The following is a 72,089-nucleotide window of genomic DNA, read 5'->3' as shown; positions in this document are numbered from 1 at the left end:
ATTATCACTTTCTCATTTGATGGAACTTTCTTCCTCCTCAAGTCAAAGTTTGAAGGTAGGAAACAGGAAATAGGAAATAGTCACTTGGGGCTAGGTGTGGTGTACAGAGTGGATGAGGAACCAATTTAAGGCCCAATTCATACACTATCGCCACTGTTATTACCCATGTGTGGGATGGTGTATTATCCTGGTGAAAGAGCAATTTTTTGCGTGCCGCCCCCGGTCTTTTATTCAGACAATGCAAGCTTCACACGATCCACCAACGATTGACAATACGGTCCAATTAATTTTTGGGCATTTTTCAAGTAAACTATGAGGATTACTCCGTGAGAATCCCAAAAACCAGTGGCCACCATCTTTCCAGCTGATGGTACAATTTTACCATCCTTTCCCCATTGTTTTGACTGCAATTTTGACTCTGGTGTGTAATGATTGGTTCAGGTTTCGTCAACAGTCACAAATCGGTGCAAAACGTCTTGGAGACTGCAATTAAACATGGCCAGACATTGTGTTGAAATGTTGTGCTGGATGCACTTTTGGTCGACAGTGAGCAATTGCTCCACCCACTGTGCACACAAATTCTTACCAGACAATTTTCCATACAGGATATTATGCACTCGTTCATTTGAGATGCCCACAATATCTGCGATCTCACGAATTTTTATTGGATGGTCTTGCATTAATGTATTATAAATTTGGTAAATGGTTTCCTTTGCAGTGACCTCAACTGAACAGCTGGAACGCTCTTCGCCTTAAGAGCTTGTCTGGCCACATTTAAATACTATAATCCAAAATTAAATGGTCTTCAATGATGATACAGAGCAAACATGAATTTTGCCAGCTTACCTGTGTGGCAGTCCAATCTCTCAGGTGAAAATGTTTAATAATAGCACGATGCTCAGTTTTCTCCATTTTCAACTGTGCTCAAAACACTGATCAATGCAGATGGCTGCCAACAATGAACTGTATGCTGTACATTGTTGAATTTCTCTATATGATCCTCTGAATTATCAAGCTTACCAATCATAAAGGCGCAATAAAAATGCTCCATTAAATTTGCCAGGCTTATCAATCAACCCTTCAGACATGGTGCGTTCAGTCTTTTATGTTGAGCCTTTTCCTGCGTTGTATGTACCTTTTAAAGCAGATTTAATAATATCATTGTATTTCTTACTTTATACAGTTTTATTCGTCCTTTTGGGTCGTTGCCTTTCCTACGTACGTTAGTCATATGCAATATTTTAGCTTACGTTTGCATCTTTGTCGGTAGACACTTGTTAGGATTAGAAGTTTCGAAAAATATTATCTCAAATAAACCTGATGTTCTGTCAAATTTCTTATTCCCTACCTGTACTGCATACTTGTTTAAATGTATCAGGTACCTACCTAACACATATGGGTTATCCTTGCTGACCCAATATATGTCATCGTTAATGTAATTGGTAAATCGAAAATAGTGTTCTCCTCTACTTTTCCTCTTCTGATCCTGCTTCTTCTGCACTTCTACCTCCATCCATAGCTTGAGAGAGCCTTTTCGGACTTTCCCACTGGTTTAAACGATTCTGAGGGAATTGGTCTTGTTGCAACTGTCCGAAATTTAGGAATCGTAATTTCTGTTGAATTTCTTTCAGCACTTCAGTAACTTTACGCTTGTTTGTTTACATGCTGTTGTATATCAAATCCATTTTGTAACTGCATTCACCTTACATATAGTCTGTGACTACTTCACGTCAGTTGCCATTATAAAACGAGCGTATGTGTTAGTATTGCATTGGAATTTTAGTTCTGTCACCGAACGTCTCTCGAACGTTTACTGCGGAATCATCTGACTGACCAGAAACAGCTGTCTCACCCACTTCAGAAGGAAAGTTACGAGTGCCTTAGCGTCTTTAGCTCACGCGATGGTCCAAAGCCTGAAGCAGCTCTGTAACCTATTATGTTGAATATCAGAGTTTAAGTGGCAGTTGAACTTGGTGGTTTATTTTTTCCATGCCTTGTTTCACATAAACTTGCGACTTCAATATGAAAGAAAAGGAAAATGTCCAAAGTGAAGAGGAGGGTGTCCTGACTTGTTAATAACGTGAATGCCATCTAGTGCCCGCTGTCTAAAGGAAAGGGAAACAAACGAGTAAAGAAATTAAATAATTTGAATAAAGCAGCTTTCAGTAAAGAAGCCAGGGAGCTTTAACCACATAATTAGAATCTGTAACCCTTGTGGAATCAACAGCCATTCTGGTCTTCGTGCACAAAGTCTCTAACGCACAGCTCTGTGGGGCCACTCTAGCTGGAGGCGAACTGGCTCGAATCATGGTGGTGGAGAAAATTTCCACCCCCAGTATTTGACTGGCAAGAGGTGGAGACGTGGTGGCAGAAGGTTTCCCATTACCAGCTTCTGTGCCAAAGCCGTGCATGTAATTCGAACCCTGCCTGCAGTGTCTCATGGAGCGAGGGCGTGCGGCGCTGTGGACGGAGACCCGTTCGTTGGATGGGGGCCTCAAGTTCGGCGGCCCTCTTGGTGCTGTTCACGAGGAGTGGGCTGTTTGCTAGCACTGCGTTTCACCCTCCGCCCTCTTTCAGCATCGTACAACACAAATATTACACTCCACTCCACACACACACACACACACACACACACACACACACACACACACACACACACACACAGACACACAATACTTGTAGTACCGCATATACTGTAGTGGATCACGTTGAAAAGACATCCTGTTCTGGTAATAGGTAAAGAGATTGTCAGTAGTCAGTCAAGCAAATATTATGTAGCTGACGTGTAGTTACATTCATCGTTGACTCTAGAGCAAACGCCGGCCAGAGTGGCCGAGCGGTTAAAGGCGCTACAGTCTGGAACCGCACGACCGCTACGGTTGCAGGTTCGAATCCTGCCTCGGGCATGGATGTGTGTGCAGTCCTTAGGTTAGTTAGGTTTAAGTAGTTCTAAGTTCTAGGGGGCTTATGACCACAGCAGTTGAGTCCCATAGTGCTCAGAGCCATTTGAACCATCAAGAGCAAACATTTGGACACCGTAACATTGTAGTGAAAATGTCTTGCTTTCTTGAAGAACATTACTCTGACGGTTCTGCCTTTCATGTGTTGAATTCGGTGTTCAGTAAGTTTCGTGAAGTGAACAGCATCGATATAATCCTGCAAAGTTTAAAAGTACGCGGCGGGACGGCATATAAACTTGACTGATACTGCGTTACAAAAGGAAAGAAATGATAGCTGTTCAGGTATTTAGTCCCAAGATAGGCTTTGACAGTAAATCCACTATAATTTTCACCTCATATCCTTACTGTATTAGTGAAGGCATTGAGCTACTGTTGTTGGAACAACGCGCTGTGGCAGCGCGGCTGCCCGCCTGCTGTGGCAGTGTGTCACGTAAATATTGATGTTTTTATCGGTTGTAAGCGGTGAACAATATTCTGGTGTATTAAGGGTGAACTGGGAATTATTTGTAAACACTTAACGTATTTTATGAACATAATTAGTATAAAGGATACATTTAATGTTCTTGAAAAAAAAACTGACATGCAGCGACAATTTAAAAGTAGCATCTTTATTTAAGACATGTCTGTGAAATAAAATAGAATCGCTAAGAGACGTGATTGTACGGCCGAGGAGGACGGACGTACTCTATGGTACACAGAGTGTTTTGTTTCGCGATACAGAAGGCAGCCATTGAGCGGCTACACATATTTTATGTAAGTTATTCTGTATTCTGCTAAAATAAACTAATTATTGTTATCACAAAATGAATTTCTTTGTAATAGTTGTCTCCTCAAACGGTCTCAGCGGCTAATTATTTTTAATAAGCACTTTTTTCAGTAATTTGCGCTGCGGAAAGCTCATCTTCCGATACAGCCTCTGGTCGGCCATTACGCGCCGAAGTATTGATTTATTTTTCAAAGTGTTAACAGTAACTGTAAATGCGAGAGATTTCGTTGTAAGAACGTTTCCAAATTGCAACAGATAATTAATTTAACGTTAAAGTTCATTTTTTAAATTATACAGATTCCATGAGTTCAGTAAGTTTTATCTTCGCCGCTGCACGGCAACAATCGAAATTCTCTCGAGCCTTGCTTTGCAATCAATAAGTACAAATTAACAAAATTACATTCCATTCAGTTAACGGCAACTATATTGTAGTCATCACGTTCAAAATCTGAAGTTGGTACAAGAATAACAGTGGCCCTTCAAGAACCCGTTTCATATTTACCTATGCACGCAAGTAAAAGTGATAAGAAAAGATAATATCCCTGAGAGAAAGAATCATGCTCTAACAAACAAACAAAAAATTTTACCTGATAAATTAAAAATAATATATATATAATTTTTTGTATATGTATAACGTAACAGTGTCTCAGTTAATACAGACTTGGATCGGAACCATTTCATATAGAACGGCGTACTGTAGAGCTTTATACACTGTGATCAATGTTGGTTTACTCGCGTGTGTAAACCGGAGGGATGTGAATAACACGTGGTGTAACACGAGCTACCAATAGTGGTGTACACCGAAATGCTACATCCCATACTGACGATTTATTCACTACATTGTTTCGTAAACTTGTGTCTGTGATCCTATTAGTGAACGCAATGTAGTACAATGTTAGCTAGAAGTGTTGTTTGACGAGAACTAATACCTACCATAGCACGATACATAGAATACGCTGGAGTACAGGGAACGCGGTTGCTCGTTAAATCACTCATCCCATACCAGTCGAAATAAAGAAGAGCAGGTGCCCACTGTGATTTCCTAAAGTGACTGGTGGTTGTAAGTTATTCAGTTACAGACACGAGTATGGTGTTGATGACTGATTTGCTCATTTGTGACGCAAAACAACTTTCAGTGCTCCAAATTATTCGTTACTTTAAGCATAAAAGCTGTTTTAGAATGCAAGAGCATTGTTTCGTTGTAACACAGCATCAATACACTTTTACTGTAAATGGTGGACGTCTATTAGTTCGTTTTTAACCCTACCGGCTGGAAGTGCCAATAACATAATGTCATATAGCTTTATTTTCTGCCACGTCAATACGATCGCAAGACATGTGTTGACGACATGTTTACTCTGGTGTGGTGCTTTTCCTACGCAGATAGTATCCTGATCTCTTACATATTCCAGCCATTTATTTAAATAACCTACAATGTTCTTGCTGCTGATAGGAAACAAAAATAAGTATATGAATGCGTGGTTTGTGTTCTTTCGGACTGTCCAGAACAAGACGCCACGTGGAATCCTCACCTGTGGTACAATATATATAAATTCATGCTTGAGTGGGGAGACAGGAAAGGAAAGGGAAGGAACTATTTACATCAGATGCATTGGGCTTCAACGGAATCAACGCCTAGTGGAAATGTATGATGGACTGGGTTTCGAATGCATGTCCTCCTGCTTAGTAATCAGTCTTGTTAATCACTTTACAAACCCCGGACACAGTGTTTATGGCAACTGCGCGGACTATCTCGGCTGACCCAGCTCCCACCCAGCACCACCTGCCCGCGGTCCCTGCCCACGTCCTGCATGCTCACTACTGTGAGGTTCCTGTAGCAGGTGAGAAGTGACTGCACTGAAGGAGGTGGATTGGTCGCTCATCGAGGAAAATCAGTTATATGAATGTGTGGTGTCTTCTTCAGTGAGGATGCACTACTACGTCTGACGTCCTGCGGAAATCTCTGTGGTGGACAGGAACTGCAAACAGATGGCGCTAGATGGAGTGCTCAGACACTACGTGCAGTTGCGATGAACACTGTGTCCGGATGGTGCAGGTGCTTAACACGACTGCCTAGTGAACACGAAGTCACAGGTGCACGTCCCGGTCGGGCACACATCTTTCACTCGTCGCCACTGCTTCCGCATAAAGTCTGGATGCAACTGACATCAATTCTCCCTTCCATACCGTTTCATTTCTCCCCCCTGCCCCCTTCCACCACCAGTTTACATACAAAAATACGTATTCCCCACATACTGTCACTGGAACAACGACCAGTACTAAAAGTATTTATTTTAGTCTTTAGTAGCATTTATTTATTTTGCTACTGGTTACGTTCGCTTCCCAAGTAGAAGTTACCCGTCAAATACAAAAATCTGACACACTTATCTGGGAAGCGAGGGTCACGACTGCGTGCCAAAGGATGGCCGGAGGATGGTACTGTGTACCGCAACCGGTAGCTGGGAGGCAAAATGAATAAACTGCGGCTATAGACTAAAAATGGCATTTTCAAAACAAAAATAAGTGCTCATTTCCATCCTCTCGTATCAGTCCACCGCAGTATTATTTCACCTAGGTTTAAGGGCGGTTTCGTCGGCCTGTTATAAGTAGCAACGTAATCGGGTTGATAGTCTATGCGCAACTGACCTGAAAGCATCTAATTGGGTTTTCCTTAGTCAGCACTGCACTTGCTTACTGTAATGTCACCGCACATTTTCGATAAATGCCAAGTGCAATAATATTGTGACTGAGTAATATAAAGTTTGTCGTCCATCCTCTGTCGTCTTTGTGGATAACACAAAAGTATACCATAAATCGGCATGAATGGCATATCTACCTGTTCTTTCTAGACCATAAGCCAGTAAGGGACAAACACACTAGCTATGGATATTTTTTATATATTGTTTGTATAGCAACCGCAATCGGACACGACAAAGAGACACTAGAAGACCTGCTGTGGGCGTCGATGGTGACTGGCTGAAAACCACAAAAAGACAACAACAGTGATGGACGAAAAACAAGGACAACGTGACAGAATGACAAGTCCTGAGGGCGAATCAAGTCGAGAGCATAGGCGTAGCAACTCCAAGCAGAATGAGCGATATGAGTGTGCAGCGCAGTTGGATCATGGCTGAGGTCTGGACCTTTTCTTATGGCTGTGACGAACTGCTACGAGTTTGGTGGCTAGACTACCTTTGTGAATGGTCAAGGTGTAAGATTATGTGTATTGCAATCCTGATAAGGGCACTGGGCTTTGGCCTTTATAGCATGTAGGTGAAAGTTGAGGTAGATAGTTACTGTTGCACCTCAATAGTCACCTTAGCCACCCAGACCCAGTGACAACGCTCAGGAGCTACTGATCCAACACATTCTAAGTGAAGTGACGTGAGTCATAGAGCTTCTATTTTGTCCATGAGCTTGCATATGTCCTGGATTATGTTTTCCTGGATCGTTGGTTGGTTAAGCTCTTCATCTACATCAGGAATTCCAACACGAGTGGACCCCAAGAATGACTCGAAGAAAATGGCTTTGAGCACTATGGGACTTAACATCTGAGGTCATCAGTCCTCTAGAACTTAGAACTAATTAAACCTAATTAACCTAAGGACATCACACACATCCATGCCTGAGGCAGAACTCGAACCTGCGACCGTAGCAGTCGCGCTGTTCTAGACAGAAGCGCCTGTAACCGCATGGCCACTGCGGCCAGCTGACTCGAAGACATGAATTTTGCAAAGTCTCAGGGGTTCTCAAATTATCTGGTTGTCCCCCAGGTGGAAAAACCATTTAAATCAGCTGTGAGGACTGTTTCCCTGTAAAGGCATAGTTTCACATTGACATTCATCTGTGAGCTGGCAAGTAGTCGATGTAGTTGGCAGGTGAGTTGTGATATCTTGATCCTTTTATCCTGTACATTCTGTTTCAAAAACGACTTATTGTTGGAGGTGAACCCAAGGCACTCAACGTGCTTGTTCCATGGGATTTTCTGATGGTGAAGAATGAGTCTGTCTCTCAGATACTGTCGGCGTTGGGCAAAAGTCACCGCTGACGTCTTTTTTTGCATTTATAGTAAGTGTATTTTCCTACGCCCAGAGTTCTACAATCGTGAGTTGACGTTGTAGGTAAGGGATGACCAAACTGACTCTCCAGTTATCAGTCAGCAAGGCGGTGTCGTCCAGGAATTGGGAAACCACTAGCCAAGACAATAGAGGAATGTCATTGAAATAGATGACAAAGAGAACCTTCAGGGATGGTGTCTGTGAGGTTTCGGAGGCTATAATGCTGCCCTCGATCTTCACTCATATATGCTTATTGCGCAAAAAGCTGTCGAAAATTTTGAGGCTGTAGTCTGGGAGTAGTCTCGACTTCACCATTTTGAATAATGATCTGTCTTGACAGATTTGATGGTATGCCTTTGCGACATCCAAAAAAAAAGAAGACAACTGCTGACATATAATTGTGAACAGCAAATTTGAAGACCCCGATGAATTGTATTTCTTCAGTGAAGGTTGAAATGCAAACTGGTCTGGGCATATACTATTGCTGTCGAGAATTCGTTGCTGAATTCTCTTCAATAGTAGCCATTTGATCCTTTCGAGAGGGTGTCAAGTTCTTCCCTGGCTTTGGTACTGGGACCGCCCAGGCAATCTTCCATGGAGTCGGGAAATATCCCTAAGCATACAGTTATTATAGATATGCATTAAGTTATCAGTGTGTGGGTCTTATGTTGACGAGTTGCTCAACGGACTGATCTGACATGTACTCTCTGGCTCCTGCAAGAAGTAATTTCCACCCCACACTACTACAAAAGTCAGACAGACACTCCTAATGTACCAGAAAACTTTCAGCAATAAATATCTTCTGGAGTTGTCCACTGTAAGGAAAAGACACAAAAATATTCTATGTTCTTACGTAACTAGTGGGATATTTGGGTACTGGAGTTTGCTAGTTAGAGTAAGAAAAACATTAAACGAACGTAAAATATTATTTATTGCAAAATTTAAAAAAATAAAGTGAAACTTTTATTTATAACCTGATTCACAAATTTCTGGGTTCTTTTCGGAATAGGAGGTTACCTCAAATGGATTGGAATCCTGTTAATGACATTAATATGCAAAGTGTGGGGTAGCTCTTTTATCCCTTTTCTTTAAGAATGTTATTTACTCGGAAGAATGGCTGAGAGCCGCGCCTACTCAACTTGAATAATTATCCAACTACATTTTTCAAAGTACGGTCGAGACTGTAGCGTGAGAAATGTAATGGAGTCACGTGAATGAAGTATGTTATTTCTAACGGAGGAAAGATGGGGCTCGCCTACGCTGTAGTGCGTAATATCGTGAACTGCAACGACTGCTGCCTGCGTCGTTCACTGCTGAAAAATAACAAAACTATCTCTTCCTATCTGGATTGACCTCCTCCAATCGAACTCTCGCTATGCCTTGATGAAGTCAAGGACTCCTATCTGCCCCTAATGTAATTATTGGTGTGGTACACTGGTCAGATAACCAGTCCACCGCGATGCCGCACAATGTTCGCCCGCAGGCGCTAACTAATACTCTGTCTGTGTTCACATCACACATTAAGTGTAGCAGGCAACACAGTGAACAAACGCTTAATCACGAGCGACTCATTATAGAGTATCACTCCGATTCGCTAGCGACAGAGGTGCTCTCTCAGTGCAGTACTGAGGACAGACACTCGCTACTTGTTCCCGATACAAGAGAGTCACCGGAACGACTTGCCTCTATGCAAAGAGGGAAAGGGTATATTTATAATATTACTTGAAAATACAGCTCTTCGGTTGCACAGGCAAAAAAATTTCAACTTTACCTAGGTTTCAACTGCTCTAAGGCAGCCTTCATCAGAAGTAAAAAAATTTTACATTACCTATAACAGAGTTTTGGAATAATATAAAAATTATTAAATTAAACATATGTAATAAAATTACATCATAGCTAACTGCTACGGTACAGTAGACAAAGAAAGCATACTTACATAGAGTAAATAGTTATGAAATGGTTTAGAGCAACAGTGCTCACGCTAAAGATAAAAATATATTTGTGCATTATAAAATTTTCCTAGGAATGCACAACTTGATTAAGACGCGCCGCGAAGGGTCGCGTGTGCGGCCGTCACTGTAAACAGCATCAGACTGACAGGCGCGCGTGCCGTCGATGTTAGCAAGTCGGCACCTCGTATCGCGCCATCCAGTATTGAATGCTTGTAATTTACGGTGACAACAGCTGTCAGAAGCATTGGAATAGCAGTGCACGTAATGTCAGATAATATGTAACAGATCGAAAGCTGAACAAAATATTATACTGCAAAACAGGGAGAGAGAGAACAATATTTAAGACTACAGTACGGGAAGCATAATATCAATATTCCGCGTTAAGTGATTTTAAGCAAGGGCTTTACACCATCAAAGAAATATTTATCACGTAATTGTAATTGCTCATTGAGAATTAAATGGTCGTTACGGGAAAAATGTTTGAAAATTTCCAACTGTTCAAGAATATCAAGTCTGAAGCCTTTCTTTTCCGTATGTAAGATACTAATATTATGAACATCTTTAGGTTTGTGCCCTGTGATAAGAAGGTGGTCAGCGAATGACGAATTATGTACGTTCGTACCTTTTCTCCCTAATAAATGCTCTTTACATCTAATCGAAAAAGCTCGTCCAGTCTGTCCTACATAATAAGCTGAGCAAGAGTCACAGGTGATTTTATAAACGCCTGAGACTTGCAGAGGCGACCGTCTTGGTTTTAAATTATGGATAAGATTATTTTTGAGAGAGTTGTTGGTAGGGAAATCTATGTTGCAGCCATATTTATTTTTAAGGATACGTTGCAATCTGTAGGTTATTGGCCCTACATACGGTAAAGAGAAGTATTTCTTCAAATCGCTAGGCTCGTCAATAGTGGTCCCAAGCGTGGTAATTCTGTTATTGGTTTTCTGTCTGAAGACATCATCTACTATATTTGATTCGTAAACATTATTAACTGCAATAGTTTTAATTAGATTCAATTCGGTTTTTAAATTTTCAGATGACAAAGGGGTAGAGATTGCTCTATGAACAGCAGAGTGAAAAAATGCTTTTTTGTGAGATCGTGGGTGTGTGGAACAGGCTGGCACAATTTGGTCAGAAAAAGAATCCTTACGAAAAATATTGAAAGAGATTTTGTCATTCACTATTGTCAAAGTTAAGTCTAAATAATTTAACTGACGGGAGCTGTTTTCAAGTTCACATGTGAAGGTGATTTTTTCATGTAGTTTGTTAAAGATCTCGAACAGGTGGTTAATGCCATCGTCCGTTCCGTTATAGACGATTAAAATGTCATCGACGTACCTAGAATATGAAACAATTCCTAGGGTGGTAGTGGAAAAATTTTTGAAAAATGTCTCTTCTAGAGAGTTGATAAAAATGTCTGCTAGGATGCCAGCTAAGGGATTGCCCACAGCAAGACCATCAGCTTGTTGGTACAGCTGTCCATTGAATTCGAAATAATTGTACATTGTTACGATCTGCATTAGGTTAATGAAATCAGTGATCTGTTCATCAGAGAGTTCTTTTTTGAACAAACATAAGTTATTCTCTATGATATCTAAAGTCGTTAGTACAGGCACATTGGTATAAAGGTTTTTAATATCAAACGAGAACATCTTTGTGTTTTCGTCGCAGTGTATGTCCTTTATTTTGTTGATAAGGCTCTGACTGTGAGCTATAGAGTAATTATTTCGAAAAACATAAGACCTTTTTAATCTATCATGGAGGAATTTTGCTAGATATATAAATTATTAGAAATAGGCCGAATAGGGTGATTTATTCTGTGGACCTTAAACTGGGACCAAAGCTTAGGCGGCTGGGGGTTCATGCTAATCAGGTGTTTTTTCTGGAATGGCTTAAGTAAGGAATTTGCATCATTGACCGCGGATCTAATTTCTTTTTGTAAAATTAGGGTAGGATCTACCTGTAGCTCAGAAATATTGTTTTCCTCAAAAAATTCTAAAGTTTTTGCTACGTATTCATCTTTTGTAGCAATAATAAGAGAATTACCTTTATCTGATTTTGTTATGAGAGCATCATTATCTCTTAGTTACCATTAATAGAGTTGATTAATTTTTTGTCATAATTGACGTTTTCAGGGCGAACTACATTTCTACTAAGCAAATTGCATACATCATGAGCAATTCTGGTCTGTTGCGATCTTTCGATTTTTACACTATCTAGACCAGTTTTAAGTTCAACAATGATATTTTCTATTACATGCTGATCAGATAAGTTTGGTTTGACATTGTATTTTAAACCTTTTCTTAACAAAGAGATTTCATCTTTAGTAAAAATTATGTCAGTTTTATTTAAAATCGTATTAAAAAACTTATGATCACTTTTTTCAAAATTATCAGTGCACTGTGCCTTGTTTACAGGTAAAAGGCGAAGAAGTTTATCCAATTTTTTCTTATGTCTGTTATAAATGATGCACTTGTATGCTCTCGTTAATATTACACCAAAAGTCATCAATTTGAAAATTATAATGGTTGCGAAACATTTTGGTAAGTTCTAAGTACAAATAGTACGCTTCTTCATTTAAAGCGTCTTTTTTGGTACAAAGAGAGCTGATGTGATTAGCTATAACATTTTTCACTAGCACACCAAAAGTTTTCTTATCTTTTTTGCACTGATTAATGTTCAGATAAGGTTTCACATAACTAGGCATGAGCCCCATTTTTTCACATTCTTTACTAAAATTAATTGCCATACCTGTACTGACGAATCTCTTTCTAAGGTCCTTATATTTGGAAACGGCCTTTGACGCCTGAGCAGGCAGTGGCGTGTCTTAATCAAGTTGAGCATTCCTAGGAAAATTTTATAATGTACAAATATATTTTTAGCTTTAACATGAGCACTGTTGCTCTAAACCATTTCATAACTATTTACTCTGTGTAAGTATGCTTTCTTTGTCTACTGTACCGTAGCAGTTAGCTATGATGTAATTTTATTACATATGTTTAATTTAATAATTTTTAGATTATTCCAAAACTCTGTTATAGGTAATGTAAAATTTTTTTACTTCTGATAAAGACTGCCTTAGAGCAGTTGAAACCTAGGTAAAGTTGAAAATTTTTTACCTGTGCAACCGAAGAGCTGTATTTTCAAGTAATATTATAAATTTCGTCTACGGTTGCTGCATTATCAGCCATGTTCAAAATTGAAAGGGTATATTATTCACTGTCTTTCTCTCACCCCTCCAGCTCATTGCATCAGGAATAGTCCACCAATCAGCGTTACTCTTACAAATGGGAGAATGGCGCTACGTTTAAGCCGACCAATCCGGAAATATATAGCATTAGGCGTTTACTGTCCCCCTGTGAGAACTCTGAAACTGCGCACTAGGTTCGTCAAAAAGTGCGTATGCTGGGGCTCTCCCAAACAATACAGTGGGTTTGGCTTTTAAACTGAACACGCAGGCCATTATCACTTTTCTCTGGCAAAAACTGTTTTGATCCGTGGGCGGTCGGCCGGCCGGCGCAGCTGCATGCTAACTCACCCTCCTATGGACTTTCCAGTGGGCTGGTTGCCTCTGCCGAACAAAAACTCCTGTGGCGGTCACCATCATCCAGGTCTAAAGTGCATTGAGCCTCATATGTTGCTGCACAAATTTTTGCCTTGGCCAGAGCATCCTAGCATTGATCGTTTGGGTTATAGATGGTTAATTTCAGTGGTTGACATTGACCTAACGATCAGACAAGGCACCAGTCATCGCAAGACTGAAGTACGAAGGTCTCTGTGTTGTCTTGCCACACATCCTGCCTTTGTTCAATAGCTCAAAAGTGGAATTCGCGTGCCAATCTCTTCATTTCCCTGTGTACACCAGGGTTACAATATCTTTGGCACCACCTGTGAGCTCTGTTTTTGAGAGACTTGAGGAACTGCAACAGTGGCGAAAAGTTTTCATACTGGCTTGGAGTATGTGTAATTCTGACTGACGACTGTCAAAGAGCTCTCTCGATCTTGCCAATCAGGGTTGAAATGATATCATCGATGGATGCTAGGGTTGATACATCATCTGTTGGTCGAACATTGTTGTTTAGCCAGGAACTGAAATTATGCAAGTTGCTGTGTGGCAGAAGTGGTTTGGTGCCCCACTAACGCAACCAAGGACAGGATTCTGGTCGGATGAAATCCTTAATGATGCCTAGCTGGAGATGAGTATTTGTTGAGGACATCTGGGCTGTCATTACGATTTGCTGATATGTGTGTTCGATCTTCAAGTACAAGAGGGTTTGGCTCCTAGCATTCCTCTAAGTCATACAGCCTCTCACCTTATGGGTTGTTACGTCAGGAATTCCAGGTGTAGTGTTTAGCACAAAGGTCCCCAAACAGATATTTACCGCAGTTTCTTAAAGGGGAATAAGCAGTGGGACAATGACTGGAATGTGTGTGTGTGTGTGTGTGTGTATGAGTGTTTTTTTTTTTTTTTTTTTGTTGATGAAGATGACCATACCTCCCCACCCCCTCAGCCATTGGGTCGATCTGTCTGATACCCAATCAGCTTATCAAATTCGTATGACTGGATAGAATGCAGGTGTGGCTGTACCAAAAAGAGGATGTCCACTTTGTATCTGTCGATGATACCCTCGAGTTCTGGTTTCTCGATGCTGACTCTATTGACACCGAATATGCAAAGTGAAACATTTTTCTTCTATGTATATCTGTGGTCATTAATTAGGGGCAAATATTTTCAGGTTCGTTCAACCAGTGTGAGAAGTTTGGACATCATGTCTGGTGCACTTTCAAATTTTTTGAATGTTTCCTTGAGGATGACGAAAATGCTTCTTTGTCAGAGAGCACTAACGATATGGAAATGATGGAAAACATCTGTGATAGTTCCATGAAGTCGGGAGTCTCTTGTTAGGCAAGTCTTGTGAAGTTTGTTGCAGTGGTGGTAGCTGTAGCACGCTGTGCAACAGTTGTCCTCTTCCATAGTGGAGGGTAGTTAAAGTAATGTGTGTGTGAAAGTAATGCTGACAGTGCTTGAATTGTTGTGCTCCCTCTTTCGGCCACAATGTTTCAGTTTGCAATTCAGTGTCTAACAAATGACGAACATTGTAGATTGACTCACTGATTGGTCTTGCAACAAGAGTGACACAATAAATTGGTTTGGCCATTAGTTTGTCAGTGGTTTCATCCCTCGAATTGGTGAATGGAGGCTTGATGAAATTCTAGTCCTCACAGGTCCTGTTCGACCACTTTTGCTGATATCTCAGTTCACAGATATTTTATGACTACTTTCAAGACCTCTGTCGGTGGCCTTTGTGCAAAAATGCTATTTTTGAAACTGGAAAAGCCAGAGACCGCTATCCAAGTCAAAAAGTGACAGTGAGTGATACTTTATGTTATCACTTTTATTTATCGTTTCGATCGATCCAGTGACATGCTTCTCCAGTGTACTGGATCGTTATATTCATTAAATATATTCACAATATGGACAATCATCAACCATAGAATGGAATGACAACAATGAAAATTCGTACTGGACCAGGACTCGAAGCCCTATGTACCAGATATCACAAACGGCCGATTTACCATTTGGCTGGCTCATCGCCAGAAAAAAACTTCCATATACCGTCATCCACATGTCCACAATATGCACTTGTACATCCATAACGTATATTCCCATTCAGGTGGGCACTTCAATTTAACATCGCTTGCCCAGTGTTGGTGGATTAATACGATATTGCAGTGCCTGTGTTATCCTGAATATCATGTAAAGTTCCTCTGGATATGGATGGAGGCATATTGATGATATTTGGAATTTTGGGTCTGGTAATGAGTAGTGCACAGATAGCCGAATGCGAGAAATTCGGTTTCAAGTCCCAGTCTGGAACAATTTGTCATTGTTGTCATTCCACTCTACGGGTGTGATTGTCCATATTCCACTTGTGAATACACTTAATGAATTTCATGATGGCTATTGTATGCATTGTGACAGGCAGTATTTTGACAGTTGAAGGGTTTGAAGCTTTCGAAGGTCCTGGGGCAAACGTTCGAGTGTTCGCATTGGTGTCAGATGGAGCAGTAACTTCCATTCGTTCAGCCTCATTCTGTAGCAGTTCATATGCGTTCGATGTTGGGGGGGGGGGGGGGGGGGGGAGGGAAGTCTGTCGCTTGTCGATGTCTTCTGCTGAGTGTAAATTCTTTCGTTAACGGCACCTGCGCTTCTGGTGCACCATTCGAAACAGTTGCTAATCATCATCGTTTCCATAAGGATCGATCTCGATTTCCAGGTGGTGGGACGTGTGGGAGACGAACGCAAAATCCAGCAAGCTTTCTCCCGAGAAGCGTTTTAGCCATGATCAGAAGCCAGTTTGTCATGTCTAGCAGCTCTGACAAGTTGATCTTGTCGTCGTCGGTTTTCAATGACGATCAGGTGGTCATTGGCGACCTGTTGTTGGAGGTTATCGAAGTCCAATGCGATGTTAATGGGGGTGGGAGTGTATCGTGTTCCTGCAGAATAACGGTCATAAAAATCGAGCTCTGTCCCACATCTTGATCGTTGTCTAGGAGGACATGGGCTTGCCAGCTGTGGCCAGGGCCCACGCCCCCTCTCCACCATTCACCCTTCTTGTCTTGCTAGAATGTACAGTGTCCAAAGCCTGTGTTGTCAAGAGCGGTGGTCCTCGAGTCATGGTCTAATCCATCATTAGTGGAGCAAGCAGTGACGCAGACACCACCACATAGTGATCAACCACCTCCTGAAATGGTTGCTTATCATAGCTGTTTCCATCAGTATCGATGTCGATTTCCAGGCAGTTGGAGATGTACAAGTTGGCTACATCGACCACGTGCACACTTCAGTCCACTCTCATACTTATCACTCATTCAGCTGACGCCTGGGCCTTTTTTCTTTAGTGTAATTTCATTCTGTGTGCCAATATGGGTAGAGGGCTGTCAGTGGTGCAGTCAGCCACTCTTCAGTTGAGACACAAATGTTGAGAAAAAAGATAAAACAAAACATATAAAAAGGCGATAAAAGGGGAACATGAGAACATAATAAGGGAAGACAATGGCAGGCAAAACATGCATTTCCACAGAGACTTTAACTGGGAGAGACAGTTAAAAATGTCCACATAAAGATAAAAGCACAATTGGTGAGGTGTGTAGCACTTAAATACACCACAGTCAGAAGTACACGATAAACGTTGGCCACAGCATTAAAAGTGCAAGATGAAGGTACGCCACACTATTAAAAACCCACACCAGAATGACAGCATTATTAGAGATGGAGCACAAATGACAGAGACTATAAACTGCTGGGAGGGACATGCTGAGGAAGGGGAGACTGGAGAGGAGAGAAGAGAGGCGAGAGGAGGGGGCAGCAGGGGAGGTTGAGGGTGAGGATGGGATGAAAGGGAAGGGAGTTGGGTGGCACATAAAGGGCCAGGTGACAGGTGGGGTGGGAAAAGGTGAGGGAAAGCAAGTCAGGAGCTCAGATATCCAGAAGGGGTGTGCTGGAAAGGGAGAGGGTTTAGGAGGTAGGGGATGAAGGTCAGGTTAGAGTTGGTAGGAGGGGTAGATAACAGGGCAGAGCTCATTATCTGGGAGCGTTAGGCCCTGGAAGGTACACTGCCAAGAGAGGGGGAGTGTGTAGATGGAAAGAGGGTGGGACAAAATGGTAAAGGCGCAACAATAAGCGGGGGATAGCAAGGATAGGAGGTGGTAGGAATCAAGTCATGGACAATGTACAGGATGAGGATGTGTTTGAGGAAAAGGACAAGATATGAGAAGTGGATGAGGTCAAATAGGATCTGTGTAGGGGACAGGAAGCGTCTACAGAATGTGAGGCACAGTGCATGTGGAGGGCTTTATAGAATAGGCAACACTGGCATAGTAAAGGATGGATACAGTCCTCATGTCAGACCAGACATGAGTTTCAGGAGGTGAAGTCTATTGTAGGCTTTGCGTTGGATCATAAGGAGACGGGGAGTCCAGATGAGATGACAATTGAGGATGATGCCAAGGTATTCCAGATAGATAGGATGAGGGCAAATGGTAGGGTAAGAGTCGTTCAGCCAGAAGGAGAGGGCGGTACAACCTTCGATGATTGCCTGGGTCTTAGAAGGGTTGATGTGAAGGAGCCACTGGTTTCACCAAATGCTGAACTGATTGAGGTTGGTTTGAAGGGTATGTTGGGACCATTGAAAGGTAGGATAGATGGCCAGGAAGGAGGTGATATCAGCAAATTGGAGGAGATGAACATCGAGGTTTGAGCAAATCTGTAGTAGACAGGAGATAGAGGAGAGGAGAAACGACAGATTCTAGAGGCATGCCTGGATAAAATTTATGGGATCTGGTATTGTGGATAGTGATATAGGAGGTACGACAGGAGAGGAAGGAAGCAACAAGACGAGCAAAACTGATAGGAAGAGCATAGGCCTTGAGTTTAAAGAGGAGCCTGGAATGCCAGACATCATCATAGGCGTTCTGGGGAAGCGAAGATAGCAGAGCGGCGAAAGTTAAGTTGCAGGGAAAGAAGGTTGGTAAGATTAAGGAGCTGGTCATCGGTGGAGAAAGAAGGCTGGAAGCCACACTGGGTAAGGGGAAGGAGTTGGTGCTAGTTGTGGTGGTGATGAATATATCGGGAGAGGATGGACTCAAAGAAATCAGTGAATATGGAGGTGAGACATATGGGACGATAGGAAGAGGCATCAGAGGTTGCTTGTTGGGTTTAGGGAACAGCAGGATGCAGGAAGACTTGCATAGATTGGGGTCAAAACCAGTGGGTATGGTGATGTTATATAAGACAGAAAGGACAGCCAGGAAGAAGGAAGCAGATTCTTTGAAGTGGCGATAGGTGACACAGTCATGACTGGGGGTAGTGTTGTGTTTGGAGCAGAATATGAGTTTGAAGTCATGTGCTGTAATGGGAGTGTTTAAATCTGAGGTGGTAACTGATCCAAGTACTGTAAACTGGGGTTGAGTGGCAGGACAGATATATTGGTGCATTCGAGGACTGTGGGGCAGAGGGAGTAATCAAAGTGGGGATCGTCAGGAATGGATAAGAAGTTGGAGAGATGGGAAGGAGAATGGGATGGCTACCAGTAAGGTAGTGGAAGGCAGACCAGTACTTGGAGGAACTGACAAGGAGGGTGGCATGGATTTGTGTATATGTCTGGCTCCAGTCCAGGCGTTTCTTTGCTATTAAGATGTTACATATGTGTCTTTGTAATTGCTGGTGGCAGAGGAGTGCACCATGGACACGGGTGCAGAGGATGAGGTGGTAGAGTCTTCAGGATTTGAGAAGAAGGATGGCCTGTGGAGGAAGAGTAAGGCGGTGAGTGTGGATAAGTTTGGTAGGAATGTGGGCCTCCATGGCATCAGTGATGGTATTCTGCAGGAAGGAAAATGAGTGGGTATTTTCAGTGGGATATTGAAAGGAAAGTGGGTGTTTGTCGACCTGGGAGGCAACAGATTCCCAGTAAGTATCCCAGTCGGCTTGGTGGTAGTCATGGATGGACTTTGTAGTGGCAGTAGGGTGCGGTGGAGAATGTGGGCAATGGGCTGAGGAGATGGTGAGGACTGGGAGGTGGTCGCTACGAATGGGGTTGAGTATGTAGGCAGTGATATGACCAAGAACATTGGGGGAAGCGAGGATGACAATAGAGGAGGAGTGACTTTCAGGACGAGTGTGCTGTGGGAGGGTAACAAGGCTACCTTGGAGGGTAGTGAGGAACTGAGGCCACTGCAAAAAGTGGCAGTGTCATGTCTGTGGATGTTGAGGTCTGTGGCAATCACATAGATGGTGTGGTAAATGCTGTAACCGCGACTGTTCTGGTGGGCGAGAAAGCGCGACGGGACCTACGGAGAGCAGCCCACGAACAAATAAACGAATTGAAAGGATGGACATGAATAAACGACGGACGATCGAGAGAGACCTTAAGACGACAACACGCAAGAAGCAATAGGGTGACAGAGACAACGAAACGAATCAATGACGTCCACTTGGAATGAAAACAAAGAACGGTAAACACTCTGTCTGTTGTCGAGGCGATATGTCAAGGCGCATGCAACGACTGGACTCACTGGCTGAGTGAGAGGCAGGTGCTTAAATACTAGATTGAGGCTCCGTTATTGGCTGATGGGAACACGTGTTCCACTGTGGCACCCTAACATCAAACGTGGGCCAGGAGGCGCGCGCCGCCACGGATTATGGAGCGATGGTGCAGAGACCTCTAGGGGTCTTCAACGTCCATGCTGTCTGATGCGTATTCCAAATCCATGGCATGCAGTACCAGAGTAAACGTGGGAGATGAATACATAGGGAAGAGGAGCTCCTGTACGGACCGGACATAGACAGTGTCACTGGTGATGGTGAGGGAGGGTAAAAAGACGTGAGGATGATGTGTTTGATCGTGTCATCAAGCAGGGGTTGTGGTTGGACAGGGACATGCTGGAGGAGGCCAGTAGCGACCCCACCTCACACTAGGGGGAGAGGATTGTCTGGGCAGTGGATGTAGGAAGAGGTGCTTTTGACAATATTGACTGTAACAAGGGCTTTTCAATTATCTACAACTCACACATAAACCAGAAACAAGACTGAAGTTACAAGAGTCGAATAAGATGAAGGGAGTGCTGCAGGGATGTAGCCTACCCCCATGCTAATCAGTCTGCACATTAAGCAAAGCGTAGAGGAGTAAGAAGAGGAGATTAGTTAGGATATGAAAGTTCAGCGATAAGAAGTAAAATCTTCAAGATTTGTATATGACACTGTAATTCTGGAAGGGGCGTCAAAACTCATGGGACACCACTTGAACGGAATAGATACGGTAATACCTTGAAAAACATTTACAAATGATTTACAACCAAAGGAAAGAAAGGATAATAGAATGTAAATGAATTAAATCAGGCGTTGCTGAAGCACAGCAGAATAACTGAAAATGGATGAAATGGAGGGATTGTGAAATTACCGCCCAGTAGCAGGAAATGAGTTTCTGAAAAAGAGAAAAGCGGTTCTGAGAATAGAAATATTTAACAGCAAATATACATCAAAAAAAGTTTTGCATCGCCTTGATTCCCATAACTTCTGAAGATAGGCGTTGACTGTGGATATTGTATCACAGACACAGTCCCTTTGACTGTTGAGAGATGTCACTAAACCCGCCCAAAGATGTAAACAACCATTCATGAGCAGCGCCTGTTAGACAGAGCGGTCCATCTTTGCAACCACGACACAATGCAGCGTGGTACAGATCGGCCCAGCAACATGCCAAATAGTCCGCTCAGGATCGGCATCACGTTCTCTTCACCGATGAGCATCGCATATGCGTTCAACCAGACAATCGCCGGAAACGTGTTGGGAGGCAACCCGGTCAGGCTGAACGCTTTAGACACAACTTCCAGCGAGTGCAGCAAGGTGGAGGTTGTTTTGGGGTGGCATTATGCGGGGCCGACGTACGTCGCTGGTTGTCAGGGAAGGCGCCGTAATGACTGTGCGATACGTGAATGTCATCCTCCGACAGATAGTACAACTGTATCAGCAACATATTGGCGAGGCATTCGTCTTCACGAACGACAGTCGTGCACATCTTGTGAATGACTTCCTTCAGGATAATGACAACGCTCGGCTAAAGTGGCCATCATTTTCTCCAGACATGAACCCAATCAAAAATGCCTGGGATAGATTGAAAAGGTCTGTTTCTGGGTGATGTGATCCACCAACCACTCTGAGGGTTCTACGCCGAATCGCTATTGAGGAGTTAGACAACTCGGACTAGCAGTGCCTTGATGAACTTTGGATAGTATGCCACGACGAATACAGGCATGCGGCAAAGCAAGAAGACCTGGTACTGGGTATAAGAGGTACCAGTGTGTACAGCAGTCTGGACCACCACCTCTGAAGCTATCGCTGTCTCGTGGTACAACATGCAATGTGTGGTTTTCATTAGCAATATATAGGGCGGAAATGATGTTTATTTTGATCTCAGTTCCAATTTTCTTTGCAGGTTCCGGAACTCTCGGAACCGAGGTGACGCAAATTTTTTTTTGATGTTACGAACATTTCCGGAAGGCAGTTGTGTTGAACAGCGGTTCAGGCAAGAAGAGAAGAGAAGTTTTTTAAAAACGGCGCTACAGAAAACTGCTGAATATTAGATGCGTAAGTCGAGTTATTAATGAGGAGATACTGAATCGCAGTGGGCAAACTTAAGTGGTGAGTTGTCTAAAACAGGGGTCGAGTTGAGAGGTCACACAGAGACATCGAGGAATCGTAGAGTTTCTAAAGGAGGGAATTACTGAAGGTTAAAGTTGTAGAGGGGGGGGGGGGGCGTGAGGGGTACCTGCGCTCGATTACCGTAAGAAAGTTGAAATTCATATCATGCAGGGCTCTACACAGACGAAGAGAGGTCTATCAGACCAGTTTCTCTACCACAACTACACTGTTGACCCCTACAAAGGGTGTCAGAGGACAGCTCATCTACATCTACATCTGCATCAACATGACTTCTCTGTAGTTCACTGTTAAGTGGCTGGCAGAGGGTTCGTTGAACCACCTCCAGCCTATTTCTGTACGGTTGCACTCTCAATCATTATGTAGGAGAAATGACTCTTACAACTTCCCTTGCTAGCTTCGATTTCTCTTACTTTATTACAATTATCATTTCTCCCTATGTGGGTAGACATCCACAAACTATTTCGCAATCGGAGGAGAAAGTTGGTGACTGAAATTTCGTGAGAAGTTCTCGCCATAACTGAAATCATCTTTGTTTAAATTACTGCCATCCCATCTCGCTGATCATATCCATGACCCTCTCTCTCCTATTTCGCGACAGTACAAAACGAACCGCACTTCTTTGAACGTTTTCGAAGTCTTCCACCAGCTCAGTCGGAAGAACAGGAACGAGCGTAGTGCATGCAGTCTCTTCAGTGCATTTTTTGCATCTTCTAAGTATTCTGCCTATAAAACGCTGTCTTTGGTTCGCCTTTCCCATAGCATTTTCTGCAAGATCGTTCAAATTCTAATAGTTCGTAACTGTAGTTACTATGTATTTAGTTGAATTGACAGTCTTTGGATTTATGTGGTTTATCGTGTATCCGGTACCTAAGAGTTCTTTTTAGTATTCATGTCCATTGTTTAGAGTCATTTGCCATTTTTTTGGCTAAATAATCTAGCATTTGGTAATTGTTTTTGATGTTATGCCAACTTTACTAGAATGTAAACGACAGCATCATGTGCAAACACTCTGAGTGGGCTTTCAGATGGTCTCCTAAATCGTTTATACAGGTTAGGAACAGCAGACTGCTTGTAACAATTCCCTTTCTTTCGCCAAATGTAATTTCTGTTTTGCTCTATGACTTTCCGTCAATTAGTACGCCCTATGTCCTTTCCAACAGGAAATGACGAATCCAGTCGCACAACTGGGACGAAACTCCATGCGTACGTCTTATAATTACAACCCGTTTCTGTGGAATGGTATCAAAAGCTTTCTGCAAATCTCGAAAGGAATCAGTTTAATATCCATTGGCGATAGCACTCATTACCTTGAATGACAAAAGAGCTAGTTGTGTTTCAAAAGAACGATATTTACTGAAACGGTGCTGAGTATGTCTCAGTAGATAGTTTTCTTCGAGACAATTCATAATGTTCGAACCCAGTGTATGTTCCCAATCTCACTGCAAATCTAAGTTACTGGTATGGGGCAGTTACTGAATAAATTACTCCTATTTCCTTTCTTGACTGTAGGTGTGATATGTGGAACTTCCCATTCCTTAGGTGCGAACATTTTGTTACCGATTGTAGATTACTGCTAAATACGGAGATATTATACGACCATACTCATTAGGCGTCCTCACTGGTATACAATTTGGCCGCAAAGTTACAGAAGTAACCCGTCCACACACAGATTACAGTTACTCCTGCAACCGAAATTGCAGATCTGAAGATGGTTCTAGAAGAACCGAAACCGGTCATGTGAATAAATATTTTTGAAATCAAGACGGATTGTAAGTAAAATTGTAAGTGGTTTAAGTTGCTCCTCTACATCGACGATACCTACATGTAAGTTACTCACGTCAGCAGCTGTTATTGATTCGAATTCTATAATGTTAACCGTGTTTAGTAATTTCGCTTTAGCCGAACTTTGATGAGTAACATTACCACTGCCATCGTGCAGAGAAACTACTAAGTGTTTCTTGTCGCTGCTGTACTTTACATTCGACCAGAATCTGTTTGGGTTTTCTGCGATGTGGAGGCAAAGTTCCGTTGTGGAAACTATTAAAAGCATCTCGATTGTGGCACGTGCCAAATTTTGAGTTTCTATAAAACATCGCTAATCTTGGTGATATTTGCGTGTTTTAAGTTTACAATGCTGTTTTTCGTTCCTTCTTCAACAGTGACCTGTTCTGTGCGCCATAGGAGAATAGTGCCGTCTCTTATTAATTTGTCTGGTATATATCTCTCGATTAGTGGGTAGCTACAATTGCAGGAACGCGATTTCTCGGCTGCAAGTCGTATTTGCGTAAGTGGACTATTGCGGATGTGCGTGCGTGCGTGTGTGTGTGTGTGTGTGTGTGTGCGAAAAGTGCGTCATATCCTTACTGTGAAAGCATACGGTTAGCGGTCAGCCGTCAGCTAATGTCCCGTTTGTGGTCTGAGCAGCTTCCCGCTTCCGACAGACCGGCTGTGGAAATTATAACAACACAGGGCGTGGGAGGCCAGCGAGCGTAACGTACCGAGTCCCTACGGGCCAACCCAAAATCACTGTAGCGGTGACACGTGACTGCAGCTGACGCTTACTGGTACGTCGATAACCGTTACAGGGAATGTAAAATAAACTTCAGAATGTGCAAGAGCAGCGGATCGGATGTCACTACACAATTTTGAATCAGCACCTCCCAAAACGTTGAATCCGTCGTCCTTGCCATGGCGGCACTGCGTTCTCTGCCACCTAGACCTCCGGGCCAGACACCCACGCATTTCTGTTCGTGGGGGTATCCGAAATACGCTGTGTATGTGCCTCCTTTGCCGAAAAAGATTCCAGAACACAAATTGCACATTTCTGTTGCGTCGGTGACTCCACATAAACTTCTGAATGTATGACATGAAACGGCTTGTCGCTTACATGTTGTGCATATTACCATGGGGTTCATGAAAAATAAACTATAAATAATCTAAAATAAATTCGCTCTTTTTCGAATAGCCACACTCACTGGTAATCGCTTCATTGAGTTTTAATTGTATATCCACAGATTAATAAATTGTATATAAGAATATGCAGAAAGCATAAGGAGATGATTAATAGGATTCAGTAGACGTATAGATTTCCGAGTAGCCAGTATTACTTGGCAATTATTTGTGCAAGGGAGAGGCATAGAAATTGTCATACCCTCATGTCGTTTGTGCACTGAAGAAAATATTCGACAGTGTAAACTAAATTACTCTGTTCCCGCCTCCACCTCCACTGTTAAGCAACAAGACTCTTGCCATGGTAGGGAGGCATGCGTGCCTCAGTCATGCAGACAGCCATACCGTAGATGCAAAGATGCAACAACATGGAAGGGCCGTCTATGCAGGAGCCAGACCAACATACGGTTCTCGAAGACGGACAGCAGCCTATTCTTTAGTTATAGTGTACCAGTCCAGATGACTGTCAGAACGTCTGGCCTTGTAACATTAGCCCCCATGCCTTCCATACTTTGGTGTTATGGGTGGATGATGGCAAGCGGGAAATACAACTGTCATGCTCCCAAAGAGTACAGCATCTGAAATGTGATACAGAATAACGCTGAAGATAAAATGAATAAAGCGAATAGTTAATGGAGAGGCACGGAAGCGAACCAATGAAAAAAAAATAGTCGTACAATGTGAGTAATAGAAAGAATGAATTGAAACGATTGATCCTAATGCCGGCCGGAGTGGCCGTGCGGTTCTAGGCGCTACAGTCTGGAACCGAGTGACCACTACGGTCGCAGGTTCGAATCCTGCCTCGAGCATGGATGTGTGTGAAGTCCTTAGGTTAGTTAGGTTTAATTAGTTCTAAGTTCTAGGCTACTGATGACCTCAGAAGTTAAGTCGCACAGTTCTCAGAGCCATTTGAACCATTTTTGATCCTCAGGTATCGGGGAATAGTCAGTTAGGTAACCGAAGAAATTGCATGGTAGTAGAGAAAAATCGGAAATTGGTTGGAGGTGTCAGAAATTCTTTACGTCATTAGCCACACTTGAAAGCATTACCTACAGATATTAGCACCCATAGGTTTAATCCTGGTGCGCAAGTTAATTTGCAACACATTGTTAATGCTTTTTAGGACTGTTTATTACAAACGACAACTCAAACGTCTCCTAACAGGACCTACACAATCCCAAAGAGTGTGACTAAAGCTATTGTTCAAGGTTTTTGCGTTAGACGAGAGGTTTTCTTCGATCAATACGGTACTGCAGTGCCTGTGTTCTTTAGAAGTACAATACACTCTTCCTTCGGGCGTGCATGCATATATACACGCTTGCATGTCTGAAAGAACATTGCATCGCATTTCTGAACAGCACGGGCACTGCAATATCGTGTTTATCCGCCGGCAGCGGACGAGCGACTTTCAATTAACATGTCTCCCCTGTACAGGAATATGCGTAATGTGTGTACGAGTCCAGGGATTGAGACACGTGGTTGACGACATATGGAAGTATGGGCCTGGTCACGAAGAAAAGCAAATGAATTTTGGCTATTCCATCACATCAGGGTTTACATGTAAATTTAATAGGTGGTAAAATACTGGCATTTTCTCATATGTTTGCCAGTGAGTGAAAGTTTAAATTTTTTAGTTTTTTTCTTGTGCGACCATCTCGTACTTCTCGTTTCACTTTCTCCTGAGCGCTAATGCAGTGTTCCATGTACGTTCAGAAAACTATACGCAAGTGCACACATTCAGATGACAACAGCAGACAGTAAACCGGTGTACCATTTGCAGTTCTATAGAAACATATCACAGCGACAAATAAAGAAATAAAGGATTATATTCCCACTGCGTAATAACGGAATGACTACTGGATCATTGAAAAATAATACATTGCCTAGGGTGAGAACAGTAAGAAGCGACAATGTTCTATCTTATATGTTCATTTTGTAAAGATTGTCATCGGGTCCCCCGTCATTGTGGCCGCCATTTGTGTTGTGTGTGCATGTGCGACTGGTGCTAACATTTATGTTTAACGTTTCAACATGCTTTCAGCAGTGTAGATCCACTATGGTGGCAGTCACTGAATAATAATACTGCGGATCAATCTTCGAGATAAATAATCTCCTATTGTAATTCAAAAATTCAAGTCTCCTCATCTGGCGTTCATATGAAGGCCCTCTGAGCCTCAGAATGTTTTCAAATACACTGGTACTTCCATACAGTACTTCAGTAAATCTTAAAATGTGCACCCAAGAGAAAGTGGTGGGTGTAAACTTTTCAGCAGGAGTCCCAATGTAATTGTTACTGTGCATTATAATTTCTGAGGCTAAACTGATTTTCTACGAAGATTGTTTTTAAGTTTTATGTCACGCTGGGATTATAAATTTTGTTTTACGATGTGCTCTATGCATTTCTAAGACAGGTCAGATGATTTAAACTTTAATTTTAGTAGTTGCATAGTTTCACCTGGAACTTTTAATTGATGTTGTTCTAATTGTCTTGAGCTTAAATTTGATGTCATTGGATCATTAGTAGACGCCCTGAATACTGGATCAGCGTTAATATTTAGTGAAAGAGATTTTATTGGTTATATTTTTTTATAAAAAAGGAGAGGTTAGGCAACATGCGTTTTTTGTAAATTTTGAGTAGGAATTTTTTGTTCATAAATTTCAAATTGGTTTCAAAAACACCTCTGAATTAATGTTAGCACTGCATCCTACCACTTCGTACGGTCCTACCACACCAATGGTAGGACTTTGTGGCCCAATTTGTGGACACCCTTAATATATACCTTCTTGTGTTGAAGGTTACCCCGGATGTACTATGGAGAGTGAAATGTGGTGGAGAAATCTTGAGTAACCATATCTTAGTTGGAACATGAACTATCAACTGGTCAAGAGAAAGATGGCGATAACGTGGCTACATTAGCGTAGCGGCTGTGTGGAGTGCAGGGACGCTATCTTGTTGTCAACACAGTCGCAGTAGGCCAGGTTAGTAACGCCTGTGGGTGCTGCAATAGCCTCCTGGAAAGGGTGCAGGCCATTACAGAGTTATTGCAGGATGGAGTTCCTAGCCACGTCCAAGTGTTCCGAATACAAGCACAAATCCAACATTTCCTCAGTTGGCTGGACAAGGGGTCGTCCATCAGCAACACCATCTTCCTTGAAATAGCTACCAACAAGTCCTGACAACACTCTATGAAGAGTCATTAAGGCTTATGTAACTTCATATCGTTATGCTACAAACGAAGAAATGCACAATATGTTTGAGGATCCACTTTGTACTGTGACACTGGGTATGCTATAAAATGTGTATTGAAGAACCTGGAAGCGTATGTACGTGTGGTTACATCATCATGGGAAACATGCCGATATACTGGAGGCTAAATAAATAAGTAAGTATTTGTGTTAAAAGAAATAAAATCAATTGCCATTGGATACTAGGTGTACAGGCAGTAGTTGCTCATCCTGTACACACACACACATACACACACACACACACACACACAAACACAGAGAGAGAGAGAGAGAGAGAGAGAGAGAGAAAGAGAGAGAGAGAGAGAGAGAGAGAGAGGAGAGAGAGAGAGAGACAGAGAGAGAAGGGTAAGAGATGCAGAGACAACAAAATTACTGTTACTGAGTTATTGGATAAGTTGCAGAACATAGTCGGTGGAGGAGAAGTTCAAATTGAAGCCACCCTCATTGACAAATCGATTTAATGTTTATGGAAATGTTAGGAGCGGGTGGGTTCAAAACCCCAATCCATTTCCTCCTTTGTGTTGCCGACCCCAACTAAACCATGTGCATCTCGAGACACCATGAAAACACTCATTCCAAGACACAGGCAATTATATAAGACAAATGACTACTCTTCACCCCCGTAACTACTGCTTCATGAAACCATCCTATCCAATTTACTAACTCACTGAAGTAGACAGGACTAACCTTCGACTGTAAACTAACATGAAAACTGCACATACAAGCGATACAAGAAAAGTGTATAACGGAAGAATACTTCCGTAGCTACTTACAGTCAAACATGAGAATTGGATCCTTCTTCTGTACTCGACACCTACAAACCTGGGAACTGACTGGTCTCATTTTCCAAAGCCTGGAGTGTCGCCACTATGTACAATGATGCTCCTTCTGAACATCAAACGAATGATTACTGTCGATTGCCTAGCGCTGAAAGGCGAGGCTCCATCCTACTGGAACTACCTTTCGTGATGTCGACATAGAACAGGTGAGCAGGGAGTGTGGCGAACGTAAATTAACCGTTAAGGGGGAGATCAAGATTGTTGAATATATTTATAGGAAACTGAGGTCCTCGTTAGCATCACCCTACATGTGTCTCCATAGGCCCTTACATAACCAATGGTTTCGTGACCTTAGATTCTGCACAAGTCTGAACTGATACGAGGATAACTGTCTGCAGCTTTTTCAGCAAAACCGTACTGAATATGCAAGTATTCGAAGTTAGCGGAGAGATCTGCTCCGGAACAAGAGTCCTCTTGAAGGGGAGACCATTCGAGCAGCGACATAGGCTTTCACTAGACCATGATGAGGGCAGCAATCAACAGTAATCGTATTTAAGGAAAAGCCGCGCAGGTTGTCTGCAGTGGATTGCAGAAATCACACAAATCCAAATCGGCGAGATGGTCCTCTCCTCAATACGGCCCCGAATGTACCACGGATTTTCCAACACATTTGTGGTTTCTTTCGACATTCCGTGCATGGCCTCAGTCTGGGGATGTCAGGCACCCTAGCTGTACACATCACGTGTAACACGCACATAAACGTGCACTAAATAAATATACATGGGATAATGTTCGGAGAAATCGGTTGCCGAAGCATGGGTCTGCCGCATTCTACAGGCAAATTCCGTAATCAGACATTCGGGAAGCCGTGAGCAGTTCCAGTGCATCAGCGTGACCAGAGAAATCTGAGTTCCAAATGCGACGCCATAAGGTTCTGCTATAGTATTTCTGCATCTGTGGTCCAGGGGTAGTTCTGCAGCGAGCGCCGAGTGGGACGTCTGCTCGTCTACTGCTTCACGGCAGTGTCGCGCGCACCTGGACAGCTTTCCCCCAGTGTTTTCTGTGTCGTCGTGTGAGGCCCATCGTCATACCGACGTTGCCATTAGCTGCGGCGTGTGTCCATTGATAGAGGAGTAGTCGGCCCATAATACACTTTGAACCTATCCCAATTTTTTATGAAGAGGTGATTCATTTGTAACAGAAATGACCGCATAATATATTCTTAGGTGGTGGTTTCAACTGTATCTTGCATCCTTCAGACGAGTTTCCTTATTTTTATTTCTGTCGGTGATAGCAAAATTTAGTCCGTTCTTTGGGACTGGCAATATCCGAATATTGCTGCTTATTTTACTGCTACTTTTAACAATAGGTTTCATATATTTATACTGACCGGATGTGTGATAGGATTTGGGCTCTCGATGTCATCAACGCCAGCTTCACGGACCATCGTGCAGTGACTGTTACTTAACATCATATGCGACAGACGATGAAAATCCTTTCATTCACTTGGGTTTTGAATACGGCGCACTTGGAGGATACCTCTCAATATGAGGTGAACTGAGAATTGTGGTACCAAAGTCACTGTTCAGCTTCATGATAAGCTTCAATTTTCGAATAGTAGGTTCAGCGGGCAAAGCCGAGGTTCTGGCAAACATTGATACGACTGTGCGCTCATATAGCTCGGGAATTTCGGAGGGCGCAGGAATTTTACTAGTCTCTCTTATGTGAGCTTTGTGAAAGTGCGCATCATTCTCTGCTACGAATTGCAGACGTCAGGCGTGTAAAGGTGCAATTCTCGCTATTAAAGCAGCGTCAAGTGGGAGGGTCAAGCAGGCGTTCCAAATCACGGCCAAAAGCAGTGTATGAACTGCCTTCTCTTTATCATCTGATTCGACATCAGACTCGTCATAGATGTATGTGTATCACGTCCCTCAAGACCGAGGACGCCAATGTTGTGACCGTACAATACGACATGTTGCATGCTCTGCACAATTTCTATGTTAGCCTGAACGAAATACACAGTAACGTCTAAATGTCATCCAATTTCTCCTCCAGCCTGTGGATCATAGACTTGAACCAGCTCATAATGCTGTGTTTTCAGATGTTTTTCAATGCGACGATGTCCATGACCTTATTGTCAGGTTGTCTCCTCGTGATTGGCCGAGGTTGTATAGCCTGCCAAAGGAGTTTTATGCGCGTTTTACGACTTCGTTGGGTACTACATTTAAACTGCTTATGGACGAAGTGTTGAGAGGAGGTTTGTGCCTCATTCGTTTGAAAAGAGCAGAATTGCCTTCAATGGTAAAAGTTTTAGTCAGGTAACAACTGACAAATTTCAGCCAGTTACCTCATTAAATTTTAAGTACAATAATTTGGCGAGGGCGGTGAATGGCCGGCTGCCTTTGTTGCTGGAGATAGTAGTTGCTGGCCATCAGAGTTGTATCCATGGTTATTCTATTCTGACCCCAGTAGATGAATGTCATGATGTCATACCAGTGGCCACTGCTGCTCTTGTTCCTAGTGTTCTGGCTTTTTGTAGATTTTCACAAGGCGTTCGAGCGGTTAGCCATGGCTTTATGTTGGAAGTACTGGAAGACGCTTCGTTCTCATCTGACGAAAACAAGGTCTTGCCAAATTTGCTTATCCAAGCTGCAGTGACATCCAGTGACCAACTGACGCACTCATATGCCATCTGTCGGGGTTTGCCGCAAGAAAGCCGATTTCAGTGTCATTGTTTGTGCCATTATTCGAACCTCTCCTTTAAATGAACGTCGCCGGCCCGTGTGACCGAGCGGTTCTAGGCGCTTCAGTCCGGAACCGCGCAGCTGCTACGGTCGCAGCTTCGAATCCTGCTTCGGGCATGGATGTGTGTCATGTCCTTGGGTTAGTTAGGTTACGTAGTTCTAAGTCTAGGGGACTGATGACTTCAGATGTTAAGTCCCATAGTGCTTAGAGCCATTTGAACCATTTGGTTTAAATGCACGTCGCTCAATTGCAAGGATGGACATTCTTGGGTGAGACGATATTCATTCACGGACGATGTGATGGTGTTACTCCTTTTTCTCACTAAGGTTCTGTTGCTAAAGGGTACGTTAGATGCCTTCTGTTTCGTATCTCGTGCCCACATCAAAGAAGGCAAATGTAGGTCGATGCAATTACGTGCTTTGGTAACGCTGACATTTCATGGACTACAGTGGTCGATGACATACATGTTTGGGAGTCATAATTGATCGTTCTCCACATCAAACGGCTACACTCAGGTGGACGTCGGTTACGTAGAAGATACACGGTGCTATCCTGGAACGTGAACGGCGTTTCCTTAATCTCCTACAGAAAGTTCGAATCCTGAATACCATCATTCTTGTGAAATGCGTATTGTATCGCTCAGATTTTTTCACATTCCAGTTATGATGGCTAAGAAACTAAATCAACTGCGTGTTTTGGGAACGCCACATTTTTCCATTACAATACAAGGAGGTTGTGTGTGTGCCTTCCCTTAGTGGTTTGGTACGGGTACTTTCCGATGTTCAAAGGAAATCATCCATGTTATTTGGTCAGTGTATCGTGTTCACTGTCCTTCATGCAATCCACAATTCACGTCTCTGTTATTCTTCTGCCTGCGGCCGGGAGTCTTGATCTGCTGTCGATGATGGTCTACTGAATTTCCAGTTAAAACATGGCGCTGAATTTTATATATCTATTAGTTATTTCGGGGCTCATATTCCACAGAGGCAGCGTCACACTACCACATTTTTGTTAATGCTATTGGGAGGGTTGACTGTACAGCACCTGGTGAACAGCCATCGCCGCATTCTTCTTGGAAGACGGTGTGGTTTCGCCTTAGCCTTCCTGTTCTACCAGTGGCGGTGCCATCCTTGTGGTATCACGAGGTGCACGGCCTTTTGCTCACAAATGAGCGTCAATTTCGTCTTGGAAATAGTGTTATTGATCAGTCGCTTTCCTGTCATGGACACGATACAAGATACATTTACCTCTCGTGGTCACTAAGCGAACTGAAACGGGCTTAAAAAACAATTAACATTTCCAACTCTATGTGGTGAGACTACCTATTCGGGTCATATCCTGTGGCATCCATACTCCTCCTGGGGCACCATGCTCATCACAGTGTAGATAAAGAGACCATGTGGACCCACTTGCCTTCTTACTTTGCTGTGTACTAGGACAATGTAAGCAATAGGTTTGGGTCACACGTCATCTCTCCTAGTACTGTGCGAATACCGCCTGGCTGAGGCTGACAGCTGCGGCGCTTATATCCTCTGCGTCTAGAGGGCGCTTCTGTTGTGGTGCGGTCATTAGCAGCGAGCTATTGGTTGACATTGTCTCACCACCTCCTTTGCTCTTGCGATCTTCGTCTTCGGGCCGGTGCTTGTCGATGCGCCGGAACGTTCTTCCCCTCCAAAGGGGACGGACTGTCCTCGTATGAAGGGCGCGACCACGGCGGGGGAGACAGGGGTGTGGGCGCAACTTCGGGCCGCATACTGTGGCTGCAGGTGACGTCGAGGTTCCGGCCATAACCCTCCATCCGACCTGCGATCTGTGGAAACGACCGCCGGAAAACGATCAGAAGGGTACACGTCAACCTCCTGATGCCATGAACGAGATGAAGAAGGCGGTGGTGACTGCTGCGGTATGGGAGGGTCCAGCTCCATCGGTAGGACGGCGGGAGGCAGAGGAGGCGAAGGCTCTGTCTCCGTGGGATCGCCCCGCGGTGTCGCGATGACAACCTCTGGCTGCTGCTGCGGCCGCGCTGCCCTCTGGATCGGTGAATATGCAAGACCATCGTGCACATGACAGCGGCGAAGCTGATTTTGATGGCGGCCCTACAAGCCACCCGGACCTGAAATAAGATACGTGCAAGCGCCAAGTCGACGGACGATCTGGCCTCGCACCCGCCGTCTGCAGCCGCTAAAAACCCTGTGAAAGACAGTATCGTGTGGCGCGAAGCGATACTTGCGGCCTTCCTTCGGCGCCGGATGCTGAGGAGGGTGGAGCAGATGGAGCAGTGTCCGATGGCGGCGGCCGTGAAGCAATTCCGCCAGCGATGGTCCGTCTGGTGGGTGCGAATGATATGAGGCGAGAAACAGTTGCAATGCTTGATCCTTGTTGTCTGTGGAGCGAAGTTTAGCCATCTGGTGCTTGAAGATTCTGACAAAACTTCCCGCTTTTCCGTGTGACTTTAAATGGAACGGTACACTAGTTAGATACTGTATGCCATTGCATTCACAGAATGTTTCAAATTCATGTGACATGAACTGAGCTCTGTGGTCTGACACTATTACTTCAGGTAAACCTTCTAGGCAAGAAATAGAGGACAACACATGAATTGTGCTACGTGAATTTGTCGAATTCACTGGCACAGCAAAACGAAACTTGCTATATGAGTCTACCACAATCAACCAACGAGTGTTCCAGAAAGGTCCCGAAAAATCTGTGTGCACACGTTGCCATGGCGACTGCGACTTAGGCCAAGCAGAGAATTTTTGTGGTGGAGCGGACTGATTTTCCGCACATGCGTGACACTGTGACGTCATCTGTTCTGTTTTGGCGTCCATACTGTACCAGCGGCGGCTTTTGCACAATGGCGACAAGTAATGTAGAACAGCCAGGCGCTGTGACCGAGCGGTTCTAGGCTCTTCAGTCCGGAGCCGCGCGACCGCTACGATCGCAGCTTCGAATCCTGCCTCGAGCGTGGATGTGTGTGGTGTCCTTAGATTAGTTAGGTTTAAGTAGTTCTAAGTTCCAGGGGATTGATGACTTCAGATGTTAAGTCCCATAGTGCTCACAGCCATTTGAACCATAATCTACCAAGTACCGTGTCGACGCCCCAGCTGTTTCGCATGAACAATTACCCAGTGTCCTTGATGAAGTAACTCCAACACATTTTTTCAACACTTTAGAGATCAACACTCGTGACAGTCCACTGTCATCCTGAACAGGAATCAGACCTGTATGTACAGCGAGGCTACGCCGACGGGGAAAGGGTCGGCACACTACAGAGTTCTTCATACTATGCAAGGAACGAGGCCAAGATGTGCGAGTTTATCTTAGCAAAATGTTCAAATCTGAATCAGCTTCCGTGGCCTGTGCAGTTTTCTTATAGTTCAGCGGAAAAGACTGAAGCAATTCAGAATCCTGAGCATCGATGTGACAGGAAGATGCATCTGAAGCGTCAAAGTCTGTGTCAGGGCCAATCGGAAAGCGTGAAAGTGCGTCCGCGTTACCATGTTTACCTGTCGTACGATACACAGTCTCGTACTGGTATTGGGACAACAAAAAACCCCTTCGTTGTAGTTTTTGGGAAATTCCTACAGGAACAGGACGGCAAAGGCTTGTGGTCCGTTACTAAGTAGAGTTTTCTGCCACACTTACAAATGGTGGTGGAATTTGGTGATATCATACACAATAGCCAAAGCATTTTTCTCAAATTGTGAATAGTTACACTGAGCTTTGGAAAACACTTTTTATGAGAAAGCAATAGGCCTGCTGTTATCACCAGTTCTGTGGGAAAGCAGTGCACCGATTCTGTAAGAGGAAGCGTCCACTTTCAATACAACTCATTTGTCAGGATCAAATTGAACTAAACATAGATCACTGAGCAATGCACCTTTAAGTCTTAGAAAAGCCACTTGGCACTCATCTCTCCAAACAAAGGGGAGTTCTTGCGACGCGAGCGATGCAATAGAGCCGCGATTAGTGCAGCATTCGGTATGAAGCGAATATAATAGTGGATTTTCCCTAAGACTGCAATTCTATGACATTGCGAGGGACTGGCAAATCTCGTATGGCTAAGAAATGCCACTGAATAGGACGGACACCTTGACTGTTGATGACATGACCAAGATACTGCAACTCAAGTTTAAAAAAATCACACTTGTCCACACTCAAGTCCTGCATCAGAAAACACACGAAACAAAGCACATAAATTTGCACAGTTTGGCACTTGCGCAGTCAGCTGTTCCAAATACCATTGTAAAATGGCGGGTGCGCAAGCACCGCCAAAAGGCAAACACAAATATTTAAGCAAACCCAAATGAGTATTTACTACACACACTTTTTGAGATTCTTCATCGAGCGGTATCTGAAGATATGCGTCGCGAAAACCAATTTTTGAAAAGTAGCGTCAAGTTCTTGATTTGTCCATGAGATCCTCTGGCGTGGCAATGGATAAGTATCAATTGCAATCTGCGGGTTGACTGTAGGCTCAGAGTCAACACAGAGGCGAACGCGATGTGGAGGTTTGGGAAGCTAAACCAGTGGATTTGCCCATTGGCTAGCTGATATGGGCGCAATAACTCTGTTATCTTGCAATTACTTACGTTCAGCAGCGACTTTGTCCCGTAATGCAATGGGAACAGTTCTGGCCCGGCATAATTTCGGCTGAGCATTGTCTTTGAGAGTAATATGTGCAACAAAATTGTTAGCCTTGCCTCAATCTTCATAAAAGAGTTCCGGGAATTCTCTTATCAAGCTAGCATTGAATGCAGACACTGACAACTCATTGTCCTGAATGTTAAAACCAAAAAAATCGAAAGAATCAAGACCAAATAGGTCCTCACACTCACGTGATTGTAGCACTGTAAAAGTCACTTTTCGCGTATGAGAGAGATACGTGGCAGAAAACATACATGTTCTGAGAACTGGAATGTCTTGTCCATTGTAAGCAGTCAGTTGTGTTCTAGTTTGAGACAGGCGTGGGGAGCCTAACAGTTCATACGTGTGAAGACTGAACAACGTGACAGAGGCACCTGTGTCCAACTGAAATTTCCCATGTTTCCCACAAATAAGTAACTGAACAAAACGTTTGTTTGACTGGCGTATCACTGAAGAAACTGCAGGCTTGCTAGTTTTTCTAATACATGTTGCAGGCTTCGAATATATTGCATTTATGGCATGGGCCCTGTGACTAGACTTTTGTGAGTGGGCTGAATTCTTATATTTGTTTCGTTGCAAACATACGGATTGTACATGTCCTTTCCTACCACAAGCGTAATACTAAGCTTGTCGGGAGGTGCAGTCTTGGCGTTTGTGCCATGAATAACACCGAGGGCAACACTTAATTCTGTTCGGCTGTGTAGCGAACTGCTTACACGGTTTGGAAGGTTGTTAACTCAGCGTGGCGAGCTGCTGCCGCCGCTTAATGGGCCCATCGCAACTAAAGGACTCAACCTGACACACAGCTGGCTGCTGGCTCTGGCTCTGAGCACTATGGGACTCAACTGCTGAGGTCATTAGTCCCCTAGAACTTAGAACTAGTTAAACCTAACTAACCTAAGGACATCACAAACATCCATGCCCGAGGCAGGATTCGAACCTGCGACCGTAGCGGTTGCGCGGTTCCAGACTGCAGCGCCTTTAACCGCACGGCCACTTCGGCCGGCAGCTGGCTGCTCAAATTTATGAGCCGACAAGGCACCTGAATCTTACTGATCTAGTATTCACACTACCTGCTGAAATGATGGATCAGACTGTTTCAAAATCTGTTGTCCGAGTTTGACATCAGGTACATTGTACACGATCGCATCATGCAACATAACATCTGAATATAAAGCACAGCAAGTTCATTTTAATTTGCGTTTTCTTGTCATACCCTGCAAATCTGTTACCCATACGAGATAAGTTTGTTCTGACCGTTTTCTGCAATTAAAGAATTGATACGTAACTGCTACCACACTCACTTGTTGGTCATCATAGTTTGTTAGTGACGCTCTCGGCGTTAGGGAAAAGTTTTGTGATTATGCGGAACACTGCACTTTCTACCATTGATAACAGATAATGGCTTTTCACAGTATCTGGTACGTCGTGAGCGAGGAGATGCGCTCAGATTGGGACAACCGCTCGAGCCATTCCTCTTTTTGTTCACTAAACTGTCGGAAAGGTGGTATAGCAGCTGCAGCAGGCGGCGCCTGTTCCATCGGGCGTGCAGCGTTGGGCATAGCTGCTGCACCATGTTGAGGAACATGGAGATTTGCTGCATCTGGAACTGAAACACCTGCATTAGCTGTGTGGCATCTGACGCTTGCGGCTGCGGCGCCTGAGCAGGGTGTGGGACAGGTGGGGTGGGCATGTCGGAAGACACAAAGGCAACAAACAGACAAGGCAAGCAAGCAAAAAATAAAGAAAATTTTTTCAATGCCCACCCGAAAACACTGTCTTGCAAAAATGACAAGTAACTGTCTAAGCACGCAAACGGTCCAGCGAAGTAAATGCAAGAGGGAATTAAGACGCCACCAAAAAACACAAAAAATTCCAAAGTAATCAGGCATGGAGTTCAGTTGTAAGACATCGTCGCCAAATGTCGAGTCCAACCCACTCGTCTCGTACAGGGTGCCTAAAAGCTGCTGCGTCCTTGGAATGCCATACAACAATTCAAGTCCACAGCTCGTGGTCGTGCGGTAGCGTTCTCGCGTCCCACGCCCGGGTTCCCGGGTTCGATTCCCGGCGGGGTCAGGGATTTTCTCTGCCTCGTGATGACTAGGTGTTGTGTGATGTCCTTAGGTTAGTTAGGTTTAAGTAGTTCTAAGTTCTAGGGGACTGATCACCATAGATGTTAAGTCCCATAGTGATCAGAGCCAACAATTCAAGCAAATCACATTAATAGTTTTAATTACAAATAAGAAGGTTGACAGTACTTCACTTTAAATTTACAATGGTGTCGCAAGCGATGGGCGACATGCAAACAATCACAGTTCTCTGCTATATAGTAGGCCCATGTACGCAATTGATGCAGATCACTCGCCACTGCTGCCGTAGTGCTCTCCCAGTACTGTGAGAATACTGTCCAGCTGAGGCTGGCAGCAGCGGCGCTAATACTTTCTTTGGCTAGAGGGCGCTCCTGCTGTGGTGCGGTCCTTGTCTGTGGGCTATTGGCTGACGTCGTCTCACCGCCTTCTTTGCTCCTGCGATCTTCGTCTTTGTGCCGGCGCTTGTTGATGCGCCAGAACAACAAGTGTCAGTGCCTGCATAGCATAGCGGCTTCTTTGCCAGTATGTTGGGCCTCGTATTTTGTCGTCAAGGTTATCAGTTGAATTAGTCAGTCCTTGTTGTAATCATGGCCCCAGTTCAAAGAATGGTTCAAATGGCTCTCAGCACTATGGGGCTAAACCTCTGAGGTCATCAGTCCCCTAGACTTAGAACTACTTAAACCTAACTAACCTAAGGACGTGACAAACATCCATGCCTGAAGCAGGGTTCAAACCTGCGACCATAGCAGCTGTGCGGTTCCAAACTGAAGCGACTAGAACCGCTCGGCCACAACGGCCAGCATGGCCCATGTTCAGGTACATCAATTCGCAGTTTATTCCATCTTTTGATCTTTTGACATTGTTGGTCTCTTTTCAATTTTAAAAAATAAAAAAGAAACTCCGTAAAGGGGAAGTGGTAGTGCCATGTCCAATTAACTTTGATTTTTTTTATCCTTTTGTGAGTAACAAATGTGTTATGGAATTTTTGAAAATAGTGAAAGGCGTAGACCGTTTAGCTACGAAGCGGTAGAACGTAGGATCTAATCCCGCCTGGCTCATTTCTTGACCTGCTTAAAAAGCAAAAGCAAGAGAAAAGTAGGCAGTAGCTGCAAAACCCTTAGCTTACTAAGCACACTTAAGCCTCCAAAAATAAGATTACAAAAATAGCGAAATAGAGTCTTGCAATAGTTACCAAAACGTCCAGCGTCGCTGGTTCTAACCTTAGCTGTGCTCAATTTTTGAATAAAAGTCATCAGCAATGGCAGCTGAAGACTTCTGGCATAAGAAGTCAATTCAACCTCGCTTAGCCAATGGCCTTGTCAAAGACGGTGGACAGGGGATGGAGGTTCAGGGCCCTCCCTTAGCCTATGGGTGGGGCCATGCCCCTGTAAGGCGGAAGAATCAGTAGTTATTAACAGCATGAAGAGGCGAAGGTAATGGAAACCTCTGTCATAAGGACACATAATGTGTATCGACAGGACATAGCACCTGTAATTGAAAAAGTGTCATGCCTGTCTCTGAATTGGCAAATATTTCGAACTAGTCCCCCATTCGAATCTCCTGGAGGGGATTGCCAAGGGCGAGATGACAATAAGAAAGAGATTGATTAACCAATGAATGAGTAATATTCTACGAGTTGGTGCATGAAGTGTCAGAAGACTGAACATGACACTGGAACTAGAAAATCTGAAAAATTAAATTCTAAGGCTCAATCGAGCTATAGTATGCGTCAGTGAAGTGAAATGGAAAGAAGAAAGGATTTCAGGCCAGTCGACTCTATGGTAATAGCAAAAGCAGCATAAAAATTGTATACCAGGAGTAGGGATTGTCATGAATAGGAAGACAGACCACAGAGTGAGCTACTGTGAACAGTCAGTATTATGGTTTTCCTCATCAGAATCGACAGCAAACAAAGAACAATACTACAGGTGTACTTGGCGATGTCGCAAGTAGAAGATGAAGATAAGGAGAAGGGTTTTGAACTAGTTCAAAAATAGTTCTAATGGCTCTGAGTACTATGGGACTTAACTTCTGAGGTCATAAGTCCGCTAGAACTTAGAACTACTTAAACCTAATTAACCTAAGGACATCACACACATCCATGCCCGAAGCAGGATTCGAACCTACGACCGATGCGGTCGCGCGGTTCCAGACTGAAGCGCCTAGAACGGCTCGGTCACACCGGTCGGCTTTGAAATAGTAATTCAGTGTGGAAGGGGAGGTAAAAATCTAATATTCACGTGTATTGGAATGCAGAAGAAAATGTTACGGGACAATATGGATTCGGCAGTAATAATGAGAGAGGAGAAAGACTAATCGAGTTCTTCAGTACATTTTAGCTAGTAATAGCGAAGCTCTGTCCAATATTTACGAGTGGTAGAGGTAGGCCTGTATTTGGAAAAGACCAGGACATATGGGAAGAGTCCAGTTAGATGACATCATGGCCAGGCAGAGATTCCGAAATCAGAAAAGAGATATGAGATCCAGAATTAGAATCAGGTACACCCAGAAGCAGATGTAGATGAGATCAAAATTTAGTAACGACGAAAAGTAGGCTGAAGTTTAACAGATTCGTCAGGAAGGAACATTTCTCTAAGAACTGGGGTACAGAAATACTAAGGAATAAGGATATGCGGTTGAGGTTCTCTGAGGCTATAATTACAGAGCTGATGAAAAGTTCAGAAGGCGGTTCAGTTGAAGAGGAATGGACGTTTATACAAAGAGGAACTACACAATTTGGGAAGAGAAACATAGCCACAAGGACGGTAACCGAGATGGAACCATGGGTAACAGAAGAAAAACTTCAGCTGATTAACGAAAGGAAATTCAGGGATATAGAAATACAAGTCATTTAGGAATGAAGTAAATAGAAAATGCAAGAAATCTAAGATGGAATGGCTGCATGGAATGTGAAGTAAACCAAAAAAAGATCTATGATTGTCAGAAGGACTGACTCAGCATACAAAAAAGTCAAAACAGCCTTCGAGAAAATTAAAAGGAACAGCATTAACATTACGAGTGCAATGGGGATTCCAGTATTGAATGGAGAGGAGAGAGCGGATAGGTGGAAAGTGTACAGTGAAGGCCTCTATGAGGAGAAGGTTTTGTGTTATGGCGTAATAGACGAAGAAAGAGAAGTCGGTAGCGAGAACATGGGGAATTCAGTATTAAAATCACAAATAGCTACAGAAGATGTAAGTTGTCGCTTTCACCTTCGACAACTGAAATATTTTAGAATTTCGCTACCAGAATGAGGGAGCACAACAGAGAACGCGGACAGACTGAATTTTAGGAAATGTGATTTGCATATCGCTGTTTAGTAGTCGCTCTTTTCTGAAAGACTGAAGGTGCGGCACTTATAATGAATAAGAAAGGACATTTTAAATTAGTAATAAAACCATGCCAGTAACGGATCAGTACCACATCGAAATGTTGCGTCTTCCCTCCTAGAAATGCTGCAAATTTAAATTTGTGACACAATGAGTAATGGAATTAAACACGTGTACTGGAGTATTTATAATAAAACAGCACATAAGTAACTCAAGATAAGCTAGTACATTGTAATATTACTACAACTGCAGGCCGCGGTGCTTACATTATGGAAGTGGACAGCAGAAAGACAAGTGCGAACATCCAGGACTCTCCTAGCTGCTCTCAGATGATTTGAACACTGCGTCGTCTTTTATTACACAGATAATACAATCATGAACATCGATTCTATGGTCACAATGTTAATAAAAACGTTTTACAAAAAACACAGTTTATTAGAAAAAGGGTTATTACAGTGCCCCCTGAATGACATCAGTACAAGCCGTTGTTTCGTTGTGAGTCGTCATTCAGCCTTTACACACCGGAAAGAAAAATTGATAGGTACATTTATTTTCCTTCTTCGACAAACACACTTTCATTAAAGCTTCAGTTTAATCATAGTCAAGTCCTTGGCACATGTTTGTCCTTCATCAACATGACGTGAGCGACACAAAGTGCACCAGCTGGTACGATTTTCTTGGGGCGCTCGCAGAGCACACACATAGTATTGTCTTCATGGTTCTCACCCCACAACCATTCATCTTTTTATCGTATTTTATCAAGGGAAGGGCTTGGAATTTCTCCATGGCGTAAGAATAACCTGATTTTATACCCATTCAGGCAAAGCTGAATGTTTGCAGAATAAATTGCTTCTTTACAAGAGTTAAAAGTTAGTGAGCTCACACGAATATCACGTGACCGGAAGTCTTGTTTCTCTTAAGCGTTTAGGGTGTACATTTCATATGATCAATAAGGTGCACTGAATAGAAGTCCAGTGACAGTTAAATTTTGTTACTGGCGTGGAGTTTTTCCAACCTTACGATCTTGATTGCACACAAACGAATATTTAAGATGGTGCACGAACATAGGATCCACTCTTCGGATCACACATCTATTGTACAGTCTTTAAACACTTATTTTTCTTGAGTTTTCATTTTTCTTATTATTTTAATTTTTACGGTTTATTTAATTTTTGGCAATTTATTTCACAAATACGATTTTGAGCACCCTATATGCCAATCTGTCCCACCGTGGGATGCCCTTGTTTCATTATGCTGCAACTGCGTAACTCAGCTTAGGGTATTCCCTGATGAATTTACCGTATTGACCGCTTCGCATGCTGCACAGTGCTCGTACAAAAGTGAAATCGATTACAGTTAACTAACAGGCTCAGCTGAAGTCAGTGAGCGATGTACTCGTATAAGGCGTTAACTTGTGCAAAATGGTGTCACTGGAAACAGAAGACAGTGATAGTTGTCCTACTACTCCCAATAAATCAACAGCGGTCGTGTTTAAATGTAAGATTCCGAAACAAAAATACAGGAAAGTGTGGGAAACTAATCGTGACTGTAAAGATTGCTTGTGTGTGTCTCCATATTCATGCCAGTTTACATAATGGACGCTTCCAAAATGTGGTTTCATTCTCATTAGATTTTCAGAAAAGTGGGGATAGAAACTCACATTTGGTTTCCCATCAAAGTATAGAATTAGCACAACTACAGTAAATCATTCGCCAACTGTTGACCTAATTCTGCAATATGCCAGGCTATAACGTCTTCTGTTCATTCTAAAAGCATGCCAAAGTCCTCTCAACATTCAGCCCTACTCAACATAAATCATCACTATTTTTTCGAAAGAACAATAAATTTTTAAACTTGTGCAAAGTTTCAAGACAACTAGCACCTGTGAACACGCTATAAATACTGCTGATCAATCATCTTGAGTGCGAACCATAGAACCTTGGTACCCTGTTACAGTTGCCTCTACATGAGTGCTAACTCTTGCAGCATGCAAGCAGAAACAACCAGACAATGTGTACTACCATCTCTGTCTTTTCACACTGATTTAATTATCTTTCACTGCATTACAGACACTGTTCATCCTGTGAACATCCAGTCACAGTACCATTCTGCAGTGCTGTGCGAGTTTGGTTTAATGGAAGTGCTGCTGTACTGAAAACAAATTTGGTACCCCTGATCAGAGTGATGCTGATCGCTGTGATAAAGCTCGCCAGCGAGCTTCGTTCTTTGTTACGCAGTATCATGAAATCCTAGTGTACTGGCATGTGCAGCTCTATCACACTGAAGACAACCTTTTGGCTACCAACTGACGAATCCATAATATAGCCACTGTGCTAATTCTGCAATATTAGGAACTTAACGCGATCCAGCGTGACTTAATAACTATACAGAGGGAACAGTGTAAGCTGACTGCTACTTTGGAAGTAACCAAAGCCTTACAGATCTTGTTGTATAACACCCACACAACAGTTGCATGTTGACACCCTGCACACTACCATTCAGCCAAGACTGCAACAGAGATTCAGCCCTATCTTAGTGCCAGCTGAAACCTTCCAGCAAACCACAACTAATAATTCATTTCATGCATCAGTACACATGCAAATGACCTCCTGCATGTAGGAATCAACCTTGCTGTATTATTGCACTGCTGCTATTGTACAACTGCCATGACCTATAGATGTGTTAAATGTGCAGATATCCCTGTCCATAAGTTGCACCAGTTGCTAATTTGAGTGTTATCACATTCTCTTTGCCTGTCGCCTGTGTATCTGCTTATGAACGCAATGTTTGGCAAACGGACATCCTGACTGTTGGCAAAGGTTGTCCATCAGATTGTCATGTATTTCAAGTTTCAACTGTGCATTCACACTAACTATTACAAGTGTCCTACTTTATTACTCTGCACTAGTGTCTTGAATTTTGAAATTGCATTGCTTTTAGAGGAAACTAAAGAATTCCCTTGCTCTCACACTGTTGTTTCAATGCACAAATATTTGTTTAGCCCCCTGGGAAAAGATTGCCGTGTTTGGTAGCCCAGTCAACTATAGCAGCAGTTCTCTGCTGTGGTCATGCGTTGTTCCTCTAACGGTAAACTTTTATTCGACGTTCCGATTATGATGTATCACATCCACCATTAGGTTAACTGCTCATTTAACTTACACACACAACAGCTTTGAACTTTTTCTGATAATTTGCCTGAAACACCTTTCGTGCTGGCACCCAACCGACAGTCTGCCTACACTACCAAAAAGATCAAAGACTGGCCTTCTGCAAACCATTGATGAATACTAGCTTGGGGAAATTGCAAGTTACCATTTACCACAGCACTGCGCACATCACTGAGTGGAGTAAGCTGGAATACGTACATAGAGTGCTTGCCCTGGTGTCATCTCTCTTCCAGTCACTGTAGTTGTCCTCAGAATGGTTATACAGATCATATGTAATCAAGGATATTGTGAACTATTCAGATCACCCAAAACAGTGGTGCACGAGCAGCAGCTGTTGGGAAATTTTATGATTTTGGATCCTGGCGCAATTCAGTCACGACTCTCGTTTACGACTAAGCATTAGGAGATAGGATGCTAATATGTATTAATTTGTTTCCATTGTCTAATTTTATCATTTTGCGTATTAGTTAAGGACCAAGTCAATGACGTAGGATTTGACAATGAATATCAATTAAGTACACGAAATAAGATTTAATAAAACAAAGATAGTGTTATAGTTGTCTTAATGAGATTAGTTTATTATGGATATATAATCAGTATGTAATGCACCCTTTAATAACTTTGTAATTTTAACTTTTATGCTATAAACCGAAGAGATTATAGGAAAACGAATCTTAAGTAGGACAATTCTGGGGGTTCTGGCTCTCCATCTCACTTCCTGGCTCAACCTTCGGTTTCGCCAGAAACCGAGCTAGGTCCCCAAAACCCCCAGAATTGTCCTACTTTAACCAATTTTTCAGCTCAAATTCTCTTAAAAATCCTCAGGTGAACGCAACAATTTACCCTCGTTCGTCGCCGTTCACCTCTTTATTTTCTTACGTTCGCCAAGGGAAATGACTGATTTCCCTAGGTGAATGTAAGAAAAAACTGCAAAATATGTCCTATCGAACGCCTTCCACTCAGTCTTCACTGAGCTTCAGGCCTCTGCACTCTGTACGTCAGCGCAACGGAGTCCACCAGCATTTCAGCTGAAACACGCCGTCCCGCCTCGATGGCGGAAGAAGTAGAAAAAGTTTCACTTACTGAATTCCAGATCATGAGATCATGAAATTCATTGTTTTTATCTTTATGCATCTTCGTTCCTTTATATCTCAATTTCATCTGTCCACCTTCAAAAAACTGAAGACCCCAATTAGTAATTTATTTAGCATATCTGTCTGCCAAAATAACTTTAAAATCATTAAGTTCTATACAAGTTTTCTCTCCATATCTGGCGGTTAGATATTCACATCCATTAATGTTATATAAAACGTTTCCCTCTAGCTCACTTAATTTTGTAATTTCTTTCAAGCCACTTGCATTCTTGCGTTTCTTGAAGAGAGTATTCATTTTACATACATTTTTTAAAATGTAGACTATTGCTCGTGTGTTATAAATCGACTCAGACGACAACAACGACAACACTGTTGAAATGAGACCTGAAGAAGAAGATGAGAATACTTTTACTGTTGAAGAGCTAGCAGAAATGATATGCAACAGATCCGAATTATGGTCATATTTTGAATTGGAAGACGAATTCTGTGATGATGAATATGGTGACTATACTGAAATTTGGGACGATGACAATGACAATAATGAGTAATGTCCGGACGGCAGTGTATCCACTCGACTTTTATTGTCATGCGGGCTCAGCGCCTTCTTGTTTATTTCAACTGTGTAAATAACGAGTTTTGCTCATCAAATCACATTAATCCTTCAGTAGTGTTCTCTGTCGTTGAACAGGCAGTCTTTATAATCTTTCAAGCTGATTCTATTTTTGACCACGCATTTCTTAAATTCTTTTGATTTCTTCTGCACCTCGTCGCCAACTTTATAAGAGTACATTTTCGCCCTCAGGCCACAGAACTCTTTCATAATTATTCCGTGGCATTCATCCTTCATTTTTCCAACAACTTTCTTGTTTACTCGAGGAATTCCGTAGATGTTGTCCTTTGAATAGTCGCTCGTATGAAAGCAATCAAGCATCGATTTCATGTCCTCATAGAAGTCTTCTCTTCTGTATACGTAACTGTCCGTATCTTGGTAGCACAACTCAGTGTTCTGTCCGTATTTTGACTTCATTGTGCTCTAGTGAAAGTCGTACATTAGTTCTTTAGACAGGTCGAGTATGCTCATTCCGACAAAGATAGGCTTATTAAATGTGATTTTTGTCTTGTTCATGTGGATGGCAACCACGTTTACATTAAATATTGTTCTTCCTTTAAAGTTTGGTTTTGCTACGAGCTTATCACATTTCTCTCCATCTAAAACCATTTTTATGTCCACTCGATTTCGGTTATTTTGCATCGTCTTGCCAAAGAACGAGTTATTCATCAGCTTGTAGAAGTCTTTCTCGAAGTCGTTTGTAGCCTTGGTTCTCATCTGCGCATACAAATCTATGTATTTCTTTACTTAATCAGATTTCTTAAATTTTAAAACTCTGTGTATTTTTGTGAGTTTCATTCCCAGAAAGAGACACTGTTTGAGATTTTTATTGTGAACCACATAATTCTCTTTGTCATTCAGCTTAGTCAACAACTTGTTTTCTTTAGTTCCAGGTACAATTTTATTTTCAGGCGCAAACAGTAAATCTTTATGTAAATCGTGCAGTTCCTTCAGGTATTCAAAATTTACTTCGAATATGTATCCCTCTCGAGAAATGTTTGACATCTCGCTTATTTTTGCAGAATTAAAGCTCTTTTGATCATTCCATTCGAATACGCCATAAGGCAAATTTTGACTCATAGCCCAGCCATACAGATTATTTGCATCCAAATATGTCAGATAATTTGGCATCTTGTTACCATCAAAGTCCTTCATATGCTTGTTGTTTGCCTTCACGCACCTCTTGCAAGACTGTGATATTCCTCCTCGTATGTCCTTTTCGACCTTCAAAATCATATCATAATCATTTAACAAATCGAGCGCTTGTTGAATAGTTTTCAGCATCGCATCCCAAGACAAACCTGGTGCAGTGAAATACCACGACGGGTCCAAATCATAGGTTTTTGTACACGTTTGTTTAAAATTTTCAAACACATCAGCGAGTAACAACACATCCGCTTTAAGGTACAGATCATGATACTGGCCAAGATTTTTGGTGCTAAATTTTTCCCAGATCATTTCAGCGTGGTTGTAATCTTCTTCACTTATTTCACAGTCGTTCAATTTGTTGTAAAGTTCTTCTCCTGGTGGTAATTCTGTCTCTTCGAATTTCTTCCAAGAATCCATGTAAATGAATGGATAGACGCCATTACTGATCACCAAGTCGAACAATTCTTCTGGGAAGAATTTTCTGATGTTTTTCAGCTGTTGTCTCGTCAGATTCGATGAAAGTTTGTCAAGTGACAAAGCCATAAATTTAAATTTGACAATTAATCTCATCTTCAGACTTTCTATCCTCTTCCCAAAACTAATATATCTGTCCTCGCTTGTGGTATTACGTCTATCTCCTTTTCATCATAGCCAAGTTCTTTCACAAACAGATGTGAATCATACCCGGACAAATTATACAAATAAATTGGTACAAACTTCGGATGTGTCAGCTGAAGATCGCAACTATTTGACAATGGAGCGACGTATTTTTCTTGTGAAGTGGCATGTGCACAGTGTGCCGCCTCTTCTTCGTTCTTCAGCAGTCATCGGAATCATTTCTTCATTGTCAGAATAAATTCTTCCAATCTCTTTGACATCTTTTTTTAATGCATTCTATAAACTTTATTTGTCAGTTCGGTCCTCTGTACACAACAGAGTCTTTATAGTGTCCATTCACGTATTTGATGTAGAAGCGGAATCCGCTCGGCTCGTGTTTTTGATATTTCATCGTATATGAGCTTTCTGGATTTGGCTGACAATTATCCATCTTCAATAGTAAACTTTTAAAATCGGCATAAATAATGAAAGTGACTGTCTGCATGTGCTGATGATTTTTTAAAATTAACATATGATCCTGCTTACGGGATTTCTACTTTTAATGGATTGTTAGTCAAACGACTTTGTGTGTGCTCATCGAGCCTCCGCTTGCTGTTGAAGTTCAAATGGCTCTGAGCACTATGCGACTTAACTTCTGAGGTCATCAGTCGCTTAGAACTCAGAACTAATTAAACCTAACTAACCTAAGGACATCACACACATCCATGCCCGAGGCAGGATTCGAACCTGCGACCGTAGCGGTCGCGCGGTTCCAGACTGAAGCGCCTTTAACCGCACGGCCACACTGGCCGGCTGCTGTTGAAGTGAAGCAAGCGCATGGCACAAAGAAATTTTGCTTCTTTATGTTTTAGTATCTGAGCATAAACAAGATGAGGTAAGTCTTTTATCCGACAGTAATGCGAATTGTCCCCAAACTTGAAATAATGTAGATTTACATGTTTCTCTCTCCCACTTTCGTAATTTTCAGTGGGTACACCTGATCGTTGTCATCAAACGACTAGACGTTGATGGACACCTCGATTCTACTCTCGATTTTTGGAATATGATAAACCAGTACGGGAAACTGAACATTTTCAAGCTTCTGATCGAGCTCAAGGCTGACATTTTTAAACTTCGATACTCTTTCAGCATTTTTATCTACAGGATAAAGCGCAAATTTTATAGCCCACAGAAAACACTTCTGATCGTTATTTTTTACGTCAATGCAAGCTTTTTTATTTTTGATTTTATCTGGTAATTCGATGTAGGACGATCCTCTCAACGGAACATATCTGTTTATTCCTAACTGGAATCTAATAATTCTGTTTAATGACCATCCCGATCCACGAGCTTGAAAATCATCCATTCTTGACAAGATAGTTCGTCTACCGAGCCTAAATTTTTTGGATAACTCTCGTTCATTTCTAATCCTATAGTTTTCTGTCTGGAACTGAAATTCCATAATATTTCCGTCTATCTGCATCTGGTACTCACAAAAAAGTTTAAATTTGTCTTTCAGTCTGCGATGTACTCTTAGATTATGCTTAACAATTCGCTTAATTTTCGACTTCAGTGCGGTCATGAAGTGACCAGGCTCAATCGAGTTGGTGTTGTTCTGAAAATTTATGGTCTGTAGCCTGTTTGAAAACACTGCATCGACCACAAAGTCTCTAACCTTGTGTCTGTCTCTCGGTTTCTCAAATAAATCCGTATAGAAAAACAATAATTTTTCTTCATTAGTACTTTAGTCTCGAAAATCTCATCATCGCTACCAATTTTATAAAAAGACAATCGCTTCCCAAGATTGATCTGCCTGTCTAAGCGGGCTCCAGTTGGCTGTCTAATAATAAAGCTAATTACATGAGCTTTATTTAATTTACTATACCCTCTTAAATTATTCCTCCTACAGTAATTGTGAAGTTGAACGACTGTGACGTTCTCCATCAAATCGTGAAGCTGTACGAAACTTAATCGGCGATTTCCAGAAGTCTGCGTCTCCATTTGGCCGTCTGTTTTAAAGGAAATAAAACACAATAGACTCTCAGATTCGCAGACCCATTTCTATAAATCGTGAAGTAGAGCAACTTTTCTAATCGAGGACTTCCAGCAGACTCCGTCTATATTTGTCCATCTCTTTTAAAGGAAATAAAAAACAACAGACTCGAGATTCAATTGTTATTTTGCCTTTCATTTTTCATATGTTCTAATATGCACTTCTTACATCTACTACCGTGTTTATGTGAAAGATTTCTGTAGCAACAACTTAGATCTTTAATTTCTTGATAACCAATAATTTTTTTTTTTATTTTTTTATTTTTTTTTTTTTTGTTTTGAGGCTGGATGCAGTTCTGCAGCTGCTTCAACAGATGTTTTATCTACTTCCATCGACAACAATACTTTCGAATGTTCTTCACTCGGAATTCGTCGTAAATGCTCTTTATAGTAATATTTAGCAATGTTTTTCCAGATATACAAGGAATTTGATTTTCACTGTAGTTTTTTACATGAAATTTATTTGAACACTGTCTACACATTGGTCTATTGCCATCTTTCGTGTATTTCTGTGTACGAAAATGATCAATTGATTGGTCAGTATTGCAATATTTACACAGTTTAGTTCTGGACTGATATTCATCGGCGGCACCAGTCTTAGAACTGCGTTCAGACTGCGATTGTGCTTCCATTCATGTAGAAAAAATATCATTAGAGCAAAGTAAAGTTTTCTAATTTTTGCAATGTATCTTTCTGAACATTTATTACCTTACGAACCAGTTCTCTACATTCAACACCAAACAAAGACAGATCACTTGCGCCAGGTCTATCAACTTTTTTGTGAATTCATTATATTCATAGAAAGTTTCATCCATGAAAAAATACAACAGCCCATTAATGTACCGAAACGCAGAAGTCATTTTAGCTGGCAATCCTGGAAATTCTGTATTTATAACTCCTCGCGATTTATATGTAAAGCTACATAAATCTGATTCTGCATAGAAAAGTCCATTAAAGAATAAAAATATTCTTCCTGAATAAGGGTTGGCTATAGCATTTAATACAAGTTTTTACGTAATCCAGCACTAGATATTCATTTTGGATACCCTGGAATTAAGTGAAGTGTGTGTAATTCATCATGTATATCGTATTGTCGACAAATAACAGAACTTCGCCGCTTGGTCTTTGGTATATTCCATCTATTTTTTAAATATTTTGCGGTAAGGATGTTAACAAACTGATTAATTGTGGCTTATTATCACTTATCGAAATCCAGTTCTTGTGAAAAATATATAGGGCCCATCTACAAAATATAAGTGATCGAACTTTTTCATTTGACATAATGACTCATTTCTTTGATTTGGTATAGAAGGCTGTGTTGATGGCTGAGCCGGTATCGCTGGCTGTGTAATTATTTTTTTACCATACAAACTTTGGATGGCGTGAATATCATCTTGAAACAATTCTAAGTGTGAGCCATTATAGTATGGATAAATTATTGATTCGTAAATATCGGAATGATACAGCCCTAATGAGTGGCCAATTTCGTGAATTAAGACTTCAAATAAATTTGTACGATGTTTCGGTGTATTTTTGTTGATTTCTAAGCACCATAACTCATCATCGTCCATGTGTCTTTCCATTGGATCATTATTCTTGTTTGGAAAAAATGCATGACCTAACACAATTCCTTTTCTGTCCAGATCCTTTTGACAGCGATGACCATATGCCGGTAGTCATTTTTATGTAGCCGTCTTTCATTAGAAATTAAGATGTCGGGGTTATTATTGCTGAGGTGAAATTTAATATCAGCAAACTTTTCCCATACAAGGAATGCTTCCGTTATTTCTAACACTTTGGTTGCTCCTTTATAGAAACTCTATATATTCTTCTTATTCCATTTATAAATGGTAGTTCTACAACCACCAAATGAATCTTCTACACCGCATCTAGGTTTCTTCATGATATTTAATGTTGCATTTTCACTTAACTCGCCAGTTGTCTTGAGATTGTGTGTTAGCTGAAACAACATTAATGAATCTCTTAACTGAGCGTCTGCTGAAGCATCTGTACAATCTAACTTATGCACCATTTCAGTGCAGTAATGTGTTCATTGTAAATAAGTATTATAGTAGTTGTATTACATGTTTATTACCTTATGAATAAATAAAAAAACTTTTTAATTTTAAATTTAGTGCATTAGTATTTGTAAAATGACTCTTTCATATAGGGTTCATTAAAAATGACGATCATTCCACTAGGGAGCTGCGGGATGTTACATTAGCTTATTTGTTTTAGTAGTAAATATTTGTCATGTATTGTATTTGTGACATGTTCTACATCCTGGAGGACCGCCTCACTATGGATCAATTGGAATGAAAGTAAATCTAATCTAATCTAAGGCTGTGCCCTTCTGGACTATCCAAGTATCCGTAATCAGATAAATATTTAGCTGCTTTGCTCTTCTCATCTGGCCGCAAGCCTCAGCGTTCAACTAGCGCGGCCACAATCAGAAATAGCAGAGTGCATCTGGGTCTCATTTAAAAATTTTTTTTCCATAGGTCAAGTAGTCACGCTGAAAAGGGTGTTTTGATCGATAGAAGACATATTGCGCTTTATTCTTTATGGAATTCCACTCAATAAATATTTACCGCCTGCAGATATAGCTAAATCTTGACGAAAGTCGACGATCGAATGCAGACTAAGTTATAAGACTGCCTCGACTTTAACGTGCGTTAATCCAGCGGCTGCCACTTACAATTGTTTTTTAAAGTATTCATATATATTACAAATTTCATCTTCGCTGAGACTGCATAAATAACTCACGCTTTCGTCTGTTAATTCATTTATGACTGTAGAGATTATATCTTCTTCTTCGTCATCAGGATAACAGACAGATAGGAAACATGAAAGCGTTCGTTTCCTCATTCGTACTGTTTCATACATTTATATGAAAATAATTTTAGTAGAATTGCAAAAAATATACGAAAACATATATTGAATTAAGCGTAGGTCTATCATCGAGACTAAACACTGTTTTTATCAATGAACCAGCGACGGCTAAAGCAAAAGCAGACGCAGTCGGAGGCAACGTCAGTCGCCAGTCCTAGACAACATCAGCGCCAGCTGAAGCAGGCTTTGAACTGCGTTCATCACGAACGACGTTCTAGCATTTTTGCACGGAATTACAGAGGGAGAATATTCTCCCCCTGCAAATTGGAAACAATTTAAAGTCGCCTACAGACATATGACAATTTCGATAGTGGAGAAATGACGCTATCAAAAATATATACAAATATATTAAAAATTATTTCTCTTAAATGGAGTCGATTGCAGACCTCATCAACAACAAGCTTACATACAACAATGAGCAAGCGTTCATCATTAACGATGAAAAGAGAAATTTTGGTATTATGCGAATCGTGTTGCTGATCTGTTAGGCTATGATCGTCCTAGGAAAGCAACTTAAGATCATGTTAAACAAAAATAATGCAAAACATCTGAAAATTTCAATAGCACCGCCATGGTGCTATTGAAAAATATGCATCCTTCAAAGAAATGTATCAATGAACTCGGTCTCTATTCTCTAGTTATGAAATCCAAAATGCCTTTTGCAGAAGATTTTCAAGTTTGGGTTTGTGAAGAAGTTTTACCAGCCGTTCGAAAATATGGTGTGTAGAAACTACAAGAGCAAATTGAAGATTTACAGATTGATAAGGAAATGGCGATGTGTGTTCTAAAGAAAAGAAGAGAAGACATTCAAAACTTAAGACAACAAATTAGAGAAATATAACCACATGTTGTTCCTCAAACAATTAATGAAAATTTAAGACTAACTTTTATTCTTCTGAAGTTATTTGACGATGAATGTGAATATGATTATTATGTAATTAGAGCACAGAGGAAAAATTTGCGGAAACAGCTATACAGAATCGATGATCGACATCCTAATTGTGAAGAACTGTTAAGACGAATTATAGCCCTGACTCAGTCAATTTATACCAAAGTATAAAAGAAACTTTGAGAATTATTTGTTGGCATAATTACTTTAATATTTTGAATAATTACACTCAAAAGCAGTTGATTAACGATATAATAAATCTTCATCAGACTATACGCAGTCTAAGACTGGCGCAGCCGTTGCTTCAGTGGTCGCTGCTCTGGCAGAACTCTGTGACTTAGTCTACGAGTACATTCGCTTTACTCACCCAAATGTTGTGTGAATTATCGAAGCGTAACCACTTAACATAAACCTTATCCCCTTTCTTTCTCAGAACTTTTTCAACGAGATACACATCTGGATATTTCGTCTTCTGTAGTGTCCGTTGACCAATTGGCCGTGTAGCCCTTCTCAAAAAGTCCTTTCAGTTTACTGATCCTCACTTTGTTGCCAATTTTAAATTTTGGCTCAGCATCCGGGAACTTTGACGCGTAAACGGTCTTCAGCAAGATTTTTTTCAGCATCTTCATCTATGTCATTTGGAGCTATTTTTATAGTCGAATGCCTCATGTTCTTGTTTTCGTCGACTAATTTCGAGACTATGACAGCCCATTTATAATTTCCTTGAAGAGCAAATCTGTTCCACATCTTTTTCTTAAGTGTTCTTTTGAATAGTTCAACAACTGATGCTTTCATCTCTGTGAAGGTCGAATAATGGTTGATGTATTTTTTCATCGGCTCCTGAAAATCTTTGTTATACAGTTCTTTACCCATTGTCTGTCTGCTGATTTTTTGGGTGTCGAGTGCTGAATATTTTATTGAGAGCAACAGCCACATTCTTCCCTGTTTTGTCTTTAATTGGAACAGCCCAGGAATCTTTAGAGAAGACATCGATGACAGCCAATAAATATTTATATCCATGATTTATCTTCGAAATTCCTTCCAAATTGCCCGAGCCCATTTTGACTAAGTCGGCCTGCCAAAGATCATCTATACCTAGAGAAATTACAGTTCTTCACGTAAATTTTTTTCTCATTGGTTTATGCAGCTCATTAATGATTTCTTCACAAATGGGGGAAGGCAAATCGCACACCTTAAGTGTGCTCAGTCCTTCAGGACAATCACCCACCTTTTCACCTACAAATTGTTTTAAACTAACCTACTCTTTTTACTTTTACATATTGTGAAAAGACCTTTAATCCTCTCTCTGCCCTTTTTAGTTGCTACTCTGTGAGGATTCTGTGCCTCAGTGAATTTTTTACACTTCAAGCAATAAATGTGAACGTGCATAAGGACTAAGTTTGTCTTCGACAAACGATTGCTCTGAAGAGCTGAGTGCGAAGCGTGAACGTCAATTTAAATAGATTAAAAAAAAAATGATGATATAATTTCAGCGTTCAGTGCCAACTGGAACAGGCTTAGACCTGCCGTCAGACTGCATCTGCTTCAGCTGCCACTGTCCATTCACCAAACATGATTAATTCGCCTGAAACATGGACAAACTTAACAGATTCGTTTAGAGATACAAATATTTTATCCTTCTTTTTCATTTTAAATGATGCATTATTGAACTGTGTTGGATATAAAATTTGCAGTTCATCAGCATCGAATCTTTTTATCTCTATTTTAAATTCAGTAGGCGACAGGTCACGATTTACATTGGCTCCAAATAAAATAATTCTCTTGATTTTTACATCATGCCCAAATGTGTACGTCACTATTTCCATGTCAGAATGAAAGTCAAATTTCAGTTTATGTTTGTGATACATTCTTTTCTGAAGATCACTTATTTGACTTAAATATGGTGTTAAATCTGCCATTGAAAAATAATTTTCAAGAGCTTTTTCTGCTTCCTTTTTTGTAAAGAAGTGCTTTATAGTGTTGTAGTTGTCTTGATAAATCTGATTAGTTTTTTCATTAAGCTTTGTAGCAATAAAATAGTTATTGAACTGTGTTAGAATGCTTATGTATTCGGGTTTTGTAACATATTCTCTTTCTAAGTACTGTTTGGTGACAGGATCATAACCATTTATAGGGTCTATTATGTCTACAATTCTTCTGGCTTTAAAGTAAACGAAAGTTTTAGTCACCTTAAAAGTGTTGTTCAACTCTTTCCGAAACCACACGGTTACCATGTATATCTTTAGGCCTATTGACGCATAAACATCGATTTTTGATCGAAACTCTTCAATTGAGTCTCCATCAAAGTTCTGAACGAGTTTGTTTCCAGAAATGACGATATAGCATGTTAAAGACATTATTAAACTTATAATTTTTGCATAAAAGTTCTAAAACAAACAAACACAAATGGCCGCAAATTATTTCATTGCAATTTTGTGCTCTCTCGCTATTGTAGTACAGATAATTTTTCCCAAATAGTTAACGAGCTGTTTGGGAATAATTCCTCCACATGAATCAAAAACGAATTTTTTATCCTTATTCTTATAATAGCAGATCCAATGGGTGCCAACATGGTCAGAAGTATCTACATTTACAAATCCATATTCAAAATTTTTCGCTTTGTTGGGCAGTTCATCAGTCATATAAATGACATAAAAGTATGTAATTTTTAATTCTTTAACTAATTCTTCTGTATCGAAATTAGACAAGAGATTGCTAAATTTTTTATGATTTTTTCGAATTTTTTTCTTTTTTTCGCCTTTCTGGCTGCGCCAGCTCCATCTTTATTCTACATTTCCAAGTTGTGTCTTTTCTGTTCTTCTAGCTCTTTGTCAGCTTTCTTTTAGTTTATGACTGCATTTGCGATTGCTGCAGATCCGCCAGCAAGTGAGCCAATAGTTGCTAGATATGGTAATGCAGCCAAAATTTGCGGAAGAAAACCACCTTCGTGTTGTATTAAGCCTTTTCCTTACCTCTTTTGTGTTAGATATTCGATAATCTTTTTTTACAACAGGAATACCTATCATAATGAGTAAATTACCACCAACTTCAGCTGCCGCTTTCTCTTTCTTTCTCTTTTGTGCATCAGTCAAAAATGGCTCAATCGCATTTAGCTGATCATTATTCTGCTTAAACTGAATTGATTTTGGCTTGGTTTTGCCGCTAGGCAGTGTAGTATAATCGATTGAGTCGATGTTCATTTATATAGATTAAAAAATTTAATAAGATTAAGCTCCCCGACCATTGTCATCCACACCTAAAGCAGCACCGGCTGCACCCATTCTTAATTTCCTCTTTCCATACATTACCCCTCTAACTGCAGTTGCTGCAATTCTGTCACCTAAAGAAGCATCGCTCCCAAGCATTCTTTCTTTCGCAGCTAACTAAAGTTCTTTATCGGCTTCAGGTCTTTTTTCTAAATCTTTGTGATGTCTGTAGGCGATATCATGTCTTTTACAAGCCTCATCTAGTGGATTAATTTCCAGATCACCGCGCGTTAGTCGCTCGTCCAATTTAGTTCCTGGACCACAGAACGAGTTGCCTGGAAGATGCATTTCGAACGGAAGTTTGTTGTTCAGAGTGTTTATGAGGCCTTTCCCATGTGTTTCGCTTGTCCAGAACGTGTGTGGAAGATTGTTCATAAATATAATCAACTATGGAATTCCCTTCGGATTGTTGCTGTTAAAGTTCATAAATTTCTTCGTCAGCATTTGCGTTATGCCAAATTTTTCATTGTGAAAATCTTTATTCCCCGCTAGTTCTCCGCCATGAATAACTGCTAATCTATCGATTAAATCTCGAACATCGTTCATCCAGATATACTCGACCAATTTTCCCGTTTATTTCTTAATTAGCCCTTCACCCGTCTTCTCAGCTGAACTGCTTTCAGCCGAACTTGGTTCTGAATCTAACGGTACTTGATATACTTTTGGAAAATAGACACTAACAATTTCTTTTATTAGTTTATTGTATTTTTTGCCTCTACTTGATTTTACTTTATTTGAATTAGTTTCAGAATACAGTGCTCCTGGACGGTATAATAAATATGCATAATTTTGATAAATTTTCATCGTCGAATTTATCATCCAAATCATCCATTGTAATTTGTTTTTTAGTTAAGAAAGTCATTAGTCCATCTGTGCCCTCCTATTATTTTCCAACAATTTTTAATTTGTCGCCATCGAATTCAACAGGAAAACGCTCAACACATTTAAATGTGGCAACAGGTTCTAATTAAAAAGTTATATATTCACTGTGATTAACGTCCTTTAACATTCTTTAACATTTACTTTTTTAACGTCATCGCCAGCTGAACTGCGTTCAGACTTCGTCTGTAGCACCTCTCAATTTTTTGGGTCGCTTCTCTTCTTCATATTTTTTTCAACGTGTCTTGAATTTCTCATTCGCTTAATGTGTAGTCATACTTGTCAGGAATGTCGTCAGACTAATCATATAGTTATTTAATCGGGGATACATCTCCAAAGTCGTCTATGTGTTGACGATAAGGAGTCATCTGTTTTTCATCCTCTCTATTTTCCTCGATCGATTTCAGAATGTTATCACCTAATCCTTCGATTCTCTGTTTTATTTGTTCGATTTCGTCGATAACAGGTTGGTCTCCTTTTTTATATTTTTCATATTCTGTACGTGGCTCTTTTTTCCAAAGCTTGAAGTTTTCTTTTAGTTTTTCAGCTTCCTTTCGATTGCGTTTGACTTTTTTAACAACCTCCTCATCGTATTTTGCGAACATTTACTACAGAAGAAAAAACACTAAACGTTTGTTTTGAACGTGTTCAGTGCCAGCTGCAGCAGGCTTTGACTGCGTCAACGTTTACATTCATAATAAAATGTAATTAGGTGACATTGTAGACACACATTATCAAAATGATAAAAACCACATGTGTCTGGACCGCATGTAGCATCATCATCAGACCATATGCAATTGCTGCAATGTTCACCGAATCTCGATACAACTTTTCCTAATTTTTCATATTTTTTCCAAATAATCAAGAGTTTATTTAAATTCACTTACGTGTTCTGGTAAAACATCGTCGCAGTGGTCTAATAGATATGCAAGTTTATCTTTCACTTAACACATTAAAATTTAGTAAAAATGCTGCATTTTGTTTCTGAACTTGTCATCATTCGGTTTCCTCCTCAAGTCTATCATAAAAAATCTGAAGTCATCATTCCAACATGTACTGCACATTTCTTTAAACACATCAACTTCAAATCACCATCAACGAACTCACGATACATGTGATTTAGATTTGTGTCATCCTGTCTGAGAATATTTAAAAAACTGAGGTTGTCTCTGACTAGCTGTTTCGGTATTTTTGAGTACGTTTGTGCTAAGTAGAAACAGTCTATTCCTTTATGTATGCCTCTCGTAAAATGTTCTCTAACGATATCTTGGTTCTCAAGAATGACTTCATCGAAGACAACTGAATTGTCTTGACACTGATCCATTGGAACAATGTCGTCGTTATTGTCGACAAAGGTTGCTATTTTTCGGACTGCTGTCGCTTGCCTTCAATTGTTTTGCATATTTTTATAAATTCTCAATATTTTGGCTCAGGTAAGCTTTTGGAATAGACATACAAATGATTAATTTTTTTCCAGTTCAACCATCCTTGAGCTAGAATGTAATTGTCGACCAATAATGTAGTTTTTCCACAACCGCTTGGTCCTACTTTTGCACATCGAATAAAATTTGGTAACAGTTTACCATTTTTATTTTTCGACTTCTTTTCAGGAATTCTTACTTTTGGCTCCCAATCAACTTTGCTCATTTATTTTAAAAAGTTATTAATAAATGGTTCAATTATTTCAACTGAGCGGTAAGTTGTCTGTCCTTAAAGAAAGATTGACTGTACCCATACAAGACAGCTTTAGTAATGTTGAACTGGTTGGTTTTTATTCAAATTTTCTAACTCTGAATACAACGAAAAATAACAAACTTCATTCTGATGGAGAAATGATAGAAATTCATGTTGGTCAGTATAATTTGAAAAACTTGGAAAAATTTATTCATTCGAAGAAGCCAAATATTCACATTAAAGCAGATGAAATTTTGAGCAGTGTTGTTATCGAAAGTGATGTAAAATTGTACATGGACATAAAGGGCATCATTGGAAGTATGCTTGGTTTTAGTAACCAAGTTGTTAGTCTAAAGGAAAGGCTTTAGCTAAGGACGTCCCCGAAATTATTCCGTTTGAGCTGATCAATATAAACATCAATCTTGCTGATAGGATGTTTGTAAAGCATACTGATCATCTTCACAGAGAAACTAATATTGTCGCCTCATTCAAGCCTAATGCAGAATTTGGTGGGCCAATAATTCATGAACCACATTTTCCTGTTCATGTTCCAATTTTTGATCCAATTCAGTATTTACAAATAACTATAACTGATGAAAATGATAATTTGATTGACTTGACAGTTCTTTTTGGAATGTCTTAAAATTATTCCTTAATAAATCTGCGCTATGAATAAAATCGAGAGTTATCATTTCTACTCATTCCCTGTGAATGAGAAGACTAAAAGCAATTTAAATGCCACAAATAAGGATACAGAAATTGAAATAAATTTTGGCAATGAATAGCTTCATCCGAATCATGTACAGCTTTATATGAATTTCAGTATTATTGGAACTGATGGAACAGATTATCCAACGTATGATGGGAAATCAAACAAGCGGTTAATCGCTAATTACGTAGCAAAACTGACTTTGTAATAAAAGGGAAGGGGAATAATATTTTGTGTAGAATTGAACATCCTTTCATTTTGTCATCAGCTTTGCTGCATCTGACTTCATTTGTTACTGACAAAATAAGCTTAGAAGGGCATATTCTTAACACTAGAAAAATAAATAGTAAGAGGGATGAAGTCTTTTATCCATTGTCAACGCTTGGTGGATTTTTTAAAGACTACAAAGAAATGATGAGGGAAGGAGATTCAACTGCAATTTTTGCGCATAGTTATACTTCTGGAGATGCAATTTTTTCGATGGGCTGACTATAATGATGCTGGAATTGAAATAAAAGACACTCTTCCAAAAGAAGGAAAAATTGACATAGAATCGATGGAAATTCGTGTTCCTATTGTCGAATACAACATAATTACGAGCTAGAACAGCGAGAAAACATTCTGAAAAAACCGAAAATTCCTATTTCTTTTTATGAGCCTCAAACTGTCGAAGTTTCTGGCTTATCTGGCAAGAAAAATTTTGAACTTGATATCACAAATTACTACAACTCGGTAGAATTTGACATTCCTTACATCGTTTTTGTCACATTTCAGACAAATCGAAAAAAATTCATCAGTTAGCTGAGACTCTGTTATTCGATTACGTTAAACTTCAGAGCATATAACTGAAAAATGATCGAAATGAAGTGTTTCCACAGGAGATGTGGAACATAAACCCCCCAAACAACTTCCTCAAAATATACGACCCATTTCTCGATTTTAAACGATTTGTTGCACTAAAATCAGACGCCGATCTTAGCTCATATAGTTTCATAACGAATTATCCGATTTATGTCATTAACATGACGCATAGAAAGAACGTTGTCACTTCACAGAAGACGATCATGAAACTTTGTGCAACTTCCATCGATAACCTTCCTAATGACACACTCGCATATGTCGTAATGTATGGAAAAAGAAATCTGACATACGATGCACAGCACAGCATAGATCTTTTTCTCTCAGAGGCGAGTGGCCGGCGGCTCACGCGTCTTCTTCGACTCTAGCTTCAGTCGCTAGATGTCTCATTTTTCGCTCTGGAACGTACTTTGTCACTCGAACACGAACTATATATATATATATATATATATATATATATATATATATATATATATATATACGATTTGCGAGTCGAATTGCTTCGCCCCATGGGGCAAAGCTGAATAGCTATAGGATTGTTCTGGCCAGCCAATACTACTGTTATTTGCTCTCGTCGTCCACTGCTGCAGCTCATCAACAAGAAGACAAGGACACCAGCCATCAGTAGCTCTTCAATCTGCTCCAGAAGCAGATGACAAGACGCAGCCAACAGAAGATGGGTGGACGTCGTAGCAATAGAAGCCACAGAACAACAGCGGCTTTCAAACTAGAAGCTGCAGTCCATCAGCAGCAGAGCCAGGTGGGAGAGGTTGAAATAAAGAGAGTACCATCAAAGTCCCACCATGCTCGGGTGCTAATCCATTTTGCAGCTTTTTCTTAAGTTCAACTTTGGAATCAAAAGAACGAATTTGTCCCATTATATTTTATTTGCCTTAAATGGGCAACACAAAACAGCTAAGGCAATGTGGCGACTGTCTAGAAAAACAGTGTTAATGAATTTCATAAGGATAAGTAACTAAAAGATGGATATTACTGGATTTGTAAAAAATGTGTTTCGAGAAGTCACACAATTAGAGTCACATGTGAACGTAGTAGAAATTTATTTATAAAATCACTCAAACAACAAAAATCAGCATTTCATAAAAATCTTATCTCCGTGAAGAAGAAAGAATTAGGAAAATTTTAGGTAAGGACTGACGTACAGAATGCAGAGGCCTGAAGCTCAGTGAAGACTGAGTGGAAGGCATTCAATAGGATATATTTTGCAGTTTTTTCCTTACATTCACTTAGGGAATTGAGTCATTTTCCATTGGTCAACATAAGAAAATGAAGAGGTGAACAGCGGTGAACGAGGGTGAATTTTTGCGTTCAACTGAGAATTTTTAAGATAATTTGAGCTGAAAAATGGGTTAGAGTAGGACAATTCTGAGGGTTTTGGGGAACTAGCTCGGTTTCTGGCGAAACTGAAGGTCGAGCCAGAAAGTGAGCTGGTGAGCCAGAACCCGCAGAACTGTCCTACTATCTTACCAATATTATTGAGTTAAATCTCCTTTTGTATTGAAATAACCAGCCAGCCTTCGCTGACGCATCCCTTTGATGCTGTGTTACAATCTTCCATGATCTGCAAGGCTAGACCTTCACAACTGGTAACAACATTTGGTGGCCCCAATGCTGTCATTTCCTACCACAATACTCTATCATCATCCACCAAGCATCACCATTGCAGCAGCCTAGCCACTGCCCAGCTGATGCATCTTGACAGCTGCTGGCTCAGTGCATGGTCAGCACATCTGTTGCCTCTGCAGTACCCCACCATTGTACCAGTGCATCATCTTAGTTGGCCTCATGTTTCTAGAATAACATAAATCGGCCAGTTCAAACTTTAAATTATTGTATGATTATCTGTAACTTCTTGAGTTTTCTATTCCTGTCCTCCTTTTCACTACATTTGGAAATTCTTTGTTTCCTCTATTAGTATGTTGCATCCCTTAGCAAGAGCCACCTGTGCAATGGAGAAATTTCAAACATTAAACTACAACTTTTGTAATTTTGAATTAATTAGCCTGCTGCTATGGAAGGGGAGTGAAGTGTGCATTGCAGACTCACAGACTGAGTGGGAAGCCCTTTATGAAATATGTTTCACTGCACAGCTGTGGCTAGGCAGAGGTTGGTTCTGTACCAGTTACCACTGTATAGCCTTGTTCACATTCATACCATTCTGACAGTGAGGATGCTGATGGGGTGACACTTCCGAGAAGCATCGCTAGTGAGGAAAAGCTTCTAGAAAATCATCCAGCAACCAATCAGACAGCTGTTAATGGTCACTTGGGGCCATAGAGCATAACCGAGATCAATTTGGTTCACTCTTGGCAACCAGCTTTCAATCTGAACAGAGATGCCCTTCCATCCCATTCTCCAGCACTATGCCCCTAGGTCTGTTAGGGGCCTTAAAGGTAAAGTTCTGATGTAAACACCAGTCAGTTGTTTCAAAGTACTCTCCATTGTTTTTTTAAACAATACGCTTGATTTGCATGTACTCCTGGATCATCATTCTACAGTTTACTTGTACTTGACAATTATTGTACAATAGTTTATTCTGTCATGATTAGCTTAGGTTATGATTTTATTGGGTGCAGATACACTTTTTAATTTTTTGGGTATCTACTGTGTTTATGTAGATTCAGATCTTTGGATGGTTTTCCATCCAACCACTGAATATATTTATTTTCTGCTTACATCTTGTGTACCAGGGAAATGCTATATGACCCATCTTTAGCTGACACATAGATATTCAGTCCATATTGTGTGCCATTTTTAACATGTTACAATGAATTTTACTGTTTTTCTTAGAGGTTCATAATATGTATAGTCGCCACACTTAGTAGCATATTTTCAGATTCATCTGAATATAAGGCTATTGTCTGGAGACCTGGTTTTTCTTTCTTTTTATTGGAAAATAATATTTAGTACAAATGTGTGTGGATGTTGCCTATTATGAATAATCCATACAGCAGTTGTGGATGTCCTATCATGAGAAAGATGGAATAAAATGTAATCACATCACTAAAAGTGTCATTGCAAAAGTGTAGCAAAAGAGAACAGTGCAAACCACTTATTTATAACTGTCTCCAGTTGTTACATGTATGATGGAACATACTAAAACACTTTCATCAATAACAAATTTGTAGGAAATCAAAAATAAAAACAATGGTTCTGAAATAAAAAATGAAGCATAAGAACAGATTTCCCAAAAAAAATCATATTTATTTACACAAATTAAGAAAAATATTCACAATGAAAACATCTTTGATTATAACACAAGAAATATTTAGTACTCACATTCTAAGCTCTCCCAAGTGTTGTTCTTAAGTATAAAAATAACTGGAATCGAATCAGAACACCTAATGTTTGTGTAGAATTTACGCAGGATTAAACACTGACCAAATACTTAAGAGCTTTGGTGTATAACACTTATCTACATTATCTCTTAATTATGTACAAAACTTTGTGAAATAAGAAAATTTCACAAGAAATATAGCTATCATTCACTGGTTTAAATGGCTAACAAACAATGAATTTGTTAGATTACACATTTTTGCATCTGACCTATCACATGAAGATGCACTGATGAGTAAAAATGTCATGTACACTGCCCATCGGGAGACTGAATGCCACATGTTGTATGCACATGATGCAGTAAGCACATTACAGGTATATAAGCAGACCAGAGATTAACAAGGAATTGTTCCACCAATTAGATGGGTTGTGAGCATGTAAATCCAATGACATAAGTGACTTGAGCAAAGGGCAAGTTACAGTAGCATTGCCGTTGGGAACTAGCGCCTCAAAGTGGTGAAGCTGGTTGGCTGGATCTATGCTACTGTTGTGAACATCTGTGGAAAGCGGCAGAAAGGTGATAAATCCATAACCTTATGAAAAGATGTAATACATCCATACTTCATCACAAATCTTGGAGGTCAGAAGCTTGCTTGCTCTCTAGAGCTGGACATGTGGCAATAAATGCCATATCTAATGACATAAAACAATGCTGGAGCAGCCACACACGTATTTGAACACACAATTCAATGTACATTGTTGAATGTGGGGCTCCGCAACATATGGTCACTGTATGTTTCCATACCAATCCACCAAAATGTTCAGTTGCAACTGTGGTGAGCAAGGGATCATTGATGCTGGAATGAAGACCAATGCAAATGTCAACTAACAGGGCGGGTGGCATTTCCTGTTACACCAGGTCGGTTGCCAAGTCCAGATATGCTATCATCTAGGTGAATGGCACCAGATGGAGGGTCCATCATGCTATGGGGCAGTGAGTTGGACTCCTTTGGGACATCTGGTAGTAATCAATGGCGGCATGATAGTTGCAGTCTATGTGATCTTTATTGCAACTGAATAGATTCCTTCATGCCTGATGTGCTCTCTGATGGTGAAGGCATTTTTCAGCAGCGTAATGTCCATGTCACATGTGCAGAACGACTCCACAGTGGTCTAAGCACCATGGTAACTAACACCGATGTCTCAACCACACCATTTAGCTGATCTGAACGAGTGGAATACAAGTGGTGCAACATACATCCAAAAACATGTGACGTATAAAGTCCGTATCATGTAGAATTGTCATTGTACTGTGTTCCACAGGTGGACAAAAAGGCTATTAAGCAGGTTCTTGCATTTGTTATCTTAAGTAATGCAGGATTAGTACTAACAGAACAATAATGTACACACTATTAATGACAAACAGCAGACCTCTTGTGAAAACATACCTGAGTAAAATAATTGCCACAATCACGTTTCTCCAGTGATGAGTTAACTAGCCTGAGTGAAGGAAGGGCCATGAATATATTTTTGCTGTCACTGTTTCTAAAATGCAGAGTTATAAGTACTACATAATGCCTATGTTAGGAATAATAAGCAGCAAGTCATGACATTTCCTTGGCGTTATACTGAATATTGCATGGTACTTATTATTACTGACAAAGGTATGAATTTATCACAATCCACAATCTTCTTGTCCCACGATCGATAGGAAAATGGAGCAGTGTGAATGACAAAAACACATTTGAATCACGTTTCTGGAATATGTAGTAATACAATTTCGTGCCATATCAAGCTGCAAATATGGAGTTTTATATTGTCACATTATCTCTTACCACTCTATAGCACGCATTGTTGCGCTTTTTCACAATTCTATCACATTTTAATGTTATTTCACAGGCATTACAATTTATTGTCCTGGTGCTACATCCATTAGTTTATAGGCCTTGAAGGCACGAACAAGGGAAATTATTTGCAAAAACCAACACTTACTTGCAGTTTCTTTCTGATGTGAAGTAATGCATGTGTCTTAAGAGTACGCAATTGAGTGAAACTTTTGTCACAGATATCACATTTGTGAGGCCCCTTTCCAATGTGTTCTAATGCATGTGTCTTGAGGTCACCTGATTTAGCAAATGATTTGCCACAAATATCACATTTGTGAGGTTTTTCTTCAGTATGAATTAATACGTGTCTGTTGAAACTGCCTGAAACAGCAAAAGATTTCCCACAAATCTCACATTTGTGAGGTTTCTTTCCAGTGTGAATTAATGAATGTATCTTGAGATCGCATGGCCAACAAAAAGATTTCCCACAAATCTCACATAGGTGAGATTTCTTTCCAGTGTGAATTAATACATGTGCCTTGAGATTGCCTGAAAAAGCAAAAGATTTCCCACAAATCTCGCATTTGTGAGCTTTCTTTCCAGTGTGAATTAAGGTATGCATCTTGATATAGCTTGACTGAGCATACGATTTCCCACAAATCTCACATTTGTGAGGTTTCTTTCCAGTGTGAATTATTGCATGTCTCTTCAGATGGCCTCGCTGGACAAAAGATTTCCCACACATCGCACACTTGTGAGGTTTCTTTCCAGTGTGAATTAATGTGTGTGTCTTGAGATTGCCTGCCATAGCAAAAGATTTCCCACAAATATCGCATTTGTGTGGTTTCTTTCCAGCGTGAATTAATGAGTGTCTCTTAAGATCACCTGACCAAGAAAAAGATTTCCCACAAATCTCACATTTGTGAAGTCTTTTCACGGTGTGTATAAATGATTTTCTTTGCAGATCACCTGACCTAGTAATCAATTTGCCACAAATACCACGTTTGTCAGATCTGTTTGTAGTAAGTAGATCAACCTGGGCACTGGCATTAACAGCTGTAGATAAAGTTCCATAATCATTTGTTTTCTCGGCATTATTTGTCGTGTGTATGTTACAGATGGCATTATAGGACTTGTTTGCAGCTTTCCAGGTTTCCTTGTATGAATTCAGCTCATTGTGTTCGGTGACAGAAACTTCTGGCTCACTATCCAAGAAGATACTGCTTTGATGCTCATCAGTATAGCCATATCTTTCGTGGTCACCAACAGTTAAGACATGATAATTCTCACTCATTCTCAAATGTTTTTTCAAACTAACATTACTAGGAAATACCTCACCACACCACTTACAAACATACGAAGGTGGTTGCATGCCATCAATGTGCATAAACACATGAATTATGAGTTTGTATTTTGAAGGAAAGCTCTGTTGGCAGAAATTACAGCTATATACATGTAATTCCTTTTCCCTCATACTACAGTCATATTGGATGGCAACTGAGCATTCCTTATTAAAAGTCACATCTTCTGTATAGGTACCAAACTCGTGTGTTGACTTCATGTCTACCACCAACTCATCGTGGACCAGTCCATGGTGACACGTCTCTTCACGGGATATGCCACAGGTCCCACCAGTACTCTGGGTCAATCTGAAGAGTGATATTTAAGTGTACATAAATTCAGTACTATAGGCCAGAAGTCATAAAAGTGCACGAGAAATTATATGGTGCAAATGGCTCTCAGCACTATGGGACGTAGCTACTGTGGTCATCAGTCCCATAGAACTTAGAACTACTTAAACCTAACTAACCTAAGGACATCACAGATCCATGCCTGAGGCAGGATTCGAACCTGCGACCGTAGCAGTCGCGCGGTTCGGGACTGCGCGCCTAGAACCGCTAGACCACTGCGGCCGGCGAGAAATTATATGTTAAGTAACTGTTAGTGATGTAAAATTATAATATTCAACCAGAAGGAATGGTGAACTAAAAGGGGTTTAAAACGAAAATAACCAGAGGAAATTTAATAATGGTTAATTGAGTCACTGCCGATTTGATTTGAAATTTTTAGATTAGAATTAAAATAATTCACTTTAACGAGTTACAATCATTTTAAAATACAGTGCTACAAGTTAGTAGTCTACACCAAATCATTAAATGTATCAAAAAATGTATCAGTTACATGTTTTAATTCAAAATCCTTAAGTTCAAGTATTTAAGATTTAATTTAGAGAAATAATTTTTAAATGTTCCTCTTCCATTATCTTAGCTCTGTAAGCGCCTTTTCTTTGTTTTGCAAACAGTTTCACCTTTGGAAATGATAAATTTATTTCACCTAGTAGACAGAATTTTTTTTTGCTTGGTTCGCAGTGAGTCAAGAATTAGTACAAGCTTCAATATTTTGATTAGGTATCTAGTATGGATGTTAATCAGGTGGATAATGACTGTTCATGAACAAGAATTAATGTCACATCAATCAAGGGAAAAAATATGCATACTGATGAATGAATATGAATGACACACTTGCAAATGGTTTTAATCTAAGACTGTGTTTTTGGCACTGCATCTTATATGAAACCTTGCTCAAATGAAAATACTGTCTGAAAAGATGGAAATGGTTGTAAATTTTCCAATATGTTTGCGATGAGCCTTTTTGAAAACTTTTAAAATACGGCTCTGAGCACTATGGGACTTAACATCTGTGGTCATCAGTCGCCTAGAACTTAGAACTACTTAAACTTAACTAACCTAAGGACATCACACACATCCATGCCCGAGGCAGGATTCGAACCTGCGACCGTAGCAGTCGCGCGGTTCTGGACTGCGCACCTAGAATCGCTAGACCACCGCGGCCGGCTGAAAACTTTTACATCTTCCCAAAATCTGGGCACATGGCATTGCAGAACACCATAGACTGAAGGACACACATATAAATGGCCACATCATCAGCCATTAAACACTGCAGGCTGACACTACATACTGAATGCAGTGATAACAGCTGATGCATGAGCTACCCCTGTAGTATCTGGGTCCCATTATTTCGCCTGCAGTCAAACCCTTTCCCACAGAATAGTGATGCCTTTCAGGCCCCCAGTATGTGCATCATGTTGGACATGAAAGATTATGCACTACTGGAAGCGTGCATGTGCGAGGGTTTTCTATTGTTCTGACTATAACTTTTGACTTTTTTCCATTGTGTTGGTATACAGTTTTGTTTGGCATGGTATCTCATAAATTTCGAGTGTTTTTAAACTCTTAATTGGGATCACACGATTTTTTTAACGTAACTGTTATCATGGTGTCTGTCTGATTCTAGAAGTTGACAACTAAATCACTAAATATTGTACCTTTTTTTTACACCAATATCTACATGGATACTCTGCGAATCACATTTACGTGCCTAGCAGAGGGTTCATCGAACCACCTACACAATTCTCTATTATTCCACTCTCGTATAGCGCGAGGAACGAATGATCATCTATATCATTCCGTACAATCTCCGATTTCCCTTATTTTATCGAGGTGATCGTTCCTCCCTCTGTTGGAGAAGAATTTCGTGAGAAGTTTCTGCCACAACGAACGCCTTCCTTTTAATGATTTCTAGCCCAAATCCTGCATCATTTCTGTGACACTCTATCCCATATTTCGCGATAATACCAAAGGTGCTGCCTTTCTTTGAACTATCTGGTAAGGATCCCACACCGCGCACCAGTATTCTAAAAGAGGATGGACAAGCGTAGTGTAGGCAGTATCCTTAGTCGGTCTGCTACCTTTTCTAAGTGTCCTGCCAATAAAAGGCAGCCTTTGGTTAGCCTTAGCCACAACATTTTCTGTGTGTTCTTTCCAATTTAAGTTGTTAACTGCAATAACTAGGTATTTAGTCGAATTTACGTCTTTTAGATTATACTGATTTATCGTGTAACCGAAGTTTAACGAGTTCCTTTCAGCACTCATGTGGATGACCTCACACATTTTGTTATTTAGGGTCAACTGCCACTTTCTGCACCATTCAGATGTCTTTTCTAAATCGTTTTGCAGTTTGTTTTGATCTTCTGATGACTTTATTACTCGATAAACGACAGCGTCATCTGCAAACAACCGAAGACAGCTGCTCAGATTGCCACCAAAATTGTTTATATACATAAGGAACAGCAAAGGGCCTATAACACTACCTTTGGGAACTCCAAAAATCACTTCTGTTTTAATCCATGACTTTCCATGAATTACTGCGAACTGTGACCTTTGACAGGAAATCGCAAATCCAGTCACATAACTGAGACCATATTCCATAAGCACGCAATTTCACTACGTGCCGCTTGTGTGATACAGAGTCAAAAGCCTTCCGGAACTCCGTGAATATGGAATCGATCTGAAATCCCTTGTCAATAGCACTCAGCACTTCATGTGAATAAAGAGCTAGTTGTGTTTCATAAGAACGATGTTTTCTAAACCCATGCTGACTGTGTCTCAATAGACAGTTTTCTTCGAGGTAATTCATAATGTTCAAACACAAAATACGTTATAAAATCCTGCTGCATATCGAAGGTAACGGTATTGGCTTGTAATTTAGTGGATTACTCCTACTACCGTTCTTGAATATTGGTGTGACCTGCGCAAGTTTCCAGTCTTTGGGTACAGATCTTTTGTCAAGCGAATGACTTAAGTATGGAGCTAATGCATCAGCATACTCTTAAAGAAACCTAATTGGTATACAGTCTGGACCATAAGACTAGCTTTTATTAAGTGATTTAAGTTGCTTCACTACTCAGAGAATATTTACTTCTACGTTACTCATGTTGGCAGCTGTTCTAAGTTCGAATTGTGGAATATTTACTTTGTCTTCTTTTGTGAAGGCATTTCGGAAGGCTGTGTTTAGTAACTCTGCTTTGGCAGCACTGTCTTCGATAGTGTCTCCATTGCTATCGTGCAGAGAAGACATTGATTGTTTCTTGCCGCTAACGTACTTCACAAACGACCAGAATCTCTTTGGATTTTCTGCCAGGTTTGGAGACAGTTTCGTTGTGGAAACTGTTATAGGCGTCTCACATTGAACTCCGTGCTAAATTTCAAGCTTCTGTAAAGGATCGTCAATCTTGGGAATTTTGCGTCTGCTTAAATTTGGCATGTTTGTTTCGTTGTTTCTGCAACAGTGGTCTAACCCGTTTTGTGTACCAAGGAGGATCAGCTCTGTCGTTTGTTAATTTGTTTGGTATAGATCTCCCAATTTCTGCCGATACTATTTCTTTGGATCCAAGCCACATCTCATCTACACTTATATTATTAATTTGGAATGAGTGGAGATTGTCTCTCAGGAAGGCGTCAAGTGAATTTTTATCTGCTTTTTTGAATAGGTATATTTTTCGCTTATTTTTAGAGGATTTGGGGATTAT

The sequence above is a fragment of the Schistocerca serialis genome, chromosome 11 (assembly GCF_023864345.2).
Source record: "Schistocerca serialis cubense isolate TAMUIC-IGC-003099 chromosome 11, iqSchSeri2.2, whole genome shotgun sequence".
NCBI classification, from domain to species: Eukaryota; Metazoa; Arthropoda; class Insecta; order Orthoptera; family Acrididae; genus Schistocerca; species Schistocerca serialis.
The sequence above is the reverse complement of the archived record's forward strand: the minus strand, read 5'-3'. Positions refer to the sequence as shown.